We start from the raw sequence: 72,089 nt of genomic DNA on the forward strand, positions 1-72,089 counted from the left end.
CAGGAAGAAAGATTCACATGGTCCAATTTGTCGTGGTTTACCTGACGCACGAAACGTGACAAATTAACCGGTTTAGCCGCGATACAACAATAGAACGTCAGTCGCTATGCAGAGTGGCGCTAATTTTTTTTTTTAGCTAATTTTGCATGTACACTCCTCATAGACATTTGTGTTTGTACCTGACGCACGTTACCTACTAGCATACTGACTATAGCATGCTAGCATTTTAGCAAATTTTGCATGTACACTCCTCAGAGTCATATATGTTGGTACTAGTCGCATGTTACCTGCAAGAATACTGATGTTAGCATGCTAGCTTTTGAGCTAATTATGCCGGTTAATGCCTCAGAGTGATATGTTTTGGTGGTAGACGCATGCTAACGTTAACTTGTATGCATACTAACATGCAAGCTTTTTGGGCTAATTTTGCAGTTTTACTAATATATGTTGGAACTTAACGCATTTTGCCTGCTAACATACTGACTTTAGCATGCTAGCTGTTGAGCTAATTATGCTGGTACATGCCTCAGAGTCATATATTTTGGTGCTAGCATGCTAACAGTTCACATGCTAATTTTAAATTGTATGCATACTTACATGCAAGCTTTTTTGGGCAAATTTTGCAGTTTTGCTAATATATGTTGGTACTTGACACATGTTACCTGCTAACATGCTGACTTAAGCATGCTAGCTTTTGAGCTAATTATGTCGGTACACGCCTCAGAGTCATATATTTTGGTGCTCGACGCATGCTAACTGTTAGCATGCTAATGTTAACTTGTGCAACAAACAGTTCAGTGTGTCCCAAGTTACCAGAGAATGTTAGATAAGGAGGAGTTTTAGACCTCGTACGTCGCAGCCCTACGGCAACTCTGGAGGGACAAAACTTCTCCTCACCTAACATTCTCTGAACTGTTTGTTACACTTGTATGATTGCTAACATGCAAGCTAATTTTGCAGGTTTATCTCTACCTCACACTCTTGTATTTTGTCATTTAACGCATGCTAATGTCGGACAATGCAGAGAATAGTATGCTAGATTTGCCGGAATCAGCCTCAGACTATCTCTCCGACCTCCTTCTGCCTTACTCCCCTTACAGTCTATTATACAACATTATTCACATGTGAGTGATATAAATACAGTCTATTATACAGCAATATTCACATGTAAAACACATGAATACAGTCTATTATACAACATTATTCACATGTGAATAATATAAATACAATATATTCTACAGCATAATTCACATGTGAATAATATAAATACAGTCTATTATACAGCATTATTCACATGTGAATAATATAAATATAGTTTATTATACAGCAATATTCACATATGAATAGTATAAATATAGTTTATTATACAGCAATATTCACATGTGAATAACATAAATACAATATATTATACAGCATTATTCACATGTGAAAAACATAAATACAGTCTATTATACAACATTATTCACATGTGAATAACATAAATACAGTCTATTATACCACATTATTCACATGTGAATAATATAAATACAGTCTATTATACAGCATTATTCACATTTAAATTTTATGAATACAGTCAATTATACTGCTTTATTCACATATGAATAGTATAAATAGAGTTTATTATACAGCATTATTCACATGTGAAAAAACATAAATACAGTCTATTATACAGCATTATTCACATTTAAATTTTATAAATACGGTCTATTACACAGCATTATTCACATATGAATAGTATAAATATAGTTTATTATACAGCAATATTCACATGTAAAACACATGAATACAGTCTATTATACAACATTATTCACATGTGAATAATATAAATACAATATATTCTACAGCATAATTCACATGTGAATAATATAAATACAGTCTATTATACAGCATTATTCACATGTAAATAATCTAAATACAATATACTATACAGCATTATTCACATGTGAATAATATAAATACAGTCTATTATACAGCATCATTCACATGTGAATAATATAAATACAGTTTATTATACAGCATTATTCACATGTGAACAACATAAATAAATTTCTATTATACAACATTATTCACATGTGAATAATATAAATACAATATATTATACAGCATAATTCACATGTGAATAATATAAATACAGTCTATTATACAGCATTATTCACATGTGAATAATATAAATACAATATATTATACAGCATAATTCACATGTGAATAACATAAATACAGTCTCTTATACGGCATTATTCACATGTGAATAATATAAATACAGTCTATTATACAGCATTATTCACATGTAAATAATCTAAATACAGTCTATTATACAACATTATTCACATGTGAATAACATAAATACAGTCTATTATACAGCATAATTCCCATTTAAATTTTATAAATACAGTCATTTATACTGCTTTATTCACATATGAATAGTATAAATATAGTTTATTATACAGCAATATTCACATGTGAATAACATAAATACAATATATTATACAGCATTATTCACATGTGAATAACATAAATACATTCTATTATACAACATTATTCACATGTGAATAATATAAATACAATATATTATACAGCATAATTCACATGTGAATAATATAAATACAGTCTATTATACAACATTATTCACATGTGAATAACATAAATACAGTCTATTATACAGCATAATTCCCATTTAAATTTTATAAATACAGTCATTTATACTGCTTTATTCACATATGAATAATATAAATATAGTTTATTATACAGCAATATTCACATGTGAATAACATAAATACAATATATTATACAACATTATTCACATCTGAAAAACATAAATACAGTCTATTATACAGCATTATTCACATGTGAATAACATAAATACAGTCTATTATACAGCATTATTCACATGTGAATAACATAAATACAGTATATTAAACAGCATTATTCACATGTGAATAATATAAATAAAGTCTATTAAACAGCATTATTCACATGTGAATAATATAAATACAGTCTATTATACAACATTATTCACATGTGAATATAATAAATACAGTCTATTATACAGCATTATTCACATGTGAGTAATATAAATACAGTCTATTATACAGCATTATTCACATGTGAGTAATATAAATACAGTCTATTATACAGCATTATTCACATGTGAGTAATATAAATACAGTCTATTATACAGCATTGTTCACATGTGAATAACATAAATACAGTCTATTATACAGCATTATTCACATGTGAATAATATAAATACAGTCCATTATACACATTTGAATAACATAAATACAGTCTATTATACAGCATTATTCACATGTGAATAACATAAATACAGTCTATTATACAGCATTATTCACATGTGAATAATATAAATACAGTCTGTTATACAGCATTATTCACATGTGAATAATATAAATACAGTCTATTATACAGCATTATTCACATGTGAATAACATAAATACAGTCTATTATACAGCATTATTCACATGTGAATAATATAAATAGTCTATTATACAACATTATTCACATGTGAATAATATAAATACAGTCTATTATACAGCATTATTCACATGTGAATAATATAAATCCAGTCTATTATACAGCATTGTTCACATGTGAATAATATAAATACAGTCCATTATACACATTTGAATAACATAAATACAGTCTATTATACAGCATTATTCACATGTGAATAACATAAATACAGTCTATTATACAGCATTATTCACATGTGAATAATATAAATACAGTCTGTTATACAGCATTATTCACATGTGAATAATATAAATACAGTCTATTATACAGCATTATTCACATGTGAATAACATAAATACAGTCTATTATACAGCATTATTCACATGTGAATAATATAAATAGTCTATTATACAACATTATTCACATGTGAATAATATAAATACAGTCTATTATACAGCATTATTCACATGTGAATAATATAAAAACATTGTACATTTAAGGAACATAATGAACATGATGAGTCAGACTCAGAATTGGTGAAATCCCCCCAAGCACGCCCGAAAGTTCCCGTTTCTGTCGATGACAACCGAGCGCCCACACGCTTAGAGCTTATAGCGCCATCATAACGCCTGCTTATAGCGCCATCATAACGCCTGCTTATAGCGCCATCATAACGCCTGCTTATAGCGCCATCATAACGCCTGCTTATAGCGCCATCATAACGCCTGCTTATGGCGCCATCATAACGCCTGCTTATAGCGCCATCATAATGCCTGCTTATAGTGCCATCATAACGCCTGCTTATGGCGCCATCATAACGCCTGCTTATAGCGCCATCATAACGCCTGCTTATAGCGCCATCATAACGCCTGCTTATAGCGCCATCATTACGCCTGCTTATGGCGCCATCATAACGCCTGCTTATAGCGCCATCATAACGCCTGCTTATAGCGCCATCATAACGCCTGCTTATAGCGCCATCATAACGCCTGCTTGTAGCGCCATCATAACGCCTGCTTATAGCGCCATCATAACGCCTGCTTATAGCGCCATCATAACGCCTGCTTATAGCGCCATCATAACGCCTGCTTATAGCGCCATCATAACGCCTGCTTATAGCGCCATCATAACGCCTGCTTATAACGCCATCATAACGCCTGCTTATAGCGCCATCATAACGCCTGCTTGTAGCGCCATCATAACGCCTGCTTATAGCGCCATCATAACGCCTGCTTATAGCGCCATCATAACGCCTGCTTATAGCGCCATCATAACGCCTGCTTATGGCGCCATCATAACGCCTGCTTATAGCGCCATCATAATGCCTGCTTATAGCGCCATCATTACGCCTGCTTATGGCGCCATCATAACGCCTGCTTATAGCGCCATCATAACGCCTGCTTATAGCGCCATCATAACGCCTGCTTATAGCGCCATCATAACGCCTGCTTGTAGCGCCATCATAACGCCTGCTTATAGCGCCATCATAACGCCTGCTTATAGCGCCATCATAACGCCTGCTTATAGCGCCATCATAACGCCTGCTTATAGCGCCATCATAACGCCTGCTTATAGCGCCATCATAACGCCTGCTTATAACGCCATCATAACGCCTGCTTATAGCGCCATCATAACGCCTGCTTGTAGCGCCATCATAACGCCTGCTTATAGCGCCATCATAACGCCTGCTTATAGCGCCATCATAACGCCTGCTTATAGCGCCATCATAACGCCTGCTTAAAGCGCCATCATAACGCCTGCTTATAGCGCCATCATAACGCCTGCTTATAGCGCCATCATAACGCCTGCTTATAGCGCCATCATAACGCCTGCTTATAGCGCCATCATAACGCCTGCATATAGCGCCATCATTACGCCTGCTTATAGCGCCATCATAACGCCTGCTTATAGTGCCATCATAACGCCTGCATATAGCGCCATCATAACGCCTGCTCTGCATTTATCTGCTTTCTGCAAAGCAACTTTCTTCAATGCACATCTCAGTGTTGCCACATCTTCTTTTTTAGCTTTTAGGTCAGAGCTCCCTTTGGCTTCGCAGCCTCACGTCCAATTCCTCCGCTCCGGCTGGCATCCGCCGCGGTCCAAAGGGGAGGACGGACGTTTTATTTTCGCTACATTTCCATGACGACGACGCGGGACCAGCGCCAATGGCGGGAAAAAAAGTAGACTGTTGAAGAAGGGAGAAAAGATGGAGGAGGAGAGGTTACGGCGAGGAGGCCTGCGCCGGTTCGTGTGAGGCCGTGAGTCACCATGGCGAGGGAGGGAGGAGGGAGGAGGGAGGGGGGAGGGGCTCTGGGCGGGGGTGGACCTTGGGTGGGTCGCAGCCTGAAGTTACTTTGCTGGAAGTTATGAGTGATATCAGCATGTAAGAATGCTGATGAGGCCAGAATGCAACCTTTTACAAGAACTGCTTACTAAAAATGAGAGATATGAGGCGACAGACTTTTCCCACACAACTTAGTGGCGGCGTGTCCAAAGTGCGGCCCTACGGCACATTTTGAAAATACGATTGAACTTTTTTTTTTTAAACGTAGAAAGTAATATAAAAGAGCAAGCTGGTAAAATGTAAAAAGAAAATGTTTCAATGTTTACTCTACTAACTCCATACTTGCCAACCCTTTACGGATTTTCCGGGAGACTCCCGAAATTCAGCGCCTCTCCCGAAAACCTCCCAGGACAAATTTTCTCCCGAAAATCTCCCGAAATTCAAGCGGAGCTGGAGGGGGCGTGTCGACAGCCTGTTTTCACGTCCGCTTTCCCACAATATAAACAGCGTGTCTGCCCAATGACGTTATAACTGTAGAATGATCGAGGGCGAGTTCTTGGTTTCTTATGCAGGTTTATTGTTAGGCAGTTTCATTAACGTCTTCCCAGCCCGGCAACAACACACAACAACAGCAGTCACATTTTCGTCGAACCGTAAAGCAGTTCGCCTGCCGTAAACAGCAATGTTGTGACACTCTTAAACAGGACAATACTGCCATCTACTGTACATGCATATGTGAGAATAACATCTACGGCTTTTAGAGCAGTGGTTCGCAACCTTTTTTCAGTGATGTAACCCCTGTGAATTTTTTTTTAATTCAAGTACCCCTTAATCAGATCAAAGCATTTTTGGTTGAAAAAAAAAGATAAAGAAGTAAAATACAGCACTATGTCCTCAGTTTCTGATTTATTAAATTGTATAACAGTGCAAAATATTACTCATTTGTAGTGGTCTTTCTTGAACTATTTGGAAAAAAAGATATAAAGATAACCAAAAACTTGTTGAAAAATAAACAAGTGATTCAAATATGCATAAAGATTTCTACACAGACTGCGATGAGGTGGCGACTTGTCCAGGATGTACGCCGTCTCCCGCCCAATTGTAGCTGAGATAGGCACCAGCGCCCCCCGCCACCCCAAAGGGAATAAGCGGTAGAAAATGGATGGATGGATAGCTGTAAATATATTCCTCCCCTCGTAACCACGCCCCCAACAACGCCCCGCCCCAAACACGCCCCTCGCCCCACCCACAACCACGCCCCCTCACATTCTATATTGTGTTCTGGAAAAAGGTCGTCACCAACGTTACACTGCAAAAACTGTTTTTTTTGGGTTTTTTTATCAACCGAGCTATACCGGGCGGTGTAGCTCGGTTGGTAGAGTGGCCGTGCCAGCAACTTGAGGGTTCCAGGTTCGATCCCCGCTTCAGCCATCCTAGTCACTGCTGGTGTGTCTTTGGGCAAGACACTTTACCCACCTGCTCCCAGTGCCACCCACACTGGTTTAAATGTAACTTAGATATTGGGTTTCACTATGTAAAGCGCTTTGAGTCACTCGAGAAAAAGCGCTATATAAATATAATTCACTTCACACTTCACATCACAAAAGACAGAACAGCCTCAAAAAAATTTTACACTGTTAGTCAAAGGAAATGGGACGCAGTGTGTTTTTGTTTGTTTTGTTTTGTTTTATTCCTTTTTATTTCTTTTTATATATTTTTATTTTATTTTATGCTATTTTACTGTATTTTATTGTATTTTATTTCATTGCATTCTATTATAATCTGTTGTTTTTTTGTTTTGTTTTATTTCCTTTTAATTCAGTTTTAATTTATTTTATTTTATTTTATTTTATTTTTTTTACTCTGATTTATTCTATTTTATTTCGTTTTATTCTATCGTATTCTGTTTTCTTTTCTTTTCTTTTCTTTTCTTTTACTCTATTTTACTCCAATTTATTGTATTTTATGTCGTTTTATTCTATTATATTCTGTTTTTTTTTTTGTTTTGTTTTGTTTTATTTTATTTTATTTTATTTTATTTTATTTTATTTTATTTTATTTTATTTTATTTTATTTTATTTTATTATAATATGTTGTGTTTTTTTTGTTTTATTTACTTTTAATTCAGTTTTATTTTATTTTATTTTACTTTATTTTATTTTACTCTGATTTATTCTATTTTATTTCGTTTTATTCTATTATATTCTGTTTTCTTTTATGTTTTGTTTTTTTAATTTTATTTGATTGTGTTTTATTTTATTTTATTTTTATTATTTTATTTTATTTTATTTTACTCTAATTTATTTTATTTTATTTAGTTTTATTCTATTATATTCTGTTTTGTTTTGTTTTTTTTCATTCCATTTTATTGTATTTTGTTCTACTTTATTACCGGCATAGCTAGGCTGGTAGAGTGGCCGTGCCAGCAACTTGAGGGTTCCAGGTTCAATTCCCGCTTCCGCCATCCTAGTCACTGCCGTTGTGTCCTTGGGCAAGACACTTTACCCACCTGCTCCCAGTGCCACCCACACTGCTTTAAATGTAACTTAGATATTGGGTTTCACTAAGTAAAGCACTTTGAGTCACTAGAGAAAAGCGCTATATAAATATAATTCTCTTCACTTCACTTTATTCTATTTCGTTCAATTTTATTTTGTTTTATTCTATTTTATTCAGTTTTTTGTGTTGTTTTGTTTTATTCTATTTTATTTTATTGATTTTTTATTTTGTTTAGTTTTTGTTTATTTTATTTTGTTTTGTTTTGCATTCACTCGTGTGTGAGAAAAGCCGCAGATATCATGTGACTTGGCCGCCACGCAAAGGCAGTGCTTTTAAGGTTTATTGGCGATCTGTACTTCTCGTTTTAAAAACGTCATCAATTTGACTTTTTTTAAACCGATATCGATCATTTTGAAACCGAAACCGATAATTTCCGATGTGACATTTTAAAGCATTTATGGAAATCTCTACTTCTCACTAAGCAGATTTTATGTTAGAGTCTTTTACTTGTTTTAAGTGTTTTGCTCCTAAATGATCTCAGTAAGATATTACATCTGAGATTTGATGACCTCTATTGAGTAAAACATGCTTGAAACTAGAATGTCAACTGTTTCAAAACTGTGTCATCAACACTCACAAGTAGAAAATTACTTTGTTAAAGTAATAACTTCTTACTTCAAGCATGAAAATATAAATCATGATGCCGATGATGTCAAGATAATGGCACTAGCATTTACTTATTTAAGAATATTTGTAACATATTGAGCAAAAAGGTAAATTTTGTTCCTACCAAGAAAAGTGCTCTTGTTATTAGTAAGTATATACTTATTTTAAGGTACTTTTGGGTTCATTGAGGTGAGATAATTTTACTTGTTTTGGAAAGTCTTGACAAGCCAAATTTTCTTATTTTTACAGTATACTTGATTCATTAAAAACAAAATACAAAAGAAAACCATTTCTATGCATATGTAAATGTATTCAGTGATAAACATTCATACACTTTCTTCTTTCCTTCATGGACCTATTTTTTTTAATTTTTGAACTCTTTTACGAAGCTCTTTTCGAACTCTTTTTTTCGACCTCTTTTTTCAACCGACCTTTTCTTTTGAACTGTTTGGTAATCGAAGGCGATGGCTGTTTATGACCCCCGTCCCTCTAAAAGCAGCTGTTGTCATGTGGTCCAAATAAGAGGTGTGATGACACCCTACAAATGTACACCTTTCTCCTCACCGAGCCAAATTGAACTCTGTCTCTGTTTGATTCTTTGCTTCTTGTCCTGTTTAATAGACGTCATCGTTGCTTCAACCTGACAAATGTGCCGAGTGTGAAATTTGGCGGAGAAGGAATTATGGTGTGGGGTTGTTTTTTTCAGAAGTTGTTCCAGTGAAAGGAACTTTGAATGCTCCAGGATAGCAAAACATTTTGGACATTTCAATGGGATGGCACTTCAAGTTCATATGTGAGTAAAGGCAGGTGGCCAAATACTTTTGACAATCCAATCCACTTTATTTATATAGCACATTTAAACCACAAAATGCTTCCAAAGTGCTGCACAACAATATTAAAAACAACATTCAAACACTATCCTGAGCTCCACCAATGACTGAATAAAATAAAATAAAACATAAAAATAATAATAAATAAATACTTATAAAACTAATACAAAAACAAAATAAAAAAATATGATTAAAAACGATTTTAAGGGTGAAACCAATTAAAACAGTAAATAGAAATCAAAATTTTAAAACACACACTATTGTGTATATTCCGCGTTACCCAGGTATTGAGCACTGTATAACGGAAAAAAACTAAATTTATTACATTAGATATATAAATTTGTACTTTTAATAATTGCATTGTGATATAATTAATACATATATTCAAATATATATATATATTTTTTTACAAATAATTTTCATTATATACGTCACAGAGAATATATATATATATATATATGTTGTATATGATTACAATTATTTGTAAAAATATATATTTTTATATATGTGAAGTGAATTGTGAAGTGAATTATATTTATATAGCGCTTTTTCTCAAGTGACTCAAAGTGCTTTACATAGTGAAACCCAATATCTAAGTTCCATTTAAAGCAGTGTGGGTGGCACTGGGAGCAGGTGGGTAAAGTGTCTTGCCCAAGGACACAACGGCAGTAACCAGGATGGCACAAGCGGGAATCGAACCTGCAACCCTCAAGTTGCCGGCACGGCCACTCTACCAACCGAGCTATGCCGCCCCATATATATATATATATATATATATATATATATATATATATATATATATATATATATATATATATATATATATATATATATATATATATATATGTATATATATATATATATATATATATATATATATATATATATATATATATATATACATATAAAGAGCGCACTAAAGTCCCTTTGTGCTCTCAAAAGCATTAATGACCATGTTGCTACAATAATAGAAACTGAATTAAAAAAATAAATCATTTGAAAGTTGTTTGTGTCATGCAACATACAAGAGGAGACAACAGCAGAGACACAGGTGGGGAGGCGGAGATAGTCGGAGGAAGTGTGCGTGAGTTCCCTTCCTTCTCTAGGTCTAAGTCCACAGCTATCTCCTCCTTTCCAGGCTTTTTTTGTACCCGTATTGAGTAAGAAAAAATCGACAAAACTTGGTGAATGGCAAGAAAGACAGGAAACGCACCCTGAGACGTGTAAAGAAGGTAATACTATGATGACAATAGGAGGAAGGGTAAATGTAATATTGGATTGGAGACATGTGATTGTAGTAAATGTAGAGACAATTGGCACGGATGACAAACAGTAGGAAACTGTCTGAAATGTCTTTTGTAACATCAGTACAACAAAAGCCCGTGCTAAATAGTTTTCTGTGAACCCTAACATAGTCCAGGCCCAACCCTAATGAAAGCCATGTGTCCAGCCCAGTGTTGTGTTGAGAAAAGTCCCGTAAGAACCAAAGAATCTTCAGCTCCAAAGCACCTGAAAAGTGTTAACACCACAAGAAAATGTCTGCTGGGAGGATACCTGAGCGGTGATGGCTGGTATTTGAGGGCCAAAGCCAGCAGGTTGACTTTGATGGAGATCCACTCTTAATCTTCTGCAAACATGCCCAACTTCTTATGGGAGGATTATTGCAGGGCTTCAGGAACGTGGTGCTCATGAGGACAAAACACTGCTCATCTCAATAGTGAACACTCAAGCATTATCTGGCTATTTGTTGTTTTGTGGGGGGGGGGGGGGGCTTTTTATGGCTTTTTTTTTATCACAAAACACAGAACAGCCTCGAAATGATTTTACACTGTAAGTCAAAGGAAATAGGATACAGTGTGTTTTTGTTTTTGGTGTTTTGTTTTGTTTTGTTTTGTTTTATTGTATTTTATTCAATGTTGTTCTATTGTATTATATCTTATTCTGTTGTATTTTGTTTTATTCTATTTTATTCTGTTTTGTTTTTTGTTTTGTTTAGTTTAGTTTTATTTGTTTTTGTTTAGTTTAGTTTTGTTTTGTTTTGTTCTTATTTATTTTATATTTTCTGTTTTTTATTTTTGTTCTTATTTATTTTTCTATTTTTTTATTAATTTATTTCATTTTATTTCCTTTTTTTAATTTTATTTTATTTTATTCATTTTTTTGTTTGTTTTTTGGTTTGTTTTTGTTTGTTTTTTAGTTGAGTTGAGTTGAGTTCAGTTCAGTTTAGTTGCACTTATTTTGTTTTTGTTTGTTTTTTGTTCTTTTGTCTTGTTTTGTTTTATTCTATTTTATTCTATTGTATTGTATTTTATTCTATTATGTTCAATTTCATTTTATTTTATTTTGTTTTATTCTATTTCATTCTGTTTTGTTTTTGTTTTGTTTTCCTTTGATTTCTTTTGTTTTCTTTTGTTTTTTTTGTTTTCTTCTGTTTTGTTTTGTATTGTTTTGTTTTGTTTGTTTTGTTTTGATAAATTCTATTTTATTTTGTTTTATTTTATTCTGTTTTTAATTTAATTTTTAATTTTTTTACATTTTTTATTGTATTTATTTTTTATTTTATTTCACGTTACTTTGTTTTGTTTTGTTTAGTTGTTTTTTTTGTTTGTTTTGAGTTGAGTTGAGTTGAGTTGAGTTGAGTTGAGTTGAGTTCAGTTCAGTTCAGTTCAGTTCAGTTCAGTTGCATTTATTTTGTTTTGTTTTGTTTTGTTTTATTTTATCCTGTTTTTATTTTTTTTCCTTATTCATTTATTTACTTTTAATATTATTTTATTTCATTTTATTTAAGTATTTTTTATTTTGTTTTTGTTTTGTTTTGTTTTGAGTTGAGTTCAGTTCAGTTCAGTTGCACTTATTTTGTTTTGTTGTTTTATTTGTTGTTATTTTGTCTTGTTTAGTTTTATTCTATTTTATCCTATCATATTCTATTTTATTCTATTTTACTCCATTGTACTCAATTTAATTGTGTTTTATTATATTTTATTCCGTTTTGTTTTTGTTTTGTGATTAATTTTATTTTATTCTGTTTTATTTTTTTCTGTTTTTTATTTTTTTTATATTTGTTATTTTATTTATTTTTATTTATTTTTAATTTTATTTCATTTTATTTAGTTTTGTTTTGTTTTCTTTTGTCTTGTCCTGTTTTGTTTTGTTTTGTTTTGAGTTGAGTTGAGTTGAGTTCAGTAGAGTTGAGTTCCGTTCAGTTCAGTTCAGTTGCATTTATTTTGTTTTCTTTTGTTTTGTTTTTTGTTTTTTTTGTCTCGTTTTGCTTTATTCAATTTTGTAAAAAAAATGTTTTATTTCATTCTATTTTATTGTATTCTATTTTGTTTTATTCTATTTATTCAGTTCTTTTGTTTTGTTGTTTTTGACTAATTGTATTTTATTCTGTTTTATTTTATTCTTTTTTAAATTTTTTAATTTTTGTACAATTTTTATTGCATTTTTTTATTTTAATGGATTATTTTTTTATTTTATTTCATTTAATTTTGTTGTTGTTTTGAGTTGAGTTGAGTTGTGTTTTTTTTCTGTCTTGTTTTGGTTTGTTTTTTGTTTTAGTTTTTTTTGATAGTTTTGTTTTTGTTTTTTGGATTTGGGCATTTAAATATACATTTATGATTAGATATGAATTTCGATTTAGATATGGATTTACACTTGGATTTGGAGTTTAGTTTGTATTTAGATTCTGCTTTATAGTTGGATTCGGATTTGATTAGGTTTGATGATGTAGAGATTTATTGCAAGATTTGGATTTATAGTTGGATTTATATTTGGTTTGTTTTGGGGATATACATATTTATACTTGAATTTGGATTTAGATTTGGATTTAGATTTATCGTTGCATTCGGATTTGGTTTGGTTTGGGGATTTGGAGATTTGTAGTTAGATTTGGATTTAGGTTTACTTTTGGATTTAGATTTAGATTTAGATTTAAATTTTGATTTAAATATAGATTCGGATTTGGATTTGGATTTAGATTTGGATTAATAATTACATTAAAATGTATAGTTGGATTCGGATTTGGTTTGGTGAAGTGGAGATTTATTGTAAGATTTGGATTTAGAGTTGGATTTAGATTTGGTTTGGTTTGGGGATCTACAGATTTATACTTGATTTGGATTTAGCTTTGCCTTTGGATTTGGATTTAGATGTAAATGTATTGTTGGATTTGGATTAGGTTTGGTTTGGGGATTTGGAGAATTATAGTTAGATTTGTATTTAGGTTTAAAATTAGATTTAGATTTAGATTTGGATTTGGATTTGGATTAATGATTTATAGTTGAATTTGGATTAATAATTACATTTACATTTGGATTTATAGTTGAATTTGGATTTAAATTTAGATTTATCGTCGGATTTTGATTCATATTTATAATTGGATTTGAATTTGGATTTGGACTTTGATTTAAACATAGATTTAGAGTTAAATATAGATTTGGAATGGATGTGCAGTTGTTGTTTATTTTGAAAATGCAAACAGTTGCAACTTGCAACAAATATTTCATTTTCTTGGAAACACGTTAGGATTTTGAGTTTTACCGAGTTCATTTTTTATGTCATATTTTTTTCGTCGATTCAGACTTGATCAAAAAACTTGCACAAGCCTTCACAGGAAAAATGTTCCCCGCCCCAAAAGTAGAATAAAGACAGGAAATTGGGCTGTTAAAACAATCTTAAGGAGACGGGGAAAAGACAGGAAGGTGGTCTCAGATAAGAGTATTAGGACATATCCAGGCTGAATATTTCAAAGCTGGGAGAGTTACAATAACAGATAAGATCATGTATTCATTCTTGAGAAGTAATGTGATGCAAACAACATTTCTGGAAGCAACTATTGGAAAAACCTGTCCTGCTGTCCTCATGCAAAACAAAAGAGGAAGTTCCAACAAAACGTAGTATTGTCATGTGTGTCACTTCTTGTGGCGTCGGACTCTAAAAAAACTGAGTCAAATTCCATTGGTTCCGTATCAACTCTTATCAATTTGTCCGAGGATATTCATTTTTTTAATCACTGTAGAATTATCAGGATTATAACTGAGATAGGCCGACTGTAAATGCAAAACTCCACACAAAGTCACACATTTGTTGAATTGAATTGAAAACCATCACAAATGTCATTTTTTTAATCCCACTTGTGTCATAACGTGATTTTATGCAATGATTTTATGTGAAGATGTAAGTTTGGCTTTTGATTGTTTTGATTTATGTGGCAATTCCATGCCGTTCCCATTCAAAGCATGCAGCAAAATGTCATCATTTACGCCGTTTTGTACAAAGACACCTTGAGAATGGAAGTGCATATGTTTTTCTATTGCTATTTAGAATGATAATAATGGGGGGATAATAATAATAATAAAACATGTAATGAATTAGTTTTAGAAAGTTGAATTTAATTACTTTAAAAATGTATTTAAAATGGGACAAGTATTATACAATATTAATGAAATAATGTTTTTATTCCACATTTAATTATAAATATGAAATAATAAAAAATTGACAAAAAAAACAACAACAAAATCATACCATTAGCTTATATTAAATATTTGTTTTTTTTAACTGCATTTTTTGAGAAGCTGTAATTTGGTTTTGTTCGTAAGCTGGGGGAAAAATGATTCCGCTTATCTATGATGATCCATTTCATGACATGATTAATAATAATATACATATTAATAATATTAATCACACAATGAATATTAAACATTTTAAATACCATCATATAATAAATACCAAATATTTAAGATATTTTTTTTCCTGACATAACGTATATTCCACTCTATCCTGGTATTGAGCACTGGATATATATATATATATATATATATATATATTCTCTCTTTCGGGACCACATCCCATATTTCTAATACATTTTATTTAAGCAATATAACATATTAAAAAATACTCTTTGGCATGTTTATAATACATGTTATTCATTATATTTGAATTTTTAAATATATATATATTTTTCCAGGCCATTTCTAATTAAAAGACCAGCTATTCAAACTGTTCACACATTAAATAATGATGTATTTTTATTATTAGTATACATTAAAAACAACACATTTCTTTAAAAAAAAAACATCAGCACATTATTATTTAATTGATTTGTAATAATTTTAAATATAAAAGGATTTTATAAACTTAATAAAAATAATACAATTATTTATATTATTATTTTTTATTTGTATTTAATTTATAAATTTACTGTATTGGATTTACACTGAGAAGAGTTGACCTTCAAAACCTAATAAATTATTAATCATTTAACTGACTGGGGCGGCATAGCTCGGTTGGTAGAGCGGCCGTGCCAGCAACTTGAGGGTTCCAGGTTTGATCCCCGCTTCCGCCATCCTAGTCACTGCCGTTGTGTCCTTGGGCAAGACACTTTACCCACCTGCTCCCAGTGCCACCCACACTGCTTTAAATGTAACTTAGAAATTGTGTTTCGCTATGTAAAGCGCTTTGGGTCACAAGAGAAAAAGCGCTATATAAAAATACATTTCACTTCACTTGTTGAAACTTGAAGTTGTGTCATTTTATCAAGCGTTTCATGACATTGTTGTCCCACTTTGGGTTCAAATGTGGTCATTTTTTCAAGAGTTTCTTGAGGGTTCAAAAGTTCTGCCAGACACACACGTAGACTTTGTCTCCTAACTTCTTCAAGCTGATAGCGGACCAGCCTGCACCCAGTTCTGCCAGACACACACGTAGACTTTGTCTCCTAACTTCTTCAAGCTGATAGTGGACCAGCCTGCACCCAACATGGCTCCCAGCAGTGAAAGCAGCAAAGTCTCCAAAAAAAAAAAAAAGAAAAAGGTTTCCAGTACCAACATGGAGGCCTGCAGGAAGGTCAGGTAATGGTTTTCAGTGGCTGACAATGTGTCATGGGAGTGTAATATTACAGGCCGGCCTCCGGGGGCCTTTGCTCCGGCCTGCAGCCAATGGCGGCGCAGCGCAGTCTCCTCCCACTCGGCAACAGGCGCTTTAAAACTGCTCACCAGTCTCCACACTTCCTATCCACTCTGGTCTCTCTTCCCTCCGCCGGCCAGCTTGCCTCACCACCACCAACACAAAAAAAACAAGAAAAAAGTTCCTTCATCAGCACAAGAACTACAGACACAATGGCATCCACTTACAGGACCACCTCGTACTCCGTGAAGAGCTCCAACGCCCCCAGGAACTTCAGCAGCAACTCCTACTCCGGATCCGGAGGTATCAACGCCCGCAAGAGCTACAGCGTGAGGAGTTCTTATGGCGGCAGCGGCGGCGGCAGGGGTTTCGGCATGGGCGGCATCACCAGCTCCAACTCCTACGGCCTGGGCTCCAGCATGGGCGGGATGGGCATGGGCATGGGCATGGGCATGGGCATGGGCATGGGCCAGGCCCCCATCACCGCCGTGACCGTCAACAAGAGCCTGCTGGCGCCCCTCAACCTGGCCATCGACCCGGCCATCCAGGCGGTCCGCACCCAGGAGAAGGAGCAGATCAAGACCCTCAACAACCGCTTTGCCTCGTTCATCGACAAGGTAAGCTCGGCTTTTTCCTGCTCCTTTTCGGCATTTAGGCCACAGGGGGGGTGGAAAATGGGCAGGAAAGATAGCGACGGGTGTGTCACAAGTTACCTTGGGAGAGGGTTCCACCCTGCAGCCGGGCGGGGCTTTTTCTCACTGCTCCCCCTTCCCCCACCACCCCTGACCTTTGGAGCACAGAAAGTCTGTTTTATCGCAGGCGTGTCGTCTTCACCGATGTCGCCCTTCTCAAAATGTAAAAGTGAGCAAATAGATCTGGCAACGTCCCCCGTGCCGTCACACCTAGAACTTGGTTAAATATTTACCCCACCCGGGCCCCTCCCCCCACCCCCCTGTCTATCAGCCTGCAGATGAAACTTTGCTCCATCCCTCCGCCTCCTTCTCTCCGCCTTTGCATGAAGCTCCATTTACAAAAAAACAGGAAGGGTTAACGCGCTCTGTTCCTCCATCACCACGTTTTTTTCCACCATGTTCGAACCCCCCCGCCCCCCCCCCCCGCCCCACCCGCTACCCGCGAAACCCACCGGCCCCGCCTCCCTCCTGTCAGGATGCATGTTCTGCGTCAAGGCCTTCCTTTTTTTAAAAAAAAGTTCCAACAGCAGATAAGATCAACAATGACTGTAGAAGGCGAGCAGGAGACATGGCCAGATTGAACCCCCCCCCCCCCCTCCAAACTTCAGGCCCCACCCACCCCGTCACCAGTCATTGTCGGACTGTTGGGAAATATTTGCGACCATGTTGATAGTCATCTTTATTTGACTGTACTGTAAAGTTCCAATTTCAGTGACCATACAAAGGAAGTCTAAGTCTTGAGATCCAGCTGGGACCAATTCAAATGTCTCAGGAAAAACTGCTAAAACTAAAACTTAAAAAAGAAAAAAAAAAATATATATATATATATATCTATATATATACATGCACAGGATAATCTCCCCACACCTAGTGTACTTTAAACTTTATATAGGTTTCCCTGCTCTTCAGGGGATGAAATAGCCTCTGTGATTTTTCCTGACATAACGTATATTGAGGACTGCAATAACGGAAAAACCACAGAAAACTCGACTATATTTATAGGTATGTTAAAAAAAAAAAAAAAATATATATATATATATATATATATATATATTAGTTTTTTGAATTTTTGAATTTTTTTGTATTTTTAAGTTTAAAGCATTATTAGTCTATACCACAGCTTATATCTATTATATATATATATATATATATATATATATATATATATATATGTATATATATATATATATATATATATATATATATATATATATATATATATATATATTATTATTTTTTTTTCTTTTTAAGTTTAAAGAAATTAGTCTATACTACAGCATATATTTATTTACATTTTATTTTATTTAAAAAAAAATATATATATATATATACATATATATATATATATATATATATTAGAAAGAGAGAGAGAGAGATTTCAGGCTTTTGTATTTAATAAATACAAATATATTCTCCCTTTAAGAACCACATTTCATAAGCAATTTAACATGTAAAAAAATACTCTTTGACATGTTTCTCATACATTTTTTCATTATATTTGAATTTTTAAATAGATGTTTCCAATTCATTGCTTATCAAAAGACAACTATTCAAACTGTTCATACATTAAATATTAGAAACTGAATAACATATTATTGTGTTGCTATATATATTAATAACTCCATGCATTTATTAAGGTACATTTATAAAAAATATTATATTTAGAGTTTATTAAACTCCATAATAATAATTAAATGCACGTGTTAAAATACATTTCTAAAAAACAATTAGATTCTTCTATTTTAGGCTGGAAAATCACAAAACAGTGTTTTATTTTACTTTATGTTTACTAGTGTTTATATGCAGTGCATGCACACATCTTCCACAAATCTTAATATTTCAATGTCATGTGAGCAAATAAGAGCAGTGTTGTTGTCCTGGCAGGTGCGCTTCTTGGAGCAGCAGAACAAGATGCTGGAGACCAAGTGGAACCTCCTGCAGGGTCAGACCACCACCCGCTCCAACATCGACGCCATGTTCGAGGCCTACATCTCCAACCTGCGCCGGCAGTTGGACAGTTTGGGCAACGACAAGATGAAGCTGGAGGCCGACCTGCACAACATGCAGGGCCTGGTGGAGGACTTCAAGAACAAGTGAGCTCGCTGGAAAAGTCTTCACAGTCAATATTTGCTGATTGCATGCAGGCCTGCACATGTCCGACATGCTAACGCTTCATTTACTGGACTCCTCCGGAGCATTTAGGGATGGAGGACTTGCACCTTCTAGTGTTGCTTTGGTGTATGACACGCTCTCTTTTTGTCCTGCAGGTATGAAGATGAGATCAACAAGCGTACAGAGTGTGAGAACGACTTCGTCCTCATCAAGAAGGTCAGCGACGTTCAATTTCTTGTTTTATTTCTTTTCTATTTGTAGCACAACACTCTTGGTCACAGAGGCCAGAAAAAAAAATAGCCAAAAGAGATAATAAATATACATTTCAGAGAGGTCATAGGTCATGAATGGTTTGTTTTAATGTGAGCAGTCTAGGGTGTCAGCTGGGATAGGCTCCAGCTTACCCACAACCCCAAAATATACAATAAGTGGTGTAGGAAACGGGTGGACACAGTAATGTATAATAAAGTGTTTTTAATCAGAAGAAAAAGGAACTCATTACGTTTTAATGCATTTCAGAAAACAATAATTGAAAAAAAAAACATTTTACAATATTTTTATTTTATTTTATTTTATTTCGACTTTTTGTAACCCCCTGTTTTTGGGATCCAAAAAAACAGGAACAATTTGGAGAGGCATTTTTTTCTATGGGACACCAAAAAATATGTTTTGTTTTCAGTAAAAAAATAAATCAAAAATTAAAACATTGTAAATTAAAAGCTTAAAATTTTGGAAATACGTGTTTTTTTTGCTCCAGTCCCGTTGTGATCGATTGAATACCCAAAGATTTTTATGTGGAAAAAAAAACAAACATATTTTTGTTTGTTTGTTTGTTTGTTTTTTCATAAAAATACAACAACTCCCAAAATTTGGAGATGTATGTTTTTGTAGGTTTTTGTAAAAAATAGAAGAGCTTCCAAAGTTTGGAAAAAAAAAAAATGTCTGGAAAAACGAAAAATAATATGTTTGTTTTTCATTGAAACATTTTTTTTTATTTAGCTCAGATATAAATGTTTTGTTTTTTTTATGTAAAAAATAAATAAATAGAACATCTACAAAAATGAGGGATACATATTTTTGTCTGTTTTCATAAAAAAATGGAAAAGCTTCCAAAATCTGGAGATTTTGTCGAAAAAAAATTATAAAAGAAGTTTGCAAAATTTGGAAAAACAAAACCAATGTTTTATTGTGTTTTGTAAAATAAAATAAAAATTTAAAAGCTCGCAAATTTTTGAGATGCATGTTTTTGTCTGTTTTCACACAAAAAAAAATTGAAAACCTTCCAAAGTTTGGAGATAAAAAAAATTATGTGTTTGTTTTTCGTAAAAAAAAAAATACAATTAAAACTCGGAAATAAATGTTAATTTTCTTTCTGTATATATGTATATATATATATATATATATATGTATATATATATATATATATATATATATATATATATCTTGATTGGATTATCCAGAGAATAGTGCTCGATACCGTGGTAGAGCGCAATATGTGTATATATATATATATATATATATATATATATATATATATATATATATATATATATATATATATATATAAAGAGATCAACTCCAAACATTGGACATACATGTTGTTGTCAGTTTTCATAAAAAAATGGAAAAGCTTCCCAAATCTGGAGATTTTGTAAAAAAAAAAAAAAAAAATGTATAAATTAAATTCGTAAAATGTGGAAATACATGTTTTTCTCCGGAAAAACACAAACGTTTTTTTTTTGTGTTTTGTAAAATGAATAAAAAATAGAAAAGTTCGCAAATTTTGAGATACATTTTTTTGTCTGTTTTCATAAAAATATTGAAAAGCTTCCAAAATTTGTAGATACAAATTTTTTCACAAAAAAGCATGTGCTGTTTTTATATATTTTAAAAAAATTATAATAATTTAAAACTAATTAAAATTTATAGATAAGAGTTAGATTTTTTTTTTTATTAATAACCAAAAAAAAAAAAATGGAAAAGCTTGTCAAGTTTTAGAAATACATGTTTTCATGTTTTCAAAATGGAAAACTCCCAAAATTTGCAAGTACATGTTTGTCTCTGAAAATAAATGAAAAATAGTTTTTGGTGAAAAATAAATAAATGAAAGAAGTTCGCAAAATGTGGAAATAAATGTTTTTCTATGGAAAAACAAAATATATTTTTTTGTGCTTTGTAAAATAAAATGAAAACAATAGATAAGCTCGCAATTTTTTTGGGTCAGTTTTCATAAAACATGGAAAAGTTTCCAAAATTTGGAGTTACACATTTTTTCAGAAAAAAAACAAAAAAGAATGTGTTGTTTTTTTACTTAAAAAAAGATAATAACGTAAAGCTCTTAAAAATCTATAGATAACGTTTTGTTTTGTTTTGTTTTTTCATGATAACAAAAAAATTGAAAAGCTCATCAAGTTTTAAAAATACATGTTTCCATTTTTCTTTTCTTTTTTTAAATAAATAGAAAAACTCTCAAAATTTGGAGATACATGTTTGTGTCTGTTTTGATAAAAAAATAGAAAACTCCCAAAATTTGCACGTTCCTGTTTTCCTCTGGAAAGAAAAAAAAAGTTTTTGGTGAACAATAAATAAATAAAAGAAGTTTGCAAAATGTGGAAAAAATGTTTTTCACTGAAAAGACAAAAAACATTTATTTGTGTTTTGTAGAATAAATTAAAAAAGAGAAAGGCTCGCAAATTTTTGAGATACATGTTTTTGTCTGTTTTCATAAAAAATTGAAACGCTTCCAAAATTTGGAGATACAACATTTTTCAGAAAAAAATAAACAAAACTTGATTTTTATTAAAATATATATATAATTTAAAACTCTGAAAAAATGTATAGATAACAGATCGATAACGTTTTTTTTGTTATGTTTTTCATAATAACAAAAAAAATAGAAAAGCTCGTCAAGTTTTAGAAATACGTGTTTCCATCTTTCAACTTTCAATGGGAGTTGTTTTTTTTTCTTGTTTTTTCTTTTTTTTTTAATGAATAGAAAAATTTAAAACATTTGGAGATACATGTTTTTGTCTGTTTTCTATAAAGAACGGAAAACTCCCAGAATTTGCAGGAACATGTTTTTCTCCGGAATCAAAAAAAATATTTTGGGGTGAAAAATAAATAAATAAAATAAGTTTGCAAAATGTGGAAATACATAAATAAATAATAGAATAGCTCACAAAATCAGAAAATACATGATTTATTCTGGGGGTGGGGGAGTGTTTTTTTTGTGTTTGTGTTTATTTTTTTGTAAAAAATAGAACAACTCCCTAATTTGGAGAAACATGTTTTTGTTGGATTTTGTTAAAAAATGGAAAACTCCCAAAAATTTGCAGGCACATGTTTTTCTCCGGAATTAAAAAAAAATGTTTTTTGGGGAAAATAAATAAATCAAATAAGTTTGCAAAATAGATAGATAGATAGTACTTTATATATATATATTTTTTATTTTTTATTTTTGGAAAAAATGTGGAAATACATGTTTTTCACTGGAAAAACAAAAACAATTGATTTGTGTTTAGTAAATACATAAATAAATAATAGAATAGCTCACAAAATCTGAAAATACATGATTTATTCTGGGGGTGACGGAGTGCTTTTTTTGTGTGTTTATTTTTTGTAAAAAATAGAAAAACTTCCTAATTTGGAGATACATGTTTTTGTCTGTTTTCGTTAAAAAATGAAAACTCCCAGAATTTGCAGGCACATGTTTTTCTCCGGAATTAAAACAAAATTTTGGGGGGGAAAAATAAATAAATCAAATAAGTTTGCAAAATAGATAGATGGATAGTACTTTTTTTTTTTTTCATTTTTTTTTTGTGGAAAAATGTGGAAATACATGTTCTTCACTGGAAAAACAAAAACAATTGACTTGTGTTCAGTAAAAAATATATTTTTTAAATATAGAAAAGCTAACAACATTAGAAAATATTTTTTTTTTTGTGTGTTTATTTTTTTGTAAAAAAAATAGAAAAACTTCCTAAATTGGAGGTACATGTTTTCTATTTAAAAAAATATTTTTTTTAAATTTTTTCAATTTTGAATTGTACTCAAAAAATTGTATATATACATTTCTCATTGGAAAAACAAAGAAAACATTGTTGGTTTAATTCCCCCCGTAACAAAGAAGCTTGAAATATGGAGCTACATGTTGTATTTCTAAAGCGAAGTTCCAATAGAACAGGGGTAGGGAACCTATGGCTCTAGAGCCAGATGTGGCTCTTTTGATGACTGCATCTGGCTCTCAGATAAATCTGAGCTGACATTGCTCAGCACGATAAATAATGAATAATTCCACTTGTAATCAAAAATAACGTTCAAAATATAAAACATTCTCATGCATTTTTATGTTCAAGAAGTTGCGTTAATGGTAAGAAGTAATGTATTTATTATTGGTTAGTGTGGGGCTTGCCCTCCTGGGGGTTCTTCAGACCACCAAGCACCGACATGAGAGCCTGTTTCAGGGTTCCAATATTGTTTTATTTTTCAATAAGTCTCTCAGTTGCTTTCCAACAATAGTTTTTTTGTCTTTCGTTCTCGCTCTCTCCTGGCTGCTGCTTATAAACAGAGCGACAGGTGATTAGAAAACAAGGCCCAGCTGGGCCATCTACGCACCTGTCGCTGATTTCGAGGTCGGCCCTGGCAACACCTCGCTTTGCTGCAGGCCCACAGGCCACGCCCCCTCCACAGTTAGCTTCAGAATAACAAAGTTATTCCAAAGAATAAGAGACCTATTATACTCTAGAAATGTTGGTCTTACTTGAAAAATATTATATGGCTCTTACATAAATACATTTTAAAAATATTTGGCTTCTTGGCTCTCTCAGCCAAAAAGGTTCCCGACCCCTGCTCTAGGCCATACTTGTGCTCTTCTCGCTGGTTTATCATCCATGTTGTGTCGCCTCCAGGATGTCGACGAGGCCTACATGAATAAGGTGGAGCTGGAGGCCAAGCTGGAGAGTCTGACAGACGAGATCAACTTCCTCCGGTCCATCTATGAAGAGGTAAAACAGCTTCAATAAGAACACCGACTAAGATTGACTTTCTAGTAGTTTACTAGAACATTCCTCAGCGGGGTAGAATTAAGCATTTTATTTTGGCGGGACTTGTTTAGGAGCTGCATGAGCTCCAGAGCCAGATCAAGGACACTTCCGTCATCGTGGAGATGGACAACAGCCGCAACTTGGACATGGACTCCATCGTCGCAGAAGTCAAAGCTCAGTACGAGGACATCGCCAACCGCACTCGGTCTGAAGCAGAGACATGGTACAAGACCAAGGTACGAAGCCAGACTCGGGACGGTTCTTCCAAGTCATGTTCCGGGTGTCTCAAAATGTCTGATGTTCCCGCAGTACGAGGAGATGCAGACGTCCGCCAGCAGATACGGAGACGACCTGAGGGCCACCAGGACGGAGATCGCAGACCTGAACCGCATGATCCAAAGACTGACATCTGAGATCGATGCAGTCAAGGGACAGGTATGAAGAGAATCCGCGGAAATCCTCCGTCGAGATCATCCGAGGAAAAAGCGTCTTCATTTTCGCTGTCCTGACCTCCGTCCAGCGCGTCAACCTGGAGAACCAGATCGCCGAGGCCGAGGAGCGCGGCGAGCTGGCCGTGAAGGACGCCAAGTCCCGCATCAGGGACCTGGAGGACGCCCTGCAGAGAGCCAAGCAGGACATGGCCCGCCAGATCCGCGAGTACCAGGACCTGATGAACGTCAAGCTGGCTCTGGACATCGAGATCGCCACCTACAGGAAGCTGCTGGAGGGCGAGGAGGACAGACTGGCCAACGGCATCCAGGCCATCAACATCTCCAAACAGAGCAGTAAGTCTTCTTCGCCCTCTTCATAATGGCTCTACTTTCACTATAAATCAATACTTACTGTTGCTGGGCAGAACTCACAGGGCAAAGTCCAAAAATGTACTACGAAAATCAGCACTACAAGGATTTTCCGCTTAATTCTACAACGGAACACGGCTCTGTATTACATAGAAAGTGCATACGGGTACAGGAAGACACAATAAATGAGTTTTTTAATGATATATTTATTAAATTATACATTAGGTCAGGAAAAAACACAGCGGCTAGTTTATCCCCACAAGCCTGTTTTGTAGGTTTCCCTGCTCTTCAGGGGAGAGGGGAAAAATCCCCTTTTACACCTACAAGCCTGTTTCGCAGGTTTCCCTGCGCTTCAGGGAAGACAAAAATCCCCTGAAGAGCAGGGAAATATGCGAAACTGTTTTTTTTTTTATAAATACAAGAACTCAAAACATTTGGGGATAAATGTTTTTGTCTGTTTTCGTCAAAAAAAGGAAAACTCCCAGAATTTGCAGGCACATGTTTTTCTCTGGAAAGAAAGAAATACATTTTTTTTTTGAAGAATAAATAAATTAAAGAAGTTCGCAAAATGTGGAAATACATGTTTTTCTCTAGAAAAACAAAAAATATTTTTTTGTACTTTGTAAAATAAAATTAAAAAATAGACAAGCTCGCAAATTTTTTGGGGTCCGTTTTCATAAAAAATAGAAAAGTTTCCGAAATTTGGAGATACATATTTTTCAGAAAAAAACCCAAAAAGAAAGTGTTGTTTTTCATTAAAAAAAATGATAACAATGTAAAACACGTAAAAATGTATAGATAATAGATGGATAAGATTTAGTTTTGTTTAGTTTTTTCATAATAACAAAAACAATTAGAAAAGCTCAGGTTTCCCTGCTCTTTAGGGTAGAGAAAAAAAATCCCCTTTTACACCTACAAGCCTGTTTCGCAGGTCTCCCTGCTCTTCAGGGGAGAAACAAATCCCCTGAAGAGCAGGGAAATCTGCAAAACAGATTTTTTTTAAACAAATAGAATAACTCAAAACATTTGGGGATACATTTTTTGTCTGTTTTCGTTAAAAAAAGGAAAACTCTCAGAATTTGCAGGCACATGTTTTTCCCTGCAAAAAAAACAAAATGTTTTTTGTGAAAAATAAATAAATAAAAGAAGTCCGCAAAATGTGTAAATACATGTTTTTCACTGGAAAAAAACAAAAACTATTTATTTGTGTTTTCTAAAATAAAACAAATAGAAAGACTCGCAAAATTTGGAGAAACATGTTTTTGTGTTTTTCTCTGGAAAGAAAGAAATACATTTTTTTGTGAAGAATAAATAAATTAAAGAAGTTTGCATAATGTGGAAATACACGTTTTTCTCTGGAAAAACAAAAAATATTTTTTTGTACTTTGTAAAATAAAATAAAAACATAGACAAGCTCGCAAATTTTTTTAGATACTTTTTTTTTTGTCCGTTTTCATAAAAAATAGAAAAGTTTCCAAAATTTGGAGATACATATTTTTCAGAAAAAAAACAAAAAACAATGTGTTGTTTTTTATTTTGAATAAATTATAATAATTTAAAACACGGACAAAAATATAGATAACAGATGGATAACGTTTTGTTTTGTTTTGTTTTTTCATAATAACAAAAAAATTACAAAAGCTCAGGTTTCCCTGCTCTTAAGGGTAGAGAAGAAAAAAAACCCTTTACACCTACAAGCCTGTTTTGCAGATTTCCCTGCTCTTCAGGGAATTTTTCCAGATTTTTTTTTTAATAAATAGAAGAAATCGAAACATTTGGGGATACATGTTTTTTTCTGTTTTTGTTAAAAAAAATGAAAACTCCCAGATTTTGCAGGCACATGTTTTTCCCTGGAAAGAAAACAAAATGTTTTTTGTGAAAAATGAATAAATAAAAGAAGTCTGCAAAATGTGGAAATACATGTTTTTTAACCAGCGCCTCTGCTGGTTAACGACAAGTACTGCGCCTCTCCTGCCTCCGTTGCGTCGGCTAAAAGTGTGGTTGCTCCTCCCCCAGCGAGCTACGCCCCCATGGACATGAAGAGCAGCTACTCCAGCTACGGCAGCGGCAGCGGCTACGGCGGCAGCTACGGCAGCGGCTACAGCAGCGGCTACAGCAGCGGCTACGGCGGCGGCAGCACCAGCGGCTTCAGCGGCGGCAGCAGCGGCTACACCACCACCCAGACAAAGAAGAACGTGGTCATCAAGATGATCGAGACCAAGGACGGCCGGGTGGTGTCCGAGTCCTCCGAAGTCATCGAGGATTGAGCTGGTTTCCCCAGAGCTCCCGTTTATCTCCGCCCTCCTTTTTGGTAGTTTTTACACTCACACGTCAAGCTCGCCCACGCACCAACTTAACGTCTTTTTGTCGTCATTAACCCGTCTCCAAGCTTACCAAGTCCCGTAACAAACAGTAGAATACCATTTATGACCTGAAAGGGACCAAAGAATCTATTGTGTTGTGTCTGATAGTTGTCTCTGGAAAGTGACGTTAAAAGTGAAGGCAAATCCAAAATTTGAACGTACAGCTACTCCACCCACAAAAGGACTGCTGCCCTCCTCCTCCTTGTGGTGAACAGTGGTATTGTTGAAGGAACGTGAACGTACTGAAGTGTCCACCCTCTGACTAATGTGTATGAACCTCCCGCTACAGTAGGTAGTGCATGTCTCTCCCCCCCCCACCCACCCCCCACCCACCCATCGCCCGTGCGTGTCCTGTAACCGGAGAGCGCCCACGTGACAGTAGTCTTGTCCCGAGGTGCTGTTTTTGCTACCACACCAAATAAAAATGTGTCTGAAAAACATGGAGTCTTTTGTGTCCTGCCTAAGAGTAGTCAGTGATTGAAACTTTTATTAGTTGATTGCACAGTACAACGATTTATAGGGCTGTGACGGTCGCTTGCTGTCGTGCGGGTTCCAGGGACCACCAAGGAAGGACATTCTGGCGAGCAGGTGTAGACTTTTATTTTTCAATAACAAAGTCTTTTCCGGGTTGCTTTCCAGCCTTGCCGTTCTTTTGATTACTTAATTGTGCCCAGCTGGGCAGTCCATGCACCTGATAATATTTGCGGCGTCGATCCCGGTGCTTGCTCACCGTCCCCGCCTCCTGGCCGCCATCTGGGAGCGGGCTCCGGTGTGCCCTGCCTCGCTGTTGGACTGCCGGCTCCGCCTCTCCACAGTCCTCCACCGCCGGATGCAAGCCGGGTTTCCGACCGGCTGAGCCTACTCCCCCTTTCTTTTTTCGAGGGAGCGAGAAGTGATGACGGCCAGGTCCACTTGTGGCCCCGGTCTTCTCCTTTTACACCTGTTCTTCTTCTGTGTCCTTTTTGTTCTTCTTGTTCTGTGTCCTTTTCTTTTTCTTCGCCTTCTTCTGTATCTTTTTCTTCTTCTTTTGAATCTTTTTATTCTTCTTCTGTATCCTTTTGTTCTTCAGTATCCTTTTCTTCTTCTTGTACATTTACTTCGGGGGGCCCTTTGCCGCCTCCTCCCGTCTGGTCCGCCAACATTTGCAGGAGCTGTAACTGTCGGTTGGACTCCTCTAGCTGCTGGCGGCTACCTGCCCACGTTCACGGTTGTGTTATTTTTGGCTGCTTAACTCTGCCGATCAAAACTGGTTAAACACGTGTAGTGCTAAAGTTGATCCGCAGAGGGCGATAAAGCTACCCCTTAGGTTTAATCCTGTTAAAGCACATGCGTGCAATGTTTGTTGCCAAATAAGGAGCCTTTGTTAGCTTAAATCTTACTAAAAGAGAAGTTGTCCAGTATGTTCACTATCTTATTTAATGACAGAATTGTTATTTGATTACAATCAGAAACTTTATGTACCGTGATGTTTTCTGTTAAAATAAAGCCAAAAACCACTGTGAACGACTCTCACCGTCGTGCGGGTTCCAGGGACCACCAAGGAAGGACATGACTTTGAGCAGTGTTGACTTTCTATATTTTCTTACAAGAAAAGTCTTTTTCGGGTTTCTTTTCAGTCGCCTGCATCGTCTGCCTTGCACTCTCGCTCTCGCTCTCTTCCGGGTTGCATGCGCTTCGTCTTGTTCCGTCGTTGTTTCTCCACCTCTCTCCCCGACGTGCACGGCTGCCGCCATTTTAAACAGTGCGAGAGGATTCATTAATCAATCAATGTTTATTTATATTGCCCTAAATCACAAATGTCTCAAAGGACTGCACAAACCATTACGACTACAACATCCTCGGAAGAACCCACAAAAGGGCAAGGAAAACTCACACCCAGTGGGCAGGGAGAATTCCCATCCAGTGGGACGCCAGTGACAATGCTGACTATGAGAAACCTTGGAGAGGACCTCAGATGTGGGCAACCCCCCCCTAGGGGGCTGAAAGCAATGGATGTGGAGCGGGGCTAACATGATACTGTGAAAGTTCAATCCATAGTGGCTCCAACACAGCCGCCAGAGTTCAGTTCAAAGCGGATCCAAGACAGCAGCGAGAGTCCCGTCCACAGGAAACCATCCCAAGCGGAGGCAGATCAGCAGCGTAGAGATGTCCCCAACCGATACACAGGCGAGCGGTCCATCCTGGGTCCCGACGAGCGGTCCATCCTGGGTCTCGACTCTGGACAGCCAGTACTTCATCCATGGTCAAACCACTACGACATCCTCGGTAGGCCCACACACAGGCGAGCAGTACATGGCCACCGGATCGGACCGGACCCCCTCCACAAGGGAGGGGGGGACATAGGAGAAAAAAGAAAAGAAGCGGCAGATCAACTGGTCTAAAAAGGAGGTCTATTTAAAGGCTAGAGTATACAGATGAGTTTTAAGGTGAGACTTCAATGCTTCTACTGAGGTAGCATCTCGAACTGTTACCGGGAGGGCATTCCAGAGTACTGGAGCCCCAATAGAAAACGCTCTATAGCCCGCAGACTTTTTTGGGGCTTTGGGAATCACTAATAAGCCGGAGTCCTTTGAACGCAGATTTCTTGCCGGGACATATGGTACAATACAATCGGCAAGATAGGATGGAGCTAGACCGTGTAGTATTTTATACGTAAGTAGTAAAACCTATCTAAATCGTATCCAGGTGCAGGATCCACGCACCTGATCTCGATTGTGGCGTTGTTCCCGGCACGCCCGCCTCTCCGCTCGCTCACCATTCCCGCCTCCTCGCCGCCATCTTGGGCCGGGCTCCAGCGTGCCCTGCCTCTCTGTCGGACTGTTGGCTCTGCCTCTCCACAACAACACTTTTGTGTTCCCCTTTATTTTGAAAAGTATCGAAGAACTATTAGAATACATTTTGGTATCGGGACAAACCTCACTGCAAAAAGTCAGTCTTCAAAAAGAAGGGAAAAGAATACAAAAATGAGGGGTATTTTACTTGAACCAAGCAAAATTATCTGCCAATAGAACAAGAAAATTTGGCTTGTCAAAACTTTCCAAAACAAGTAAAAATAGCTAACCTCAATGAATCAAAAATACCTTAAAATAAGTATATTCTCACTAATAACAAGTGCACTTTTCTTGGTAGAAAAAAAATATGAGACCTTTTTGCTCAATATGTTGAAAAATATTCCTAAATTAAGCATTATCTTGACATAGAAAAAGAAATTATTACTTTAAAAAAGTACTTTTATACTTGTGGGTGTTGTTGACACAGCTTTGCAACAGTTGATATTCTAGTTCCAAGCATGTTTTACTCAATATAGGTCATGACATCTCAGCTACAACCTCTAATATCTTACTGAGATCATTTAGGACCAAAACCCTTAAAACAAGAAAAACACTAACATAAAATCTGCTTAGTGAGAATAATTATCTTATCAGACATAAAATGAGCAAATATCACCCTTATTTGAGATATTAAATCTTACTTAGATTTCAGTTTTTGCAGTGCTCGTGTGATACATCATCTGTAGAATATAAGACGCCAGGTCCTCTCAGGTGGCCCTGTGATGAGATGGCGACTTGTCCAGGGTGTACCCCGCCTTCCGCCCAATTGTAGCTGAGATAGGCGCCAGCGCCCCCCGCCACCCCCAAAGGGAATAAGCGGTAGAAAATGGATTAAAACACGATGGTGACCACTATCAGTGGTCAAGTATTTTTTTCGGGGTGGGGGGCGATAAAAAGCGGTTTAACGACAAAATGCTAAAACCACAAAATTGGAAGGTCTAGCTGCAGGCTTAGAAAGGATGAAGAAAAAGTTGTAAAGTCCAAAAGCTTTCCAGTTCACAGAAAAGCCGGATGCTTAGGATGGGACTGAAGTGGCTGCTGAGTAACTGCTATATGTCTGAACATCCATCTTTGCATCGCCTTTGTCCTTCTCCTCCATACTGGCAACTCACGGAGGTCTCTGCAACAAAACCACTGTTTGTGTGCCAAACTGTAGTAAAATCCTTACAGGGCATAAATTAGCCAACAGTCTCTTTGAATCATCACCAAAAAAGAAAATCTCTAAAGTGCTTAGTGAAGCAGATTTATTTGTGTTTTTTTGTTTTTTGTTTACTTATTACGAAACAAACTGACCAAAATGCCAAATGAGCTTCAATGGTGAGTTTTAAAGTACCAGTAGAGTTGGAAAACAAGTTACCTCCATATTGAATCTACTGGCATGTACAGTCGTGGTCAAAAGTTGACATACAATTTGTAAAGTACATAATGTCATGGCAGTCTTGAGTTTACAATCATTACTACAAGTCTTATTTTTTTATTTTTTTTTTGCAATGGTGTGATTAGAGCGCATACTTGTTGGTCACAAATAGGGTTGCAAAATTCCGGGACTATTCAAAGTTGGAAACTTTCCATTGGAATTAACAGGAATTAATAGAAAATGTGTTATGTTTTGACAAGGGGGAGGTGACGGCAGACTGACACCAGGGGGTTGTAAGTTACATAATTTGTTATATATCCATCCAACAATTTTCTACCGCTTATTCCCTTTTTTTGGGGTGGTGGGGGGCGCTGGCGCCTATCTCAGCTACAATTGGGCGGAAGGCAGGGTACACCCTGGACAAGTCGCCACCTCATCGCAGGGCCAACACAGATAGACAGACAACATTCACACACTAGGGCCAATTTAGTGTTGCCAATCAACCTATCCCCAGGTGCATGTCTTTGGAAGTGGGAGGAAGCCGGAGTACCCGGAGGGAACCCACGCATTCACGGGGAGAACATGCAAACTCCACACAGAAAGATCCCGAGCCTGGATTTGAACCCAGGACTGCAGGACCTTCGTATTGTGAGGCAGACGCACTAACCCCTCTGCCACCGTGAAGCCCATTTGTTTTATATATATATATATATATATATATATATATATATATATATATATATATATATATATATATATAAATAAAATAATAATAAACAATATTAAAGGCCTGCTGAAAAGAGATTTTCTTATTTAAACGGGAATGTCAGGGTCACCAAACCAAGAAAAATGAAAATGTACTCAGCCTTTTGTGGACCTGTAACAAATAGTCACCAGCAAGGTGTCCTTTAGAACTGAATTTATCCCAGGCATTTTCTTTCACAAATTTGCTCGAATATTTAGCTATTTAATGAATACAGTAAATATCCATTAGAACATGACCTACTTTGGTGGATAAAACTTATTTTCAAACACAATTCACCACTTGTTGTAGCTGCACTACACACAAATGGCCACTAGAGGAAGACATTTTCCATAAAACTAGTGTTCCGTCATTGACAAGTTCTTCGAATCATCACAAAATACGTCAAAAGTGGTTCCTGAAGCAGACTTTTTTAGTTTTCCTTCAGTTCAGGGTCACCAAACCAAGAACAATGAAAATGTACTCAGCCTTTTGTGGACCTGTACCAAATAGTCACCAGCAAGGTGTCCTTTAGAACTGAATTCATTCCGGGCATTTTCTTTCACTGATTTGCTCGAATATTTAGCTATTTAATGAATACAGTAAATATCCATTAAAACATGACCTACTTTGGTGGATAAAACTTATTTTCAAACACAATTCACCACTTGTTGTAGCTGCACTACACACAAATGGCCACCAGAGGAAGACATTTTCCATAAAACTAGTTTTCTGTCATTGACAAGTTCTTGGAATCATCACAAAAAACTTCAAAAGTGTTAACTGAAGCAGATTATTTTACTTTGTCTGTAAATCAGAGTCACCAAACCCAAAAAATGCAAATGTGCTCAGCTTTATGTGGACCTGTACCAAATAGTCACCAGCAAGAGGTCCTTTAGAACTGAATTTATTCTGGGCATTTTCTTTCACAGATTTGCGAGAACATTTAATAAGTACAGTAAATATCCATTAGAACATGACCTCCTTTGGTGGATAAAACTTACTTTTAAACGCAATTCACCACTTGTTGTAGCTGCACTATACACAAATGGCCACTAGAGGAAGACATTTTCCATAAAACTAGTGTTCCGTCATTGACAAGTTCTTCGAATCATCACAAAATACGTCAAAAGTGGTCCCTGAAGCAGACTTTTTTAGTTTTCCTTCAGTTCAAGGTCACCAAACCGAGAACAATGCAAATGTACTCAGCCTTTTGTGGACCTGTAACAAATAGTCACCAGCAAGGTGTCCTTTAGAACTGAATTCATCCCGGGCATTTTCTTTCACAGATTTGCTCGAATATTTAGCTATTTAATAAATACAGTAAATATCCATTAGAACATGACCTCCTTTGGTGGATAAAACTTATTTTCAAACACAATTCACCACTTGTTGTAGCTGCACTACACACAAATGGCCACCAGAGGAAGACATTTTCCATAAAACTAGTTTTCTGTCATTGACAAGTTCTTGGAATCATCACAAAAAACTTCAAAAGTGTTAACTGAAGCAGATTATTTTACTTTGTCTGTAAGTCAGAGTCACCAAACCCAAAAAATGCAAATGTGCTCAGCTTTATGTGGACCTGTACCAAATAGTCACCAGCAAGAGGTCCTTTAGAACTGAATTTATTCTGGGCATTTTCTTTCACAGATTTGCGAGAACATTTAATAAGTACAGTAAATATCCATTAGAACATGACCTCCTTTGGTGGATAAAAACTTATTTTAAACACAATTCACCACTTGTTGTAGCTGCACTATACACAAATGGCCACTAGAGGAAGACATTTCCCCATAAAACTAGTGTTCCATTACTGACGTGTTCTTGGTATCATTACAAAATACTTCAAAAGTGGTTCCTGAAGCAGACTGTTTTAGTTTTCCTTTGGTACAGGGTCACCAATCCAAGAAAAATGCAAATGTACTCAGCTTTAAGTGGACCCGTACTAAATAGTCACCAGCAAGGTGTCCTTTAGAACTGAATTCATCCCGGGCATTTTCTTTCACAGATTTGCTTGAATATTTAGCCATTTAATAAATACAGTAAATATCCATTAGAACATAACCTCCTTTGGTGGATAAAACTTATTTTTAAACACAATTCACCACTTGTTGTAACTGCACTACACACAAATGGCCACTAGAGGGAAACATTTTCCATAAAACTACTGTAGTGTTCTGTTATCGGCAAGCTCTTGGAATCATCACAAAACACCTTAAAAGTGGAGAATGTAGCAGATTTATTTATTTTATGGTTTTGCTGGCGCCATAAACCAAAAACAAACAAAAAATGTGAAAAGGACTCACTTTTATGTGGACCTGCACATTTCTTTTAGAACTGAATTGATCTATAAGATATTTGCAGGATTTTGAACAGTAAAAATGTGTAGAATAAAATACAGAGTTATCTTTTAAGTATTGACCAGTAATGAACCTGGCGTAGCTTCCATGGGGGGTTGTGCCCCCCTATGTGCCACCCAAAATTTCATTGGCTCTTGGCAGTGTCAGTCAAGCAGTTGCTACCCTCTGTTCCAGCAACAATCAGATTATAAAATAAAACACAATATTTGTACTTTTTTTTTTTTTACGAGAAAACTATTTTTAAAAGAAAAGGGGCCTTTTAATCCCACAGGGATTCTTCTTTTGTGTTTCTGTGTTTCTGCACATTGTTTGTCAACACTGCCTGCTCTCATTTTCTCGCACATTTGACCCTCTGATGTTCTGTGTACCTACACTCTGTCCTCCTCCTGTCTAGACCTGCCGTGTGTGTGTGGGTGTGTGTGTGTGTGTGTGTGGAGGGGGGGGGGGGGGTATGGTGTGTGGTCATTAAATATGTATTCTGATACATGCTCTTCACAGAAAATGAGCCAAAGTCAGTGAATCTGTTAGAAAAATTAATTAATTGTATAATTTTTCTTTTAAATACAAATTAAATTGGGTCCCACAGACCCGAACACCACACACGAGTTGATTTGATTGCCGTGGACCCTCGACTCAAACAAGTTGAAAAACTTATTCGGGTGTTACCTTTTAGTGGTCAATTGTACGGAATATGTACTGTACTGTGCAATCAAAACCAACTGCGCTTCTTACAAACGACCGCTAGAGGGACACCTTTTCCCATAAAACTAAAGGTTCATGTTATCCTGTTGTAAACTCACAGGACACAACAACATTATATATATATATATATATATATATATATATATATATATATATATATATATATATATATATATATACATATATATAAAAGTTAATGATATTTTTTCTGAAATAATAATATGATTAATATTATGTTGATGCAACACTGCATTTAAAAGACTCATTTAATGCATCAACAAACCTTAAAAAAAGCAACAAGAAATAAACAAAAAACAAGCGCCAATTGGACAAACAGTACAAAAGCCTTTTCAAACCATCCCAATTGCATTTGTAAATGACATTAAAAAAATGACCTTTAAAGAAGATTGCAATGAAGGGTGCAGCAGAACATGTAGAAACTTGAACGTACTTAAATGTACTTTTACTTTCCCAGAAGGAGGATTACGGCTCTCATGCTGTCATAAAGACACAGCAAGACTCATTCTGCTGTCTATAAAAATAGTTTGGTTCCCATTTTTTAGTGTTTGACTGGACTATTTTGCACGGGAATTGAAGTGAAGTGAAATGTAAATAAATAATAAATAGGTTGTACTTGTATAGCACTTTTCTACCTTCAAGGTACTCAAAGCGCTTTGACACTACTTCCACATTTACCCATTCACACACTGATGGAGGGAGCTGCCATGCAAGGGAGCTGCCATGCAAGGCGCCAACCAGCACCCATCGGGAGCAAGGGTGAAGTGTCTTGCTCAGGACACAACGGACATGACGAGGTTGGTACTAGGTGGGAATTGAACCAGGGACGCTCGGGTTGCGCACGGCCACTCTCCCCACTGCGCCACGCCGTGTATTTATGTATTTATATAGCGCTTTTCTCTAGTGACTCAAAGCGCTTTTATATAGTGAAACCCAATATCTGAGTTACATTTAAAGCAGTGTGGGTGGCACTGGGAGCAGGTGGGTCAAGTGTCTTGCCCAAGGACACAACGGCAGTGACTAGGATGGCGGAAGCCGGGATCGAACCTGGAACCCTCAAGTTGCTGGCACGGCGGCTCTATCAACAGAGCCATACCGCCCCATTACGTCGGAGATGTAAAAAAGTTGAATAATGACACAAAGTTTGTTCATAAAAGGATAAGCTAATAATGTGAGTGTTAATGTTATTGCATTTTACAGAAGGAAAAAATGAAATAAAATACAAATAAAATATATTTAGCTTTTTTGTGGTGGGGTAGGGCCACCCCGGCTGGTAGAGCTGAATAAAGGTTCAGAACCAGACAAGACCATGAAAATACAAATGAAAATGTGTATGTTTTTGATTACATCTGCTCTGATGTATAAGTAATGTAAGTTTTTTTGTTTTTGTTTTTTTTACATTGAATAATATTTTCCTCATTGTTTCTGTATACTCAACTACAAAAAGTACAAGGCATATATCAGGTGTTTTTTTATATTACTTTAATGGGAGAGGAATGCATTTTTATAATATAAAGTTTTACACAACAAATACACAAATAGCATTAATACTATATATAGGTATTTTAATATTTGTTAGAATAATTATGTATATATTATCACACAACTTTTATGCTTAAGGGCCGTTGGTATAAATATTGTCAATCGTGCTGAAATGGTATTTTTCTTTGTCTGTGCAAAGCTGGCAATCGAAAAGATTGCAAGCCAGTCTGGTATCAGTGTCTGTGTCCGGGAACGACCTGCTGACTGCCAGACAGAGCAGAGACAAGGCGATATCACCAGCGTCAACACATTCGCATTTTTCTATAATCATATCTTGTGTCTAACTGGAGTTGTCGAGATTAAACCTCCCTTCCCTCAGCGACAGCTTCAGTGATGTAAACAGGGACCTCCCAAATAAATAGAGGCGGCACGCGGGCTGGACTTTTAGAACGTAGTTTGGATCTGTTACTAGAATACAGTCCAAAACACGTCTCTCCTCATTGAGCCCAATCTGTGACGATTGTGTGGCATTATGATGCGGGTTCATTGTCTCTGGATGCAGTCGGGCTCGGACACAGCGTGAAGGTAAGAAACAAAATATTTATTAACACATATATCAGATCTAACAAAGAAAAACTTGCTCTAGGCACAAAAGGCAAAACAAAACTACTAGCATGGGAGCTAGAGGAGCAACAAACGCTTAGCGCGGAAGTTAGCAAGTAAAAATATTGAAAGCAAAGTTGTGTGAAACACAAACTAGGAAGCAAGAAATCGAATGAACGAAGGAGGCAGGCTTAAATCAAGGCAGTAATTACAAAAACAGGTGTGCGTCCGGAAACAAGTGACAGGTGAAACTAACAAGTAACTATGGTGACAGAACAAACAAGGAAGTGCAACCAGGAACTAAGTCAAACATTAGCAGAATATAATACAAAAAGACTGCAAATCTGAACATAATGTGATCCGGGCAGCGGATCATAACATAATCGAATCCTGTCTCTGCTTGATTCCTTGCTTCTTGTCTGTTCAAAAAGATTTCATCGGTGTTTGAACCTGACAATATTATTGAAATTTGTTTGCAATTGCTTAAAGATATCATTTCAAAATTACACAACACGATCATTTATTAAGACCAGCATTGAGCAGGAGCACTTTTCTCTTTAAATTCTGTCATTTTCGGCTTTACGGATGGAAAGTGCACATTTCTCCAGGCACGTGCACACATAGGACCCTATGGGTGCTTGAGCCCCTGCCCTTTTTTGCCCCGTCTTTAAAAGTGCCCTCTGCCTGTGTGTGTTTTTTTTAATTATTTTTTTTAAACAACATTAATACATTTCTATTAGGGATGTAAAAAAACAAAACAAAACAAAAAAAAAGCGGTACAAAAACTCCACATTTTCTTGTAACACCGGGGTGTTTGAGCCTGCGCTTCCGCCAGAGAGAGAGAAAGAGGGCGAGTGAGTGAGAGAGAGGAGAGAGAGCCTAATGTGGCCTGAGGAGACGTCACAGTGGAGCAACTTCAACCTGTGAGTTATGGTGTAGTCGCCGTCCACTCATTCAGCATCTAATATGGGTCATATTTCAGAAAAACGCTGTATTATTCTATCATTCAATGTGTCAGCTTCTGTTTTTGCCGGACGTCGGAGCATAGCGCATCAATTGAGCACGACACATCAATTCCGCACAGAGCAGAGCGGATCGTGCTGGACAGGAAGTTGTGTACAAAATACAAAATAAAACACCGGGTTAATTTTCAAAATAAAATGCACTGTGTTTACGGCGGATCACATTTCTCTCACAGTAGAGCAGGGGTAGGGAACCTATGGCTCTAGAGCCAGATGTGGCTCTTTTGATGACTGCATCTGGCTCTCAGATAAATCTGAGCTGACATTGCTTAACACGATAAGTAATGAATAATTCCACTTGTAATCACAGTGTTAAAAATAACGCTCAAAATATAAAAAATTCTCATGCATTCTGAATCCATTCATCCGTTTTCTACCGCACCTGTTCAAGAAGTTGCGTTAATGGTAAGAATTTATGTATTTATTATTGGTTAGTGTGGGGCTTGCCCTCCTGGGGGTTCTTCAGACCCCCAAGCACCGACATGAGAGCCTGTTTCAGGGTTACAATGTTGTTTTATTTTTCAATAAGTCTCTCAGTTGCTTCCTAGCAATTGTCTTTTCCTCTTTCGTTCTCGCTCGCGCTCTGGCTCCAGCCCCAACCCTGTCTCTCCTCCTGGCTGCTGCTTATAACAGAGCGACAGATGATTAGATAACAAGGCCCAGGTTGGCCATCTACGCACCTGTCGCTGATTTTGAGGCCGATCCTGGCAACACCCCGCTTCGCTGCAGGCCCGCAGGCCACGCCCCCTCCAAAGTTAGCTTCAGAATAACAATGTTTTTACAAAGAATAAGAGACCTAGAAATGTTGGTCTTACCTAAAAATGCACACATTTAGTTGTTCAGTGTTGAAAAAAAATGTATATGGCTCTTATGGAACTACATTTTAAATATTTGGATTCTTGGCTCTCTCAGCCAAAAAGGTTCCCGACCCCTGCAGTAGAGGTTTAGATATAAAGTTGTATTGCGTTTCAGTTGTTTAGTCTGAGCATTAAGTGAAAAAGAGCATTAATTTGTACTTGATGGTGTTTTCATCAAGTTAAGGGAAGAAGGACAGATTTTCCCATTGAAGTTTTTTTCATTTGGGTATTTATTTTTTATTTTATTTTTTTGGAAGTTCATGTTGCACTGTTTAATGTTCAAAATTAAAGTGCTTATCTTTAACAATAATGAGCCTAATATTAATAAACCAGTGTTTTGTTGCTTTTCATGTCTTCCAAGCCTGTGATAATGTGAATGAACTCATTATGACAATAATTTGTTGACACAAAAGAAATGGCAATCACTTTTAGCTACAAAGGACACACAGCTAAGTAGTTAGCTTTCTATTAGCAAATTTAATTTTACATTAATTTCCATATTGTGTAAAGGACTCCCAAAAAAACAATTTCCTGCCCTTTTCTGACTTTGAGCCCTTTTATAATCACGTGCAGGTCCCTGGCGTGGAGGGATGTGTACTTACAGCGACAACTACTTTCAACACAACAGCGTTGGGACAAGTGATTGCATGCCGTTAGACGTACACCAGGGGTGTCCAAAGTGCGGCCCGGGGGCCATTTGCGGCCTGCCACACATTCTGCAAAAATTGCAAAATTCATAGTACTGCAAAAATGTAAAAAAACATTTTTAAAAAAGTGGAATGAAGTGAAATCTAATGAGGAAAAGTTTGCAATGTTGACACAAAACTGCCATGCAGGCAGTTGTTTTTGTCCTTTTGTCTTTTTTATCTTTTTTTTTTTTCCATTGCTCAAAAAAAAGAAGGACAAAAAAATCTGTATTATAATGAATTATAATGAACCGGTATAGCTCGGTTGGTAGAGGGTTGCAGGTTCGATTCCCGCTTCCGCCATCCTAGTCACTGCCGTTGTGTCCTTGGGCAAGACACTTTACCCACCTGCTCCCAGTGCCACCCACACTGCTTTAAATGTAACTTAGATATTGGGTTTCACTATGTAAAGCGCTTTGAGTCACTAGAGAAAAAGCGCTATATAAATATAATCCATTTCATTTACTTAAAAATTATCATTTTAAAATATTTTATGTGGAAAAATATTGCCTATGTTGTGTGGTTGCCATGTAAAAACATCAAATCTTTGACAGAAGAGCATAAAATAAACAAAATAATAGTTCAAACTTAAAATCCAGAGATATATCGGAAGTTGATCTGGAAATTTAAGTGTTAAAAGTAAAAAAAAAAAAAAACGAATAAAAATGCATCACTTTATGAGTGGGGAACCTTCACTTCAAATATATTTAGTAGGATTTTATTTAACTTTTTACTGTGATTACTCAAAAATATTAAATCATTAAAATCAATGTTGTCCTGCATTATTGATCTTTGAGGGCTTTGATTGCTAAATAAAGGAACTCTCCTGAAGGAATCAATAAAGTACTATCTATCTAGTAGGGCGGCATAGCTCGGTTGGTAGAGTGGCCGTGCCAGCAACTTGAGGGTTGCAGGTTCGATCCCCGCTTCCGCCATCCTAGTCACTGCCGTTGTGTCCTTGGGCAAGACACTTTACCCACCTGCTCCCAGTGCCACCCACACTGCTTTAAATGGAACTTAGATATTGGATTTCACTATGTAAAGCGCTTTGAGTCACTAGAGCAGGGGTTTCAAACTCAAATACAGAGTGGGCCAAAATTTAACACTGAAGGTTGAACAAATGAACCTTTTAATAGGGACCCAAACAAGTTTTGCATTGACCAAGCAAGGCTTATTATATACAGTATCTTTATAGTGACATGCAAAATGGAGCTTCAAATATTAATAATAATATTTAAAAAATATCAATGGCTTTTCAAATAAAATGTAAATACAAATGTAATGTTTTTTTTCTATTTGCAGCCTTCTGAGGTAAGTATCAAAATATATTGTAGCGTCCTGAAAGAGTTAGTGCTGCAAGGGATTCTGGGTATTTGTTTTGTTGTGTTTATGTTATGTTACAGTGCAGATCCATCCATCCATTTTCTACCGCTTCTTCCCTTTCGGGGTCGCGGGGGGCGCTGGCGCCTATCTCAGCTACAATCGGGCGGAAGGCGGGGTACACCCTGGACAAGTCACCACCTCATCGCAGGGCCAACACAGATAGACAGACAACATTCACACTCACATTCACACACTAGGGCCAATTTAGTGTTGCCAATCAACCTATCCCCAGGTGCATGTCTTTGGAAGTGGGAGGAAGCCGGAGTACCCGGAGGGAACCCACGCATTCACGGGGAGAACATGCAAACTCCACACAGAAAGATCCTCAGCCTGGAATTGAACCCAGCACTGCAGGACCTTCGTATTGTGTGGCAGACGCACTAACCCCTCTGCCACCGTGAAGCCCGTTACAGTGCAGATGTTCTCCCAAAATGTGTTTGTCATTCTTGTTTGATGTGAGTTCACAGTGTGGCTGTTGACCAAGTATGCCTTGCATTCACTTATGTGTGTGTAATAGCCGCATATAACATGTGAGTGGGCCTGCACGCTGTTTGTATGGAAGAAATGCGGACGTGACGACAGGTTGTAGAGAATGCTAAAGGCAGTGCCTTTAAGGCACGCCCTCAATATTGTTGTCCGGGTGAAAATCTGGAGAATGCTTGCTTGCCCCGGGAGATTTTCGGGAGGGGAACTGAACTTCGGGAGGATTGGCAAGTGTGAGAAATTGCGGTGTTACAGCGGCACCGCTGCTGTGTAATAACGGCGGGCCAGCTGTAATGTTCATTTGATATTGCCTCAAGGGCCAAATTAGATTACACGGCGGGCCAAATTTGGCCCGCGGGCCAGAGTTTGACACCCATGCACTAGAGAAAAAGCGCTATATAAATATCATTCACTTCACATCCATCTAAATACTGCATATTCAGTTTTACTATAAAAAACAAAGTTGTCTTTGACAGAAAAGGCATAAAACCTTGTTTGTTTTACTTTATATCAGGGGTAGGGAACCTATGGCTCGGGAGCCAGATGTGGCTCTTTTGATGACTGCATCTGGCTCTCAGATAAATCTGAGCTGATGTTGCTTAAAACGATAAGTAATGAATAATTTCACTTGTAATCACAGTGTTAAAAATAATGTTCAAAATATAAAACATTTTCATACATTTTAAATCAATCCATCCGTTCAAGAAGTTGCGTTAATGGTAAGAAGTTATTTATTTATTATTGGTTAGTGTGGGGCTTGCCCTTCTGGGGGTTCTTCAGACCACCAAGCACCGACATGAGAGCCTGTTTCAGGGTTACAATATTGTTTTATTTTTCAATAAGTATCTCAGTTGCTTTCCAGCAATTGTATTTCCAGCTCAAACCCAGTCTCTCCTCCTGGCTGCTGCTTATAACAGAGCGACATGTGATTAGATAACAAGGCCCAGGTGGGCCATCTACGCACCTGTCGCTGCAGGCCCGTAGGCCACGCCCCCTCCACAGTTAGCTTCAAAAAACAATGTTATTACAAAGAATAAGGGACCTATTATACTCTAGAAATGTTGGTGTTACTTAAAAATGTACGTGTTTAGTTGTGTTCAGTGTTAAAAAAAATATTATATGGCTCTTACGGAAATACATTTTAAAATATTCGGCTTTTTGGCTCTCTCAGCCAAAAAGGTTCCCGACCCCTGCTTTATATCAACCTCAAGTTGATATAGAGATTTACTGTAAGCATTAATTAAAAAATTATAATAATAATTTTACATATTTTTAACATTTTAGTGACTGAGACCCTCTATGCTCCCCAGGAGTCCATGTATTTAGTAATGATTTGAAAATGAAAAATATCCAAATGGCCCTCGCATGTTTCCGTGTGCGGCCCTCTGTGGAAAAAGTTTGGACACCCCTGCCGCACACGAAGGCATCGCGCCGCCTGTATCGCGGCTCTGATACGCAACACTGTTGGTCCTGAGTGCAGGTTTGCAGTCTTCTACTGAAGGAGCTAAACTTCCTTATAAGGTGAAGTCGTTCCTTCACACCTGTGTGAATGGCCGCCCCCTCACCTGCAAAGAGTGGGTGCAGCAAAAGTGAGTAGAGTGATGGATGTGCTATCTCAGAGATGCTATCCACAGAGCGATACGCCCCTGCATGCTTCTGATTCATTCACACCTAATCACACCTAATTCTGCCCGCGTTCCTTCACTGACTGCTGCCTGTGGGTTTGGCTTTCTTCTTCTTCTTCTTTTTTTTTTTTTTTTTGCCAAGGTTAGCAAAAAGCAGGCCCAGGCAAGACGAGACTATAGCTCAGCTAATAAGAAAGAGGTCAGATTGTGAGATAGAGGCCCTGCAAAAGATGTTGTTAACCAGTGGAATGCTTTTTTTGTGTGTGTATATGATAGGGGTGGGCGATATCGCAAATTTGGGTATCGATACCGATCCGATACCGGAAGTGTCGTCATCTGATGGGGGGGGGGGGGGCTTCGGGGTATCGATACTTTTGAAAAACAAATTTGTACTTTTGCCTTTATTAATTGATTATGACAATAACACAACACATCTATGCCACATCAATGTGGAATGCACTCCCAACAGGTATAAAAGTAAGTGCATCTCTATATTCCTTCAAAAGCGCTCTAAAACAACACCTCCAGGCAACTTCAACACTTTACTAATACCCTCCTCCATTCACATCCCATCTCCCCGGATTATAAACAACTCAAATGTACTTCTAATGTATATACTTGTTCTTATGCTATGTGAACTCACTATGTTCTCTGCTGGCTGTACATATCCTACTAAATAAGACCTACACTGTTTCAATGTCCACATTTCTCTGTTGATGCAATTGTTGATGACTGAAGTTCTGATATCAACCAAAGCTCCTCATCCCACCCCCCGGATTGTAAATAATGTCAATAATTCAATGTATATACTATGATGATTAACTTGTGTGATGACTGTATTATGTTGATAGTATATTTTTGTACCATGAATTGATTAACGTGGACCCCGACTTAAACAAGTTGAAAAACTTATTGGGGTGTTACCATTTAGTGGTCAATTGTACGGAATATGTACTGAACTGTGCAATCTACTAATACAAGTATCAATCAATCAATCAAAAAGACAACGATTTAAGTCAAAAAATTAAATATGTATTACAAAAGTAATATCAATAGCAATAAAGTAATGCAAATAAGGTGCAAACAACTACTGAACCTGGCTCGTCGCCTCAAAACACACAAACACTTGAGGTAAATAACAAAACTCTAGTTATTGAACAAAGTTGTAAACATGAACACAAAACAAAAGAACTGAGAAATTCAAATAAAAAAGTAATAATATCTATTAAAGCTGCAAGCAGCGTTGGTCGGGTCCGCCTTTGGTTGCTGCGGCCGCTTCTCAAGCCCTGATCTTAGTCAGACCTACATAGAGGTTTTTGTTTGATGTCTCTTCGACATTCCTAACAGAAGTTACAAGCAGTTTTTTCTGGGTTTTTTCCTAGGGGGCGTTAGAGTGCAATTTTGATTTTTAGGGTTTGGTTTTTCATTAGATGCCAATTTTTGCCAGTCCTGATGTGTGTGTAAAATTTGGTGAGTTTTGAAGCATGTTAAGGGGGTAAAATTACAGCTTGGTGTTTCTGGATGTTGTTGATAAATGGCTTTCGCTTTGCATAGTAGAGCTATAACTTGCACTTTGAAGCATTTTAAGGGGGTCAAATTACAGCTCAAAGAGGCAAAAATGACATTTTTTAGGAAAATTTGCACAGGGGTTTTTTGAAGGTGCGTAAAATCCAAACGGGAGCAGTAATCAAAACTCTTTCGATAACTTTTAATCAGAAGGGTTCAAAGTCTCTCCTGTGCGAGTTTGAAGCCGAAACGACAAACGCGCTCAGAGGAGATAACGTTTGAAAAAAGGTGACGGGTGTTTACAAAACTTTTATTTTGAAGTGGTAATTTTTAACTTCTTGTTGATTTTTGCTGAAGGATGTCATTTATCAAAATGTAGGTCTAAGTGAGACCTACATAGAGGTTTTCGTTTCAGGTCTCTCCGACATTCCTAACGAAAGTTACAAGCAGTTTTGTCTGTGTTTTCTTCCTAGGAGCATTTTTTTCTGTGTATTATTCAAAAATTGCGCTAGAGCGCATTTTTGAGTTTTGGGGTTTGGTTTTTTCATTAAATCTCAATTTTTGCCACTCCTGATGTGTTTGCCATGTTTGGTGAGTTTTGAAGCATTTTAAGGGGGTCAAATTAAAGCTCAAAGAGGCAAAAATTGAAATTTTCGCAAAAATTTAGCTTTGAATGACTTTTTGCAAAATTTCTGTTAATTTTTGCCGTATAAAGTAAACTATGAAATTTAGGTCTAATTTAGCCCTACATAGAGGTTTTTGGTTCATGTCTCTACGACATTGCTAACGGAAGTTACAAGCAGTCTGTTTTTTTTTTTTTCCTAGGGGGCGCTAAAGCGCATTTTTGATTTTTGGGGTTTGGTTTATGCTGGCTTTTCAACTTTGCACCTATAACAATCCGAATGGTCATTTTCCTCTTTATACTGGAGGACACCACGTCCACAGTTTCCAAATATAATTTGAAATGTGGACTCGTCAGACCACAGAACACTTTTCCACTATGCATCAGTCCATCTTAGGTAAGCTCGGGCCCAGAGAAGCCGGCGGCGTTTCTGGATGTTGTTGATAAATGGGTTTTGCTTTGCATAGTAGAGTTTTAACTTGCACTTACAGATGTAGCGACCAACTGTAGTTACTGACAGTGGTTTTATGAAGTGTGCCTGAGCCCATGTGGGGATATCCTTTACACACTGATGTCGGTTTTTGATGCAGTACCGCCTGAAGGATCAAAAGTCAGTAATATTATCGCTTACGTGCAGTGATTTCTCCAGATTCTCTGAACCTTTTGATGATTTTACGGACCGTAGATGGTAAAATCCTTAAATTCCTTGCAATAGCTCGTTGAGAAATGTTGTTCTAAAACTGTTCCACAATTTGCTTACAAAGTGGTGACCCTCACCCCATCCTTGTTTGTGAGTTACTTAGCATTTCATGGAAGCTGCTTTTATAGCCAATCATGGCACCCACCTGTTCCCAATTAGCCTGCACACCTGTGGGATGTTCCAAATAAGTGTTTGATGAGCATTCCTCAACTTTATCAGTATTTATTGCCACCTTTCCTGGCATCAAATTCTAAAGTTAATGATTTTTTAATATGTTGTCTTTGTAGCATATTCAACTGAATATGGGTTGAAAAGGATTTGCAAATCATTGTATTCTGTTTATATTTACATCTAACACCATTTCCCAACTCATAAGCAAACAGGGTTTGTATATTTATTTATATTTTTCTTTTTAAATATTAATGGTTGTGATGTTGATGGATATGATGAGTGGTGATGACGCTGATTTGTTTTTTTTTTTTCAGTGTTTGTGTGTCGTCTTAATTGCTGTAGATTGGTATGTGGACTAGGATTGGTCAAAAAATGGTTCTATTCCTTAGTCGACTTCGGGTCAAAAAGCTGCTCTTATTATCATATTTTACATGTCAAAGCAGTAACTCCTACAAGACAAATGAAAGCTCATTTTTCACCTTTTATTTACTGTACCCTAAGGAAAATACCGGTGCAAAGAAAAAGCTGCCTCAATGCAGACAAAAAAGAGGTCCATTTAAAGGACTCATGTCATAGTTTGAGTTTTGGCTTGAGGAAAGGTAGAAAATCATTGCCTTCTAAATAACCTCCACACGGCGCTGACTTTGTGTTAGCTGTCAAAGAAATGATTGATTGTTGTTGTTGATGATGAGGCATTAGTGAGTTCCCAAGAAAGGAACACGCCGGAGCGGACTTAAAACAAGATGTATAAGATGTTTTTCTCTTATATTTGAATAATTATTAATTGTATTCAAATAAGATTTTTGACCAGCAAACACACAAAAAATGTTTTTATTTATGTGTGTATTTGCACTGTCACTTGTTGCTAGGCAGACTTGACATGTAAAACTACTTCATTTAATATTTTATTGGGCGAAATTTGTTAGAATAATTATTCATAAATGATCACAAAACTCTTATGCTTAAAGGCCGTTGCTGTAGTTACTATCAATTGTGCTGAAGTTATACTTTTCAATCTGTGCAAAGGGACAAGTTGCAATCCAAAGATTGTGAGTCCAATGGTATCAGTGTTTGTGTCCAGACCTGGCCTGCTGACTGCCAAGGCCGAACATCGATTACCGTGACGCAGGCAAAGCAGAGACTGGGCGATATCACGAGTGTCAGCACCTTTTGCATTTTTGAATAATCATATATTGTGTCTAACTGGGGCTGCTGAAATTACCCCCATTTTCCTTCAGCAGCAGCCTCAGCGATGTAACCAGGGACCTCCCAAATGAATAGAGGAGCACGTAGAAACTGGACCTTATGTGAAGTGAAGTGAATTATATTTATATAGCGCTTTTCTCTAGTGACTCAAAGCGCTTTACATAGTGAAACCCAATATCTAAGTTACATTTAAAGCAGTGTGGGTGGCACTGGGAGCAGGCGGGTAAAGTGTCTTGCCCAAGGACACAACGGCAGTGACTAGGATGGCGGAAGCGGGAATCGAACCTGCAACTCTCAAGTTGCTGGCACGGCCGCTCTACCAACCGAGCTATGCCGCCCCCTTAGAGCGAAGGTTGGATCTGTAACTAAGAGTACAGCCCAAAAGGTCTCTCCCCATTGAGCAAAATTGAACTCTGTCTCTGCATGTTTCCTTGCTTCTTGTCTGTTTAATAGATGTCATCAGTGTTTGATCCTGATAGTATTCTAGAACCCCACGATTTTGGAAATTGGAAATTCCTCTGAAGACTCACACATGAATTGTACAAAAGACTCACTACAAAGATGCGTTTCTGTTATGGCTTTGATTCTGTTTGTCCTCTCTGTCTATCCCCTCTTAAACGTTCTTATTCATCTCAATCCGACTTATTTTATTATTACTAAAATTCTGAATTCTGTTCCCTAAACGGCTCAAGACCGAAAATACAGTATCTCAATATACAAGTTTAATTGGTTCTGCGACCGAGCTCTTCACTCAAAACACTCATATTTCAATCAATCGGTGCTGCCAATTGAAATATGAGATCGACAGGCGGATCAGTGCAGCGTCTTCAGTAATGCGGACGCTGTATTGATCTGTTGTGGTAAAGAAGGAGCTGAGCCGGAAGGCAAAGCTCTCAATTTGCCGGTCGATCTACGTTCCCATCCTCACCTATGGTCATGAGCTTTGGGTCATGACTGAAAGGATAAGATCACGGGTACAAACGGCCTAAATGAGTTTCCTCCGCCGGGTGGTGGGTCTCTCCCTTAGAGATAGGGTGAGAAGCTCTATCATCCTGGGAGGAACTCAAAGTAAAGCCGCTGCTCCTCCACACAAGAGGAACCAGATAAAGTGGTTCAGGCATCTGCTCAGGATGCCACCCGAACGCCTATGTCTCCCGGCTGGCCTGGGAACGCCTCGGGATCCCCCGGGAGGAGCTGGACGAAGTGGCTGGGGAGAGGGAAGTCTGGGCTTCCCTGCTTAGGCTGCTGCCCCTGCGACCCTACTTCGGATAAGCGGAAGAAGATGGATGGATTGATGGACTTCAGAGCAAGCGGGAAGGTATGAGACAAGAACGCTTGGCGCTAAAGGCCAAGCAGGAAGCAGCCATAGCAGTTTAGTAGCCTGATAGCTTATACATAATGTCCAAATAAGGACATCCACCTCACTGTGATGTCACAACGTAGCCAGACTGCAAAACTTCACAAACAGAGGCAACCAAAAGTGGCTGCAAGGTCACGCCCTTTTAATGCCTCACCATCTCACACTTTTATGTTAAAATACGGAACAGATGTTTACCTTTCAGTATTTTGACATAAACGTGTGTGATTGTGAGGCATTAAAAGCCAGAAAATCCAAGGGGTCCATCAGACCCACGAACGCTGGCTGAGTAACAACAATATGAATGTTGCAAGTAAAATTTCTCTGCCAGTTTCTGAATCCCACAGGGATTCTTCTTTTGTGTTTCTGCACCTGTGGTTCCCACACAAGGTTGCAACGTTGTTTCTCAACACGGTCTGCTCTCATTTTCTCGCACATTTGACCCTCTGATGTTCTGTGTACCTACACTCTGTCCTCCTGCTGTGTGTGTGTGTGTGTGTGTGTGTGTGTGTGTGTGTGTGTGTGTGTGGTACACAGTAAACAGGGAACGAGGGTGCACCAAGGAAACAGACTACACAGAAAAACTACCGAACATAAATCATGCCAAGACCCGGGTAACGGATCATGACACTAGCGACTCCACAAGATCAAGGCCGCGGAACAGAGACACACTGCAAGCTTACAAACAAACATGCATCCACTAAAATATATACGCCACACATACATACCCCACCCACCGAATCCAATGCCCTCAACGCAAATCCCATCGGGGTGATGAAAGGATGGTCAGTGCCTAAGAACTGCGGCCTACCACCATGACCCCGTACTCCCTTCCTTCTGTTGCTAGAGATCTGGAGATATATGTTGTAATATGTATATGTGCTTTGATTTGGAGGGTTTTTTTTCCCACTCCAGACTGGGCCCCCTTAGGAGCCCGGTGTAGATTGTATTTTTTTTACTCATCCTTCCCCAACGTTTTACCATTTTCCCCATCTTTTACAGGGCGCCTTGTGGCGACCCATCAGCGTTCCGGTTCTGTAACCCTGTACCCTGTTTGTTTGTATTATCTTGAACGGGTTTGGGCTGAAAACAAAGTTTAGTTGTACAAACCCCGTTTCCATGAGTTGGGAAATGGTGTTAGATGTAAATATAAACAGAATACAATGATTTGCAAATCCTTTTCAAGCCATATTCAGTTGAATATGCTACAAAGACAACATATTTCATGTTCAAACTGATTAACAATTTTTTTTTCAAATAATCATTCACTTTAGTATTTGATGACAGCAACACGTGACAAAGAAGTTGGGAAAGGTGGCAATAAATACTGATAAAGTTGAGGAATGATCAAACACTTATTTGGAACATCCCACAGGTGTGCAGGCTAATTGGGAACAGGTGGGTGCCATGATTGGCTATAAAAACAGCTTCCATGAAATGCTAAGTAATTCACAAACAAGGATGGGGCGAGGGTCACCACTTTGTAAACAAATAGTCAAACAGTTTTAGAACAACATTTCTCAACGAGCTATTGCAAGGAATTTAGGGATTTTACCATCTACGGTCCGTAAAATCATCAAAAGGTTCAGAGAATCTGAAGAAATCCCTGCATGTAAGCGATGATATTACGGACCTTTGATCCCTCAGGCGGTACTGCATCAAAAACCGACATCAGTGTGTAAAGGATATCACCACTAGGGCTCAGGAACACTTCATAAAACCACTGTCAGTAACTACAGTTGGTCGCTACATCTGTAAGTGCAGGTTAAAACTCTACTATGCAAAGCGAAATCCATTGATCAACAACACCCTGAAACGCCGCCGGCTTGGCTGGGCCCGAGCTCACCTAATATGGACTGATGCAAAGTGGAAAAGTGTTCTGCGGTCTGACGAGTCCACATTTCAAATTATATTTGGAAACAGAGGACGTGGTGTCCTCCAGAACAAAGAGGAAAATAACCATTCGGATTGTTATAGGCACAAAGTGGAAAAGCCAGCATGTGTGATGGTATGGGGGTGTATTAGTGCCCAAGGCATGGGTAACTTACACATGTGTGATGGTATGGGGGTGTATTCGTGCCCAAGGCATGGGTAACTTACACATGTGTGATGGTATGGGGGTGTATTAGTGAACAAGACATGGGTAACTTACACATGTGTGATGGTATGGGGGTGTATTAGTGCCCAAGGCATGGGTAACTTACACATGTGTGATGGTATGGGGGTGTATTAGTGAACAAGACATGGGTAACTTACACATGTGTGATGGTATGGGGGTGTATTAGTGACCAAGGCATGGGTAACTTACACATGTGTGATGGTATGGGGGTGTATTAGTGCCCAAGGCATGGGTAACTTACACATGTGTGATGGTATGGGGGTGTATTAGTGCCCAAGGCATGGGTAACTTACACATGTGTGATGGTATGGGGGTGTATTAGTGCCCAAGGCATGGGTAACTTACACATGTGTGATGGTATGGGGGTGTATTAGTGACCAAGGCATGGGTAACTTACACATGTGTGATGGTATGGGGGTGTATTAGTGAACAAGACATGGGTAACTTACACATGTGTGATGGTATGGGCGTGTATTAGTGAACAAGACATGGGTAACTTACACATGTGTGATGGTATGGGGGTGTATTAGTGAACAAGGCATGGGTAACTTACACATGTGTGATGGTATGGGGGTGTATTAGTGCCCAAGACATGGGTAACTTACACATGTGTGATGGTATGGGGGTGTATTAGTGACCAAGGCATGGGTAACATACACATGTGTGATGGTATGGGGGTGTATTAGTGCCCAAGACATGGGTAACTTACACATGTGTGATGGTATGGGGGTTTATTAGTGAACAAGACATGGGTAACTTACACATGTGTGATGGTATGGGGGTGTATTAGTGCCCATGGCATGGGTAACTTACACATGTGTGATGGTATGGGGGTGTATTAGTGCCCAAGACATGGGTAACTTACACAACTGTGATGGTATGGGGGTGTATTAGTGAACAAGACATGGGTAACTTACACATGTGTGATGGTATGGGGGTGCATTAGTGCCCAAGACATGGGTAACTTACACATGTGTGATGGTATGGGGGTGTATTAGTGAACAAGACATGGGTAACTTACACATGTGTGATGGTATGGGGGTGTATTAGTGCCCAAGGCATGGGTAACTTACACATGTGTGATGGTATGGGGGTGTATTAGTGAACAAGACATGGGTAACTTACACATGTGTGATGGAATGGGGGTGTATTAGTGACCAAGGCATGGGTAACTTACACATGTGTGATGGTATGGGGGTGTATTAGTGCCCAAGGCATGGGTAACTTACACATGTGTGATGGTATGGGGGTGTATTAGTGCCCAAGGCATGGGTAACTTACACATGTGTGATGGTATGGGGGTGTATTAGTGAACAAGACATGGGTAACTTACACATGTGTGATGGTATGGGGGTGTATTAGTGACCAAGGCATGGGTAACTTACACATGTGTGATGGTATGGGGGTGTATTAGTGCCCAAGGCATGGGTAACTTACACATGTGTGATGGTATGGGGGTGTATTAGTGAACAAGACATGGGTAACTTACACATGTGTGATGGTATGGGGGTGTATTAGTGCCCAAGGCATGGGTAACTTACACATGTGTGATGGTATGGGGGTGTATTAGTGAACAAGACATGGGTAACTTACACATGTGTGATGGTATGGGGGTGTATTAGTGCCCAAGGCATGGGTAACTTACACATGTGTGATGGTATGGGGGTGTATTAGTGCCCAAGGCATGGGTAACTTACACATGTGTGATGGTATGGGGGTGTATTAGTGCCCAAGGCATGGGTAACTTACACATGTGTGATGGTATGGGGGTGTATTAGTGACCAAGGCATGGGTAACATACACATGTGTGATGGTATGGGGGTGTATTAGTGCCCAAGACATGGGTAACTTACACATGTGTGATGGTATGGGGGTGTATTAGTGAACAAGACATGGGTAACTTACACATGTGTGATGGTATGGGGGTGTATTAGTGCCCAAGGCATGGGTAACTTACACATGTGTGATGGTATGGGGGTGTATTAGTGCCCAAGACATGGGTAACTTACACAACTGTGATGGTATGGGGGTGTATTAGTGAACAAGACATGGGTAACTTACACATGTGTGATGGTATGGGGGTGTATTAGTGCCCAAGACATGGGTAACTTACACATGTGTGATGGTATGGGGGTGTATTAGTGACCAAGGCATGGGTAACATACACATGTGTGATGGTATGGGGGTGTATTAGTGCCCAAGACATGGGTAACTTACACATGTGTGATGGTATGGGGGTGTATTAGTGAACAAGACATGGGTAACTTACACATGTGTGATGGTATGGGGGTGTATTAGTGCCCAAGGCATGGGTAACTTACACATGTGTGATGGTATGGGGGTGTATTAGTGCCCAAGACATGGGTAACTTACACAACTGTGATGGTATGGGGGTGTATTAGTGAACAAGACATGGGTAACTTACACATGTGTGATGGTATGGGGGTGTATTAGTGAACAAAACATGGGTAACTTACACATGTGTGATGGTATGGGGGTGTATTAGTGCCCAAGACATGGGTAACTTACACAACTGTGATGGTATGGGGGTGTATTAGTGAACAAGACATGGGTAACTTACACATGTGTGATGGTATGGGGGTGTATTAGTGAACAAGACATGGGTAACTTACACATGTGTGATGGTATGGGGGTGTATTAGTGAACAAGACATGGGTAACTTACACATGTGTGATGGAATGGGGGTGTATTAGTGACCAAGGCATGGGTAACTTACACATGTGTGATGGTATGGGGGTGTATTAGTGCCCAAGGCATGGGTAACTTACACATGTGTGATGGTATGGGGGTGTATTAGTGCCCAAGGCATGGGTAACTTACACATGTGTGATGGTATGGGGGTGTATTAGTGAACAAGACATGGGTAACTTACACATGTGTGATGGTATGGGGGTGTATTAGTGACCAAGGCATGGGTAACTTACACATGTGTGATGGTATGGGGGTGTATTAGTGCCCAAGGCATGGGTAACTTACACATGTGTGATGGTATGGGGGTGTATTAGTGCCCAAGGCATGGGTAACTTACACATGTGTGATGGTATGGGGGTGTATTAGTGCCCAAGGCATGGGTAACTTACACATGTGTGATGGTATGGGGGTGTATTAGTGACCAAGGCATGGGTAACTTACACATGTGTGATGGTATGGGGGTGTATTAGTGAACAAGACATGGGTAACTTACACATGTGTGATGGTATGGGCGTGTATTAGTGAACAAGACATGGGTAACTTACACATGTGTGATGGTATGGGGGTGTATTAGTGAACAAGGCATGGGTAACTTACACATGTGTGATGGTATGGGGGTGTATTAGTGCCCAAGACATGGGTAACTTACACATGTGTGATGGTATGGGGGTGTATTAGTGACCAAGGCATGGGTAACATACACATGTGTGATGGTATGGGGGTGTATTAGTGCCCAAGACATGGGTAACTTACACATGTGTGATGGTATGGGGGTGTATTAGTGAACAAGACATGGGTAACTTACACATGTGTGATGGTATGGGGGTGTATTAGTGCCCAAGGCATGGGTAACTTACACATGTGTGATGGTATGGGGGTGTATTAGTGCCCAAGACATGGGTAACTTACACAACTGTGATGGTATGGGGGTGTATTAGTGAACAAGACATGGGTAACTTACACATGTGTGATGGTATGGGGGTGTATTAGTGCCCAAGACATGGGTAACTTACACATGTGTGATGGTATGGGGGTGTATTAGTGACCAAGGCATGGGTAACATACACATGTGTGATGGTATGGGGGTGTATTAGTGCCCAAGACATGGGTAACTTACACATGTGTGATGGTATGGGGGTGTATTAGTGAACAAGACATGGGTAACTTACACATGTGTGATGGTATGGGGGTGTATTAGTGCCCAAGGCATGGGTAACTTACACATGTGTGATGGTATGGGGGTGTATTAGTGAACAAGACATGGGTAACTTACACATGTGTGATGGTATGGGGGTGTATTAGTGAACAAGACATGGGTAACTTACACATGTGTGATGGTATGGGGGTGTATTAGTGCCCAAGGCATGGGTAACTTACACAACTGTGATGGTATGGGGGTGTATTAGTGCCCAAGACATGGGTAACTTACACATGTGTGATGGTATGGGGGTGTATTAGTGAACAAGACATGGGTAACTTACACAACTGTGATGGTATGGGGGTGTATTAGTGCCCAAGACATGGGTAACTTACACATGTGTGATGGTATGGGGGTGTATTAGTGAACAAGACATGGGTAACTTACACATGTGTGATGGTATGGGGGTGCATTAGTGCCCAAGACATGGGTAACTTACACATGTGTGATGGTATGGGGGTGTATTAGTGCCCAAGACATGGGTAACTTACACATGTGTGATGGTATGGGGGTGTATTAGTGCCCAAGGCATGGGTAACTTACACATGTGTGATGGTATGGGGGTGTATTAGTGCCCAAGGCATGGGTAACTTACACATGTGTGATGGTATGGGGGTGTATTAGTGCCCAAGGCATGGGTAACTTACACATGTGTGATGGTATGGGGGTGTATTAGTGCCCAAGGCATGGGTAACTTACACATGTGTGATGGTATGGGGGTGTATTAGTGCCCAAGACATGGGTAACTTACACATGTGTGATGGTATGGGGGTGTATTAGTGCCCAAGGCATGGGTAACTTACACATCTGTGATGGTATGGGGGTGTATTAGTGCCCAAGGCATGGGTAACTTACACATGTGTGATGGTATGGGGGTGTATTAGTGCCCAAGGCATGGGTAACTTACACATGTGTGATGGTATGGGGGTGTATTAGTGCCCAAGACATGGGTAACTTACACATGTGTGATGGTATGGGGGTGTATTAGTGCCCAAGGCATGGGTAACTTACACATCTGTGATGGTATGGGGGTGTATTAGTGCCCAAGGCATGGGTAACTTACACATGTGTGATGGTATGGGGGTGTATTAGTGCCCAAGACATGGGTAACTTACTGTTACATTCCACGTAGTGGTGGTTTGTTGCTTGTGTTTCTTCTTCTTTCGTTTGAACAGGTCACACTCAACCACGACCTCTGCTGCCAATCAACCGGTTTCTGTTCCCAGCTGTTCCTCATTTCACCTGCTGATCAACCAGCCAATCCCGGTCCACCATTCATCCTCCTGTGCTGCTTTAAATCACCTGCTCACCACTGGCCAGGGGAATTATTTTTCTGACCTGCTGTCTGGAGTTCTGAGAGACCCTACTTTGTCTTTGGCGACACTTTTTTTCTCTTCAGTTTTTTTTGGACCCCACCTTTGTGAGTATCTGCAGCCTAGTCTTGGGAAAGGTTAGACAGAGGCCTCTAAACATTACAGACGTAGGATAAATGTTTGTGTATAGAGACACCAAGCTTAGTGGTGGCTGTCACCCTTGAATGTTTTGGACCCCCTCTTTGGTTAGAGTAGTTAGGTAGGTATTTGGTTTATGCTAATTAAATAGCTTTAGTTAGTCAGCTTACCTTTCTTTTCTAGATGTGTATTTTGGTATGTTGTGTTCATTTCTTTGACAGCACCAGTAGTCCCAAGCTAGGCTAGCATTGAGTCCTTGTTGTACCCGCCCCACCACCTGGTCACTTTTCAATACACTAGTTTTTGTTTTCAATTCTTGGCTTCAGTGTCTTTAATTTACAACTCTTTTGATTTATACACTTTTATGTTGTGTTCCCCTATGATCCCTAGACTTTGAGCCATCTGGAATGTAACACTTAGACATCTGTGAAGGCACCATTAATGCTGAATGGTCCATACAGGTTTTGGAACAACATATGTTGTCATCCAAGCAAGGTTATTTCAGCAAGACAATGCCAAGCCACATGTTACAACAGCGTGGCTTCGCTGTAAAAGAGAGCGGGTACTTTCCTGGCCCGCCTGCAGTCCAGACCTGTCTCCCATGGAAAATGTGTGGTGCATGTTGAAGGACTGAAGCTCTACATAAAACAAGAATGGGAAAGTATTCCACTTTCAAAGCTTCAACAATTAGTTTCCTCAGTTCCCAAACATGTATTGAGTGTTAAAAGAAAAGGTGATGTAACACAGTGGTGAACATGCCCTTTCCCAACTACTTTGGCACATGTTGCAGCCATGACATTCTAAGTTAATTATTATTTGCAAAAAAAATAAAGTTTATGAGTTTGAACATGAAATATGTTGTCTTTGTAGCATATTCAACTGAATATGGCTTGAAAAGGATTTGCAAATCATTGTATTCTGTTTATATTTACATCTAACACAATTTCCCAACTCGAATGGAAACAGGGTTTGTACTTGTGCAATGACAATAAAGACCAGTCCACCTAACATGCATGGTGAAGGTGAGTGTGAAAAGTTTCAAACCAGGTAGAAATGAAAGGAGCCATTCAGGGTTAATTTTTGATACGCACTGGAGGTGTGGTTTTTACCTTGGGGTGCTTTGCGTTCTTGAATGACAGATCTGGCCTTTTTAATTGCCAAGCCCTCACCTGGAGTCGCGGGGAAGAGAGTGGAAATTTAAAACCACACGAGATGGTGAAATGTAACTTTAGGTTTTTGTGTCTTCAGTACCTGGGGGGACTATCGGAGGTTCAACCTTGTATGGCGAGGTTCCCATGTTGGATACGAAACATAGCGTGGCGGTGATGTGAGCAGGTGGGTTCTGTCTTTGCAGACGTGGCTGCGTGTGCGGCGCCTGCGGGCCGATGCAGCTGCAGCGAGTATTATGTAACGAGAGCCCGGCAAGTCGCTTCACGCAGCGACACGAGCAGGCCGAGGCGAAGAACCATCGAATGGCTTATTAAATAAAAAAATTCTCAGATCACGCGGTCGGATTTTACAGATCACTCTTCAGCACCGCCCGAGGGGGGGCTCGCCACAGCCGGGTTTTAAAGGTTGTGCAACGCTTGCAGGAAAATAACTTTTACACCCAAAATGTAGGATTATGAGCCCTGGAATCAACAGATTTGGAGGATGTTCATTAGAGTTAGACTTAGACAAACTTTAACGATCCACAAGGGAAATTGTTCCACACACTTGCTCAGGAAAGTGTAAGGATGGAAAGGACAATGCAGGCATAAATAGACTAAATATAACATATACAGTATACAGGGAAGCCCAGACTTCCCTCTCCCCAGCCACTTCGTCCAGCTCTTCCCGGGGGATCCCGAGGCGTTCCCAGGCCAGCCGGGAGACATAGTCTTCCCAACGTGTCCTGGGTCTTCCCCGTGGCCTCCTACCGGTTGGACGTGCCCTAAACACCTCCCTAGGGAGGCGTTCGGGTGGCATCCTGACCAGATGCCCGAACCACCTCATCTGGCTCCTCTCCATGTGGAGGAGCAGCGGCTTTACTTTGAGTTCCTCCCAGATGGCAGAGCTTCTCACCCTATCTCTAAGGGAGAGGCCCAAACTCATTTGGGCCGCTTGTACCCGTGATCTTATCCTTTCGGTCATAACCCAAAGCTCATGACCATAGGTGAGGATGGGAACGTAGATCGACCGGTAAATTGAGAGTTCCTTCTTCACCACAACGGATCGATACAGCGTTCGCATTACTGAAGACGCCTCTGTTGATCTCACCATCCACTCTTCCCTCACTCATGAACAAGATTCCGAGGTACTTGAACTCCTCCACTTGGGGCAGGGTCTCCTCCCCAACCCAGAGATGGCACTCCATCCTTTTCCGGGCGAGAACCATGGACTTGGACTTGAAGGAGCTGATTCTCATTCCGGTCGCTTCACACTCAGCTGCGAACCGATCCAGTGAGAGCTGAAGATCCTGGCCAGATGAAGCCATCAGGACTACATCATCTGCAAAAAGCAGAGACCTAATCCTGCAGCCACCAAACAACGCCTTGACTGCGCCTAGAAATTCTGTCCATAAAAGTTATGAACAGAATCGGTGACAAAGGACAACCTTGGCGGAGTCCAACCCTCACTGGAAACGTGTCCGACTTACTGTCGGCAATGCGGACCAAGCTCTGACACTGATCATACAGGGAGCGGACCGCCACAATAAGACAGTCCGATACCCCATACTCTCTGAGCACTCCCCACAGGACTTCCCGAGGGACACGGTCCAATGCCTTCTCCAAGTCCACAAAGCACAGCGACAGTATGTGACGTATGTAAGAAGGTGCGCTTGTCTGTGAGAAGGAGAGACAGGAAAGAGTGAGAAGAGCCTTTAGTCTAATGCCCGCAGCTAAAAGCAACTGCCTGAGAACGTATACTCGAATATCACGATAGTCATTTTCTATATCGCACAGAGATAAAGTTTTTGGGAATTAGACGTTTTGAACTGCATTCTTCTGCTGCCTGCAATTGGGTCCATCTCGCCTTGCTATCTCTCCATTAAAGGCCTACTGAAAGCCACTACTAGCGACCACGCAGTCTGATAGTTTATATATCAATGATGAAATATTAACATTGCAACACATGACAATACGGCCTTTTTAATTGACTAAATTACAATTTTAAATTTCCCAGAAGTTTCGTCTTGAAAACGTCGTGTAATGATGACGTGTACGCAAGACATCACGCGTTTTTAGGAAGTATGAGCGCTGCACACACACACAGCTAAAAGTCGTCTGCTTTAACCGCATAATTACACAGTATTCTGGACATCTGTGTTGCTGAATCTTTTGCAATTTGTTCAATTAATATTGGAGAAGTCACGGTAGAAAGACGGAGTTGGGAAGCTTTAGCCTTTAGCCACACAAACACACGGTGATTCCTTGTTTAAAATTCCCGTAGGGGAAACTCTACTATGGATCAAGCAGACATGGATCCTGACCACATGTCAACCAGCAGGTTTCGGTGAGAAAATTGTGGTTAAAAAGTCGCCACTTACCGGATATCAGCTAAGCTTGTGCCGTCCATGAAGCTGCCGTCGACTCCCCTGAGACATTGGCGTCAACACACCCGTGGACGTACACCTCCGACTATCAGGTACTATTTAACTCACTAAAACACTAGCAACACAATAGAAAGATAAGGAATTTCACAGTGTCAAGTTCTTCAGGTGTTTTGCAGCTGTGCCCAAACTTGAACGGGCCAGTGGGACTCAAAAAGGACACAAAGGGACAACTCAGTCTTCTTTCCTTGTGATTTATTGATATTTGATTTAAAGCAATCAAATAAACTTGGTTATCGGCTTAAATGAATGGATGAAATGAATGAATAGTCGGTGGTTAAATAGTAGAATAGATGATTAGCGGTGGGTTGATTAGTTGAATTGTAGATTAGGCGATAGAATAGCCGATTAGCTGGATAGTAGGATAGGCGATTAGGTTGATAACCTTAATGAAACAGAAATAAAAAGAACACATTAGTGTTTCATAAACATACATCAAAATAAATGCTTTGCTTTCTTTTTGAATCAAGCCAAACAAAAGTAATTTCCACTGTTAGGGACTAGGTTTAAAAATAAACTTAAACATTTCCAATAATATGAATGAAATTAAATTCAAACAATCCAAGAATAAACTTAAACATCACTGATAACTTTTAAATGTACTTTCAGTCAACTTAAACAATGTGTAAACATCAGTGAAATTATCTCCTTTAAACATTTTCCCCAGTGAAATTAATTTCTTGAAACATTCCCTCAGTCCAAACAAACATGAACTTTCCTTTGCTTTTCTCACCAGTTTGTGTCTTCTGAGTCCACAGAAGAGCTGTCTTCCTTCCTCTTAGCAGCGTGTCAACAAGGTGACTTCTTCTTCTTCTTCTTTTGTTTTTATGGCGGTTGGCAAGCAACCTTCTGGTGTGCATTACCGCCACCTACTGTAATGGAGTGTGGACCGAGGTGGATCCCTACTCTATATTCTTTTACTTAACCCAGTGTTTTTTAAATATGTGTATATTGCTTTATATCCTATGTTTTCTGAATGCAATCCTAATATATCTCCCACTTCTAACCTAATATTTTCTTTTGCTAACTTATTTTCCAGTATTTCTCTTTCTCTATTATATTTCCTACATTGTATTAAGACATGGTCAACATTTTCTATCTGGTGGCAAAAATCACACAGCCCTGTAGTATGTTTGCCTATCAATTTTAGTGAACTATTTAGATATGTATGCCCTAATCTCATTCTAGTCATAATGTCTTCTTCCTTCCTATTTCTACCCCCTCCTCTCATTACACCTACTTTCCTCTGGACTTTGTAAAACTCTCTACCTTTTGTTTCCTTATTCCAATTATCCTGCCACTTTTTATTGTGTTCTATCTTAATTATGCTCTTCACTTCTTCTTTACTGTGCTTAATCTCCATGTTTACTTCTGTTTTAGTGGTTGCTTGTTTTGCGTATCTATCAGCTAACTCATTTCCCTCAACTCCTACATGAGCAGGAACCCAGAGAAATGTTACCACACCTCCCGCTTTATTTATTCTGTAGATTGCCTGAACTATTTCATAAACTATATCTAGTCTTGTTTCTGATGTTATGTTTTTTATGCTCGTCAATGCACTGCTGGAGTCCGAGCACACGACTACTTTCCTAGCTTTGTTTTCCTCTATCCAGTTAACTGCCATATAAATTGCTACCAATTCCCCCGTAAAAACAGATAGTTTATCACTAATTCTTTTATTCAACACTATATTTCTCTGTGGGATAACTGCAGCAGCTCCTACTTTACTATTTATAGTTTTTGATGCATCTGTGTATATCATAATATTATCAAAAAACATTTCCTCAATCCGTTGTTCTATTTGGTAACTATTTAAATGTCTATTCTTCAGTAACTGCATGTCTACCTTTGGGTTTTCATACATCCACGGTGGTATTGCAGGAATTGGTACTGTAGGGCTCACTTTAATATTGTCAATTTGTGTTTTTTTACATATATCTCCTATTATCCACCCAAAACTATTCATTTTTTTCTTCCCTTTTTCTTGGCAATTTATTAGCACTTGACGGGTTGGATGTCCTTGCTTGGATCCTTTTAAGTTTGCCCAATAAACTGCTGAGAGTTGATCTCTCCTCATGTCCAAAGGTTTTTCATTCATTTCTACTTGTAATGCTGCCACTGGAGTAGATTTAGTAGCTCCACAACATAATCTTAACGCCTGCGACTGGATCCGGTCTATTTTCTCAAGTAGAGTTTTAGAAGCAGATCGATAAATAATGCATCCGTAGTCGATAACAGACCGAATTAAAGTGATATATATTGTTTTCAATGTTAACCTATCAGCCCCCCAATCTTTACCCCTCAAAGCCCTCATTATATTTAACACCTTTTTACTTTTCTCCATTATCTTGCTGATGTGGGTTGACCAGTTAATATTTTTATCAAACCATATTCCTAAATATTTAAAAACTTGTACCTCTTCTATGTTTTCTCCATAGAGTTTTATTTGGAGCTTGTTTTGTATTTTCCTCTTCGTAAAATGTATGACTTTTGTCTTTCCAACAGAGAATCTTAAACCCCAAGCCGTCCCCCAGTCTTGAACATTATTTACCGCTTTTTGAATCTTCTTTTCTATATAATTTGTATTTCTACCTCTCTTCCACATCACTCCATCATCAGCAAACAATGCCACCTCCACTAACCCTTCCACTTCACTAAAAACTTCATTTATCATGATGGAAAATAGTACTGGACTTATTATACTCCCTTGTGGGGTCCCATTTTCCACTTTGTATTCTCTACTATATTCATTTTCTATCTTTACTAATAATGTTCTACTTGTTAAAAAGTCTTTTATCCATCTGTACATTCTTCCTCTAATCCCAATCCTATTTAGTTTCATCAGCAACCCCTGTTTCCACAACATATCATACGCTTTCTCTATGTCAAAAAATACCGCAATTATACTTTCTTTATTTATTTGTCCCTTTCTAATTTCCTCTTCCAGCTGCACTGCTGGGTCATTTGTGCTTCTTGCTTTGCGAAAACCACTTTGGTAGTTTTTTATAATTTCTTTTGACTCTAAATAATATATTAATCTTTCATTAATCATTTTTTCCATTACTTTGCCCAAATTTGAGGTCAATGCAATCGGCCTATAATTTCCTGCCTCTTCCGGATCTTTCCCTGGCTTGCATATTGGAATTATTACAGCTGTTTTCCACTCATCTGGTAATTTTCCTTCTTCATATACCCTATTATATAATTTCAAGACCACTTCTTTGCCGATGCTACCTAAATTTTTGATCATTTGATAACTCACCAGGTCTTTCCCTGCCGTCGTATTTTTAACTTTTTTTAAAATTCGAACCATTTCATCCAAAGAAAATGTCATATCCACAGTGTTGATAAAACTATTATCGTTGTCTTCCTTCATTTCCTCAATATTTACACTAATTGTTTCTTCTCTCTTTTGTTTTTCTACATTTTTCAAATTATCATTACTGTGCACTTTAACAAAGGTTTTTGCTAAAAGTTCTGCTTTTTCTTTATTTCCTACCACACTCCGCATTCCATCTTTCATCACATGATTTTTATGTTCTTTTCTGAGCCCTGACATTCTCTTGATCATTCCCCACACCTGGCTTAAAGGAGTAGTTCTATTTAGTGTTTCACAAAAAGTTCTCCAATGGTGTTTTCTTGTTTTTTTAATAACATACCTTACTCTAGCTTGATGCCTTTTATACTGGATCATGTCTTGGAAATTATGTGTTCTTCTCAATATTCTAAATGCTCTATTCCGTTCTTGTATTGCATCTGTGCACTCTTGTGTCCACCACGGCACTATCTTCCTTCTTCTCCCTATACTATTCCTTGGTATGCTCTGTTCGGCTGCTTCTATTATGCACTTTGTAATATCTGTATTTAATTGTTCAATATCTTGATTTATATCTACTTCCTTTAAAGTTATGTCGGTAATTTCCCTAAATTTCTCCCAGTCACCATGATTATACTTCCATCTTCCTTCTATCCTAGTGCTTTCTGTCCTATGATTTATGTTTATGTGAATGACGATTGGATAGTGATCACTTCCCATTGTGCTGTATTTATTTACTTCCCACTCCACCTTTCCTGCTAACCCTTGTGACACTAGTGTTAAATCTATTGCTGTTTCTTTACCCGTGACGACATCTAACCTTGTTCCCGACCCATCATTCACACACACCAGTTCTTTTTCCTCCAAAAGTGCTTCCAATGTATCCCCATTCCAGTCATCCCTTTCACCCCACATTGTGCTATGTGCATTAAAGTCACCACACCAAATAATATTGCCACTCCAGTGCTCCATTATTGTTTCTAGTTGGTGAATTTCTAATTTCTTGCATGGATTATAGAAGTTTAGTACTTTGTATCTTTCTTTATTATTCCATACTTCTACTCCTACTATCTCTAGTTCTTGTTTTACTTTTAATATTGAATAATGCATATCTTCCTTAATAAATATGGCACATCCTCCTCCTTGCCCATCATTCCTATCTTTACGTATCGTTATATATCCTTTTATTATAAAGTTTAATTTTGGCTTCAGCCATGTTTCTTGAATACATATTATATGTGGTTTATTTTTCATATTATTAATATATCCCTTTAATTCCTGTCCGTTTGCTATCAGACTTCTGGCATTCCACTGAACAATTAACATGGCGTTGGATTGTGGTAACATGACTCGGTCTCGTCTACTCTCTGTAGCTCACCTTGCACCTGTTCCCAGGATAATTCTTTTAAATTTAAAAACTTTGCTGCTGCTTTGACAATTATTTTGATTTTCTCAGTCTTGTTTCTAGCCTGTTCTGTACAATTTATTACATAAGCCAGGAATACAACTAGTTTATCCATGGAAATTCCTGTATTTGCTGCCTCTTGTTTTTTATTTCTTGAACTATTTTCACTTCTGTCCTGTTCTGCACTTTCTTGATTTCTTATTTTAACTGCCTCTGCATAAGTAATATTTCGTTCAACTCTAATTTGCTGTACTTCTGTTGCCTGTTTTCTTATGATGCAGCCCCCATACGCTGCTGTGTGATTCCCGCCACAATTACAACACTTGACCTGTTCATTTTCTCCACATTGTCCATATTCATGCTCCCCTCCACACCTTCCACATCTCATTTTAGCATGACACACACTAGCTATGTGCCCATAGCGTTGGCACTTGAAACAACGTACTGGGGGTGGCACGTAAGCTCTAACATAGAAGCTTAGATACCCAATCATGATTCTCTCTGGTAGGACCTCCTCTGCAAATTGCACTAGCACGGATTCGCTCTCAGTCTTTTCACCGTTCCTAAATGCCATCAATCTTTTCATCGTAGTGACAGTTCCTCCTTTTATTTCTCTTTTCAGATCATCTAAATTTTCTCCTCTTGGGATTCCTGTCACGACTCCTCTTGCCCCCTTCCGTTCTCCCACTTCGATTTTTTCCTTTATTATTTTGTTGCACAGTTTTTGCAATCGCATTGCTTTGTTCTTTTGCTCTCCATTTTTGCATTTAATCAACAGCCGTCCGTCCCTGAGCACCTTCGCTATCTCCACCTCTCCAATGTCCTTCTTTAATCCCTTAACCAGAGTCATCAAACTAATGTCATTCATATCTTGGTTTGATTTAAATGTATAAATTATCTTATATTCATCCATCATAACCCTTTTCCTCTTATCAACCTCTTCATCGTCTTCATGCACTCTTTTAGTACTCGCCTTTCCTTCACTCCCTCCTCTCCCCTTCTTTCCTCTCTCCACTCTAGTCCTATCCATTTCCATACTATCCTCATACATCCCGTCACTATCCCCTTCCATCTCGATCCAGTCACAAAACAGCTTCCAACAAGGTGACTGACTGAAGCTCAAACATTTGAAGCATGTGTTCTGAGCAGGTGAACAGGTGAACTCAATCAAGGCAATCTGGTGGAAGCAGGTGGAGATGTTCAGCCCTCAGCGCTCACTGTTGCCCCTTCAGGCCTGGAGTGTGCTCTGCAACTCAGTGCTGTTTTTTCTGCTCTGTCTTTTGACTTCACACCCAGAATTATCCTTGTAAATGTGTTTAAAAACATCGGAATCCGTCCCAATGCAATCGCGTTTTTTTTAACCCGTTTTTTTATTATTATTTAATTTTTTTTCTAGTCCATCACTATCAATATCCTCAAACACAAATCTTTCATCCTTGCTCAAATTAATGGGGAAATTGTCGTTTTCTTGGTCCGAATAGCACTTTTTGTTGGAGTCTCCCATTAAAATCATTGTGAATATGTGAGGAGCCATCAAACATGTGACGTCATCGTCTGCTACTTCCGGTACAGGCAAGACTTTTCTCTCAACACCGACAGTTGTGAACTTTATGGTGGATGTTCTCTACCAAATCCTTTCAGCAAAAATATGGCAATATGGCGAAATGATGAAGTATGACACATAGAATGGAGCTGCTATCCCCGTTTAAATAAAAACATCTCATTTCAGTAGGCCTTCAAAGTGGCATTCCAATGCAATTTGTGGGAGGAAAATATTTACTTCAAACATCTGAACCAAATTCCACATCCATTTCAATGGGGATTTTGGCCGTAAAAAAACGTTTTATGCGTTTTGTGCTGCATTTTAATGGTTAGAATCAGCGGAAAAACATAAGGGTAAATGAACAAAAAACATGTTTAATTTCACCACATAGATAAATAGATAGATATATAGTACTGAGATCGTATTTAAAAAGTAAATATTAAATGATGCGGGTTTAAATGGAAACAAAATAGTAAAACATTTCAATAAGAATACAAATAAAAACCAACAATGGGAATAAAAATTGTGACAGACTTCTCAAGTTGTCGTGTGGGTTCCGAGGACCATCAAGGAAGGACATAGCGGCGGCACGTTTAGACTTCTTTATTTTTCAATAAGGACTGCTTTTCAGCTGCTTCGTCTGCCGCTTGCCTTTCTGCTTCGGGCATTGTCGCTTCTCTCGCACTCTCAGTCTCTCTCTCAGCGTCAGCTTCCCTCTGGCTCCTTCTCGTCTCTCTCTCCGCCTCTCTCCCTGACGTTCACAGCTCTCACCCTTTTATACAGTGCGAGAGGATTATTTCATTGCCCCCTGGTGCGCGATCCACGCACCTGATCTTGATTGCGGCGTCGCTCCCAGCGCGCCCCGCCTCGCCGCTTGCTCGCCGTCCACGCCTCCTCGCCGCCAAATTGGCCCTGGCTCCGGCGTGCCCTGCCTCGCTGTCGGACTGCCGGGCACACCTCCTCGCCGCCATCTAGGGCTGGGCTACGGTGTGCCCTGCCTCGCTGTCTGATCTGGCATCATCCAAGATGCTCACTAGTTTTTCCACAGTCCTCTTCTCTGCCACCGTCACCAGTGAGTCCAGTTTCATTCTGATCATAGAACCGGGGTCGCCTGATCAGTTTCTCCAGTCTGGAGCTGCCCCCCCAGCACACTACCATGTAGAACAGAACACTGGCAACCACAGACTGGTAGTACATCCACAAGAGTTGTCTACAGATGTTGAAAGAGCGTAGCCTCCTGAGGAAGTACAGCCTGCTCTGTCGTGGTCCGTGTTAACAGTCCAGTCCAGCTTATTGTCCACCCAAACCCCGAGGTACTTGAATGAGTCCACGGTCTGTAACCTCGACTCCCTTGATCACAATAGGTTGGTGTTGGACTCGACCTACCAAAGTGTGAACGAATTTCCCTGTCGCTGCTCGGGTTCCATTGACCACCCAGGAAGGACATCGCTTCCAGCAGGTTTGACTCTTTCATTTTTCAATAAATGCAGATGTCTTTTTCGCCGTCGTCGCTCCCACTGCCCGCTCCTCCGTCTCTCGCTCTTTAGTCGGCCGCGTCTCCGTCTCTCGTGTCTTGTTCTCTCTTGCCTCTCGTTCGCTGTTGCCGGCTCTCCTACTCCTTCTGCGATCTCTCCTCCTTCTCCCCTTTTAGACATCATTAGGAGATAGGTTAATTGTGTCCCGGTGTGTGAGCCACGCACCTGAATTGGATTGCGGCGGCGTCGCTCCCAGCACGCCCCGCCTCTCCGCTCCGCCGCATCCTCCGCCTCCTTGCCGCCATCTTGGGCAGGGCTGCAGCATGCCCGCCTCTCCACACAAAGTCAATGACCAGCTCCTTGGTCTTTGACGGATTGAGCTGCAAGAGATTCCTGTGGCACCAGACGGCAAAGGGCGGCATAGCTCGGTTGGTAGAGTGGCCGTGCCAGCAACTTGAGGGTTGCAGGTTCGATTCCCGCAGCTGCCATCCTAGTCACTGCCTTTGTGTCCTTGGGCAAGACACTTTACCCACCTGCTCCCAGTGCCACCCACACTGCTTTAAATGTAACTTAGATATTGGGTTTCACTATGTAAAGCGCTTTGAGTCACTAGAGAAAAGCGCTATATAAATATAATTCACTTCACTTCACATTAGGAGATGGGTTAATTGTGTCCCGGTGTGAGCCACGCACCTGAATTAGATTGCGGCGGCGTCGCTCCCGGCACGCCCCGCCTCTCTGCTCCGCCGCATTCTCCGCCTCCTTGCCGCCATCTTGGGCAGGGCTGCAGCGTGCCCGCCTCTCCACACAAAGTCAATGACCAGCTCCTTGGTCTTTGACGGATTGAGCTGCAAGAGATTCCTGTGGCACCAGACGGCAAAGTCCCTCACCAGGCTCCGAAACTCGTCCTCTCTGCCGTCCCTGAAGGACCCGACGACGGCTGTGTTGTCCGCCTGCTTCTGGGTGTGACACAGCTCGGAGTTGTAGCAGAAGTCAGGGTGAAGAGAAGAGGCTCCAGCATCGTTCCCTGCGGTGCTCCGGTGCTGCTGATCACCGTGCCAGACGGACACATCGCCATCTGCTGGATATGATGGAGCACTGATGCAGAAATCTCCGCGTCTGACAACGCATGAAATGTCCTGTCCTCCCTTTGCACTGACCTCGCCCCGCTCTATAAACGTGGACATTTGTTTGGCCGTCATCCAAATGGTGTAAGTCGTCAGGCAAAGTTTGTCCAAAAAGCATTTGGACTGAACAAGTGGAGTGGCATTTTATTTATTTTCCCACTCCCTACACACATAATCGCAGATTATAGTGTTGGTTGAAATAAAAGAAATATTTGTTCTGAAATGCTTGTTCAGCTTTGCCATTCTGCTCTCAGCGACTGTGGTCAAAGGCGTGGTTGGCGGAGATCCCAGCTGCAGAAAGACATGCAGAGTACAAACGATTTTAGGAATCTGTATTCTTAATAATGTTTTCCACTATCACCAATGTGGATTTGTTTTATTATTTAGGCTTTTTTTTCTCCTTGCAAAATCTTCCATTTATGTACAAACCCCGTTTCCATGTGAGTTGGGAAATGGTGTTAGATGTAAATATAAACAGAATACAATGATTTGCAAATACTTTTCAAGCCATATTCAGTTGAATATGCTACAAAGACAACATATTTCATGTTCAAACTCATCAACTTTTTTTTCCTGCAAATAATAATTAACTTAGAATTTCATGGCTGCAACACGTGCCAAAGTAGTTGGGAAAGGGCATGTTCACCACTGTGTTACATCACCTTTTCTTTTAACAACACTCAATAAAGGTTTGGGAACTGAGGAAACTAATTGTTGAAGCTTTGAAAGTAGAATTCTTTCCCATTCTTGTTTTATGTAGAGCTTCAGTCCTTCAACAGTCCGGGGTCTCCGCTGTCCTATTTTACGCTTCATAATGCACCACACATTTTCCACGGGAGACAGGTCTGGACTGCAGAAGGGACAGGAAAGTACCCACACTCTTTTTTTACGAAGCCACGCTGTTGCAACACGTGCTGAATGTGGCTTGGCATTGTCTTGCTGAAATAAGCAGGGGCGTCCATGAAAAAGACGGCGCTTAGATGGCAGCACATGTTGTTCCAAAAGCTGTATGTACCTTTCAGCATTAATGGTGCCTTCACAGATGTGTAAGTTACCCATGCCTTGGGCACTAATGCACCCCCATACCATCACACATGTGTAAGTTACCCATGCCTTGGGCACTAATGCACCCCCATACCATCACACATGCTGGCTTTTCCACTTTGCGTGGATAACAGTCTGGATGGTTCGCTTCCCCTTTGGTCCGGATGACACGATGTCGAATATTTCCAAAAACAATTTGAAATGCTGACTCGTCAGACCGCAGAACACCTTTCCACTTTGCATCTTAGATGATCACGGGCCCAGAGAAGCCGGCGGCGTTTCTGGATGTTGTTGATAAATGGCTTTCGTTTTGCATAGTAAAGCTTTAACTTGCACTTACAGATGTAGCGACAAACTGTTTTTAGTGACAGTAGTTTTCTGAAGTGTTCCTTAGCCCATGTGGTGATATCCTTTAGAGATTGATGTCAGTTTTTGATACAGTGCCGTCTGAGGGATGGAAGGTCACGGTCATTCAATGTTGGTTTCCGGCCATGCCGCTTACGTGGGGTGATTTCTCCAGATTTTCTGAACCTTTTGATGATATTATGTTGAAATTCCAAAATTTTTTGCAATGTCACTTTGAGAAAGGTTGTTCTTAAACTGTTTGACTATTTGCTCACACAGTTGTGGACAAAGGGGTGTACCTCGCCCCATCCTTTCTTGTGAAAGACTGAGCATTTTTTGGGAAGCTGCTTTTATAGCCAATCATGGCACCCACCTGTTCCCAATTAGCCTGCACACCTGTGGGATGTTCCAAATAAGTGTTTGATGAGCATTCCTCAACTTTACCAGTATTTATTGCCACCTTTCCCAACTTCTTTGTCACGTGTTGCTGGCATCAAATTCTAAAGTTAATGATTATTTGCAAAAAAAAATGTTTATGAGTTTGAACATGAAATATGTTGTCTTTGTAGCATATTCAACTGAATATGGGTTGAAAAGGATTTGCAAATCATTGTATTCTGTTTATATTTACATCTAACACCATTTCCCAACTCATATGGAAACGGGGTTTGTAATTTAATAGCACCTAAGTGTTGGGCACACGCCACAAACGCACCCATCTTTGTTGCGTTTACGTGACAGAGATGCTAATAGTGGATGAAATGAGTCACGACCACACCTTCAAATCACAGAACAGGAATGCATCTCCAGAGAGATCAAATTCTTAAGCAGAACATGGAAAAAATGTCCTACAATCTGGAATTCGACTGTAAAAAAATATATGTTAATGTTCCCCCCACCACCACCCCAAATCTCCCAAATTCTGAGGTCTCAAGGTTGGCAAGTATGAGTACAAGTACCTGGTAGTCAGCTTGAACAGCAGACTGGACTGGAAGGACAACAGCCAATTCGTGACAGTGCTGTGTATTAATTAGTCATTGCTAGATATTATTTGTTTCACCTGGTCTCGTCATCCATGGCCTCTCGCTATGCTTCTTTGGCAGCCAATCAGAGCAAAGGCTGCCGACTGTGTCTAATTTATGTAATTAGTCTAATTATGCTTTAGAAGCGTTCAGTTTCTGGTCAAGAACTGTTGTTGAATCTTGTTGTGAGCTTTCAATGTTGTGCAAAGGCTTTGAGCCTGAATATCGACTACAAGCTAACTGGTTCACATGTTTGTGATGATGATGCTTCACTTTGACGGATTATCTCATGATGGAAATAAAAGAACATGAGCACTGACACTGTATTCCGGTGAAATTTGAGAGAGGTACTTATTGGC

At 38.8% G+C, this 72,089-nt stretch overlaps 1 protein-coding gene across 1 annotated transcript; it reads left to right on the forward strand.

Annotated features, from left to right (window-relative positions):
- Positions 1–16,673: 16,673 nt before the first annotated feature.
- Positions 16,674–28,103, forward strand: LOC133555277 (keratin, type II cytoskeletal 8-like). The gene is made up of 8 exons (XM_061904910.1): positions 16,674–17,273; positions 19,233–19,441; positions 19,616–19,676; positions 24,368–24,463; positions 24,574–24,738; positions 24,812–24,937; positions 25,023–25,287; positions 27,319–28,103. Exons 1-8 carry the CDS (start codon positions 16,689–16,691, stop codon positions 27,567–27,569), a joined length of 1,758 nt encoding a protein of 585 aa, XP_061760894.1. The 5' UTR covers positions 16,674–16,688; the 3' UTR covers positions 27,570–28,103.
- The last annotated feature ends 43,986 nt before the right edge of the window (positions 28,104–72,089 follow it).

The sequence above is a fragment of the Nerophis ophidion genome, linkage group LG06 (genome assembly GCF_033978795.1).
Source record: "Nerophis ophidion isolate RoL-2023_Sa linkage group LG06, RoL_Noph_v1.0, whole genome shotgun sequence".
NCBI classification, from domain to species: domain Eukaryota; kingdom Metazoa; phylum Chordata; class Actinopteri; order Syngnathiformes; family Syngnathidae; genus Nerophis; species Nerophis ophidion.

Bases quoted from the DNA above. Each gene is read 5' to 3' on its own strand.
- LOC133555277 (XM_061904910.1), top strand. From the start codon at position 16,689: ATGGCGGCGCAGCGCAGTCTCCTCCCACTCGGCAACAGGCGCTTTAAA. The intron at 19,677-24,367 runs GTCAGCGACGTT...TGTCGCCTCCAG, and splicing joins ACTTCGTCCTCATCAAGAAG to GATGTCGACGAGGCCTACAT. The intron at 24,938-25,022 runs GTATGAAGAGAA...ACCTCCGTCCAG, and splicing joins TCGATGCAGTCAAGGGACAG to CGCGTCAACCTGGAGAACCA.